Here is a 60,948-nt window from a genome sequence, read left to right as displayed (position 1 = left end):
GCTTAGGCGCTGGAGACGAAGAGAAAAATCCAAGAAGCCGGCAAAGAAAACCACCCCTCTCCACCACCCTTGGCACCATACCCCTCCCCCCAGGCCCCACCACTCCCCTCACCGCCTCCCCCGGCCGCCTCGTGCTGCCCCCTGCGTTGGGACGACCGACCCACGGTTCTGATTGGTCGGAGACCGGGAGGGGGAGCCGAGGGCCGGATTGGCTGGCGGGGCCAACGCAGGCGGGGCGGCTGATTGGCGGAGCTGGCCGAGGGGCGCGCCGCTGATTGGCTGGGGACGAGGAAGCAGGAAGGAGGGCGGCGGAGGCTCCGCTCTCGGGGAGTTTGTGGGGGAACCGCGAGCGGCGTAGCGGATCCCGGAGCCCGGCCCCCGCCGCCCGCCCGTCCGGCTGCCTGCCCCGCCCGTCCGGCTCCCGCCGTCCGCCCGCCCCGGCCAGTCGCGCCCGCCCCCCCGACGGCCCCGCCCGGCCGCGGCCCCCGCTCCGCCCGCCCGGCCCCGGCCCCCAGGAGGAGGCGCTGACGCAGCAGCGTGGAGCCCGGGAATTGAGCGCCCCCGGGGGGTTCCAGCCGCCGGATTCCAGCCCGGCCAGGGCCTGCGGGCGCTCTGAGCCGCGCCGTCCGCACCGCCGTCAGGGTGAGCTAGGGGCCGCGGTCGACGAGGGGGGAAGGGGCGAGCGGGCGGGAGCGAGCGAGCGACGGAGGCAGACGAGTGAAGGGGAAAGGACCGGCCGCCCGTCAGCGCGCCCCACCGAGCGCGCCGCGCCGCCGCCCCCGTCAGCCCGGGAAGGGACGGACGGACGGACGACGCGAAGCAGGTGCGGCCGCCTGCTTGCTCGCGCCGCCTCCCTCCCCCGGGTCCAGCGCCACGGTCCCGCCATCGGGGAGCGCGGCGCGCCTCGAGGTGACAGCCCCCGGGGGCCGCCCGCTTCGCAGGCCGGGGGCGGGGTGGGTGGCGGCCGCAGGGTGGCAGCTCGGCCGGGCGGCGGCGGCGCGGGCGTCCCGGGCCGCGGAGGGCGGGAGGACGCGGGTCGTTTCTTCGCCGCTGTGGAGCCGGCTCGGCTCTGAGTGCGCGGGCGGTGAGGCCCCCGCTTCCCCCCCTCCACCGCGCCCCCTCCCCCCATCGCGGTCCCCGAGGCAAGGGGCCGCGGCCGGGGGCGGCGCCGCGGGATCGCCCGCACTGGGTGGGGGGCGCCCTCCCGCGCTGGGAGCTGACCGGTTATTGCTGGATGGGGGCAGGGGATGGGGGCCGCGCCGGGGCGGGGGGTTGTGTAGACCCGACCCGATCGGACTGGGAGGAAGGGAGGCGCCGAAGACGGAAGGGAACCGGTTCGAGAAGCAAGCGAGTGTGGGCCGCGGGAGGCCCGGCGGGGACCCGTGCGGAGCGGCGGCCGAGTCCGAGGTGGGGCGGGGGAATCGAAGTTGTCAGACCGCCTCCAAGTGACAGCGAGACCCAGTGCTCGCGGCCGGGCCTGGCCCTGCCCTGCCTGCCTCACCGCCTCTCCTCCGGGGCCGGGGGCCGGGTCAGGTCGGGCCCGAGGGGCCCGCTTGGCGGCGAAGCGCCGGACAAAGGCGGCGCCGGAGCGGGCGCAGGTGGTGGCGTCGGGGAGGGAGCGGGTCCGAGCCACCCACCCCGAGGGGCGGGCGACAAGGCCGGACTCTGCCCCGGAGATTGCGGGGGACGGGGCGACCGCCGGGAGGAGCTGCGGCATGGCTCACCGCTGCAGCCGCTGATCGCCTCGCTGTTCTTATAAGAGTAGGATTGACCCAGCCAGGGCATAGGGGCAGAGGTGGGGGATTTGCACACAGTGGGCCTGGCCGTTGGCTACCCGGTTACTGGACTCACCCAAGCGACTGTCCGGTGAGCAGCTCCAGAACCTGCCAGGAAAGAGGGGTTTTAGCAGCAGAGTCTGCCCACAAGCAGAGGTTTAATCCCACCTGGGACGTCTCCTAGTCACCCATTGTCAACAGTCTTAAGAGAGCAGAAGACCAATTGGATTGGTCTGTAGGAGATACCTCCCAAATGTTCTCCAGCAACCGTGGACAACTGCCTTCACTTTTCTTTAGGGAAAGAAGGTACCCACATAGAAAAATGAGAAGCTGAGTTTACAAATCCGGGCAGGAATTTAATGATTAAATTAAAAAGGTTTCTAGTCCATTCCTTTCTGTCACCTGAGAGACTTTTCTCCCTCTCTCTCCACCCCCATGTCTTCCACAAAAAAGGAGAAAAGGGCCCCAGAGAGATCATGTGTCCTAGAGGGACACCACTGTCCTTGGCCAACTAGAGGACATTTGGGAACCAGTGACTTAACCTTTGAGTGCCTCTAACCCCATTGGTCACCAGCTCTAAGCTGGATGCTGTTTTCCCATCTGTAAAAACCCATTCAGAGCTCCAGTGCCTCCACATGGGACCCCATACTTAATGGAAGAGTTGAGACCACAGAAACAGGGAGACTCGGGCTGTTTAGAATGTAGATTTTTGCTCAGAGTCTGGGTTCGAGTCCCACCTAAGGTAGGTGTTGGTTACAGGCTGCTCCCAGCCGTGGTTGGCTGTGATCCCACCTTGGGAAAACCGCCTGTCACTCTTGCTTAGTCTGAGCATGGAGTTAATTCATGGTCACCCTCCATCCCCTTCCCCAGGAGGGTCTGGACCCCAGCCTGGGTGGAGTCAAGGCTTGTGGGAAAGGGAGGTATTACCTCATGCAAGAGACTAAAGTTTGTTCTGAGAGAATTTAATTGTATGTCTAAGATCCAGAGAATGATGAAGCATCTCAAGGCCTTCTTGCCTTCTGTGGGGCTGCCCAGTACATATGTGATTTCTTTTGGTGGCAGTCAGAAGGGAGTGATCTGGTCCGGCCACCAGAACATAAAGGGAAATTGCCTTTAAAAACAACATTTCTCTCTTTGACAGGCTCTTACTTGGCAGGAGGCTCATGTCAGTCACATCAAGCGTTTAGGAGGGTTTGCTCAGGAGAGTTTAGCCAGTGAAGAGTTTCTCTTTTTTATATCTCCCTCCCTTTTCGTCCTTTCTGTGCTGTGCTGTCCCCATGTCAGGCCTGTGTCATGGTCTCTGTTTCCCTCCTGTTTCCTCTGACCCTTCTGATCCATAGCTGCTAGGTCATTCTTCCTAAAGCACTCCTTCCTCTGTGTCACTCCCTTACCCACAAAGTTGCAGTGACCCCTCTTTTCCTGCAGCCTCATCCTAGACAGTGTCTCTTAAGGCTCTCCCCTAGCCATGCCATGCACATTTATCTCCCTGCATCTTTGCTCCTGCTCATTTCCCCAGTTGTCCCCAGTTAGGAGCCCCTTGCCTTCTTCTCCTCCTGCCTGAACACTACTCATCCTTCGTCTTGCTGTCATTCAGGCCGCTCCAGGCCAACATTGCTTGCCTCTGAGATTGTGACCCTGAATTTTACAACATGGTGTCTTCTTCAGTGGTTTTGTTGGTTGAAAGTTTCTTAAGGACAAGGACAGTATGAGTGTTAAACCTTTGTGTATGTGTGTGTGTGTGTGTGTGTGTGAGAGAGAGAGTATTCCAGGATTTCTGGTATAGTGCTGTATATGTCATATTCATTGAATGAATAAATGCAGTTGACTGCTTAGCTGAGTGGGAACAGAGGGGAAACCTTGTCTTCTGTTTCCCCAGAAATGCTAGTATGGAGTCCTTGCTGGTTTCTGACCTTTTCTGTCAAAGGCATATAGATAGGATGTGTTTGGGATGCTTTAGCATGCGGGGGGTGAGGTGGAGCAAATGAAATTTATCTGTTTCTGATATTCCAGCTGGTGAAGAGTCTGTCCTGTCGATTGCTCACATGACAGCATATAGACATGAATTGGAAAAGGGCTGTAATCCTGTTTTCCTCCTACCTCACCAGGCCATTCTCTCCACCCAGCTTTGCTGCTCTTATGCAATTTTCCTTGTTGTCCATGCTAAATGAATCCATATGTTTTATCTCTTCTCAATCCGGGGTGTCAAGGGGGGAGAAAACACGGCTCTCAGAACAGAAGAAAGATTCCTGGGTCTGGCCTGTGTATGGGGCTTTGGAGACTGGTGTTGGAGGAGGTGTTTATAAGGGGCATCGCTAACATGGGAGGCACAATCAGCCCCACACTGGACCCATCAGAAAGGAAAGCTTATGATCCCAGCTCTCTTGGAACTTATGTTTTTGTTTACCATCAACCCTGGACCAACCTGGGGGAAATAGGAAAGAGGATTGGTGACTGGTTTGAGTCTAGACAGTGAAAAAATAAATTTATCCCCTTTCCCCCAAACCTCCCTTTTGTGCCCCAGTTTGATGATTAATGGACCAACATTTCCCTTCCAAGCGGGAAAGCCACCCCTCACAGTTGCCATGGCAATGCAGACCGCTCCCCCGTCAATTAAAAAAAAAAATCCCTACTACTTCTCTCCTTGCTTTTCTGGTAGCAGGAGGCAGGCTACCTCAGAATGTATCTTCTGGCCTCTTTCCTCAGCTGCCTGCACTGTTTTTGCTGTGTGTCCTAGAACACAGTCCGTCCTGCCTTTCTGAGGGTCTCCTGAGTTTCTTTCACTCTAAGCAAACTGTGGCGCTCTTGGATCTAGCAGCCCCTGGAACACTTTTACAAAGAAGCAGAGAAAATTCCCGTTTTTTAAAATTCATTTGCAGTGCAGATTAAAAACCAGAAAGAGCCTTATATTTGGGTTAAAAAAAAATCCCTGCCACACCTTCTGTGGTATATAGAGGTGTAAGTTGGGGAGCATTTTGACATCCATGAAGGAAGTTTCAGTCAACCTGAAAGGGATTCAGCTCCCAACATAGCATACTTCACATTGGAGTTCTGCAGGGATTTTCGACTTACTTATTTTCATTCCTCCCCACCTCTCTGTCCCAGCATTCAGGAGGACTTGTGTGTTTTCATTTTATCTGTTCTTACTCCTCTTGACCTTACTCTGGCAACATCTGGCCTCAGCACCCTGTCGCAAGGTGAGTCATTAAAGAGAGCAAAAAATCTTAAGGGGAAAAAGTCTCTGGAGTTGAGAAGTAGCCTATGTTGAACTAAGGCTGCCAGCTGAAGCTGCCAGGTTTATGGAGCGTTATACGAACAGCCCCAACATTAAAGGGCCTCCTTTTTATGAATGGGTTGTGAAGAATGTAAATAAAGCAGCATCTCTCAATGGCGAAGCATTTTACGTAAGCAGTGCTACCCCAGCCCAAGTATTTATGGGAATTTGCTAGCACAGTCTGGCAAGACTCACTTCCTTTGTGAACTTGCTATTGTGCAGGGGACTTTGGAGGGACAAGGAGAGTGTGCTTCGATATGGAGGGCAGGGCAGCTCCAGCACTCCTCTTCAGGTCTCCAGCAGTGATGTGATGGACCAGCTCATGGCTAAAAGTGCCTGTTAACCCTGAAAAGGTGGATGATACAGCATGGAGCCAGGAGCTTGTGATGATTAGAAGCATAGGCTCCTGACGCATGGGGTCCTGAGATTCTGCAACTCCTCACTCTTCGGGCTGCTCGGACTTTCCTGGAACAGGGGCATGGAGGTCCTGGATGATGAAATCCTGCCTGGTTTTATGGGAGGCACCTAACTGGAATAAAATGGACTGGTTTGAATTTCAGCTCCTTTATGTTTCCCCTGTCCACCTCCTGGTGCTGCCGCTAATGAGCAGTAAACTGGCTAATAGGGAGGAGGAGGAAAAGCAGCAGCAGCCGTGAGCAGGCGGCCTGCTCAGGAGCAGACAAGTGTCCCTGGCTCCACTGAGCTGGCTTTGCAGAGCTGCTGAGGACCATCCTGGCCCTAAGGCTCCAATGGGGCATTGGTGCCCTGCCCTAGGGGACTTGGTCTAGAAGCTGGGGACCTGAGGACTGTGGGTTTAGTGAGCAGGCCTCAGGACAAAGTCATGTCCAGGACTTTGTGTTATGTCCTGGGAAGGATTTTCATCCAGATTCCATTTTTCCCAGTGGAAAACACCTGTAAAGATGGTTGGTTATTAACCTGACTCAGCATCCCCCACTCAAAAAATAACAATAAAAACATTGCCCTTGATATCCTCTGTAGGCCCTAACCCGCTAGGAATAAAAGAATGGGTTTGTCTTTCAGCCTCTTTGAGATTTGAATAGAAACTTAACTTCCAAGGCACCATAACCAGGTTACCTGAATGTAAAACTGGCAAGTGACTTGTCTTAGTTAACAGGATCAATGCCAGGCAGAAACTTGAGGTTTACATCTTTTTTCTCACATCAGTTTCTTTTCCAGTGGGCGGAGGGGGGCAGGGTGCCTTGACCCCCCTGTCCTCGGTGAAGGAGATGGGACCTAGTGTGTTTTTGCCTTTCGTGACCCCAGGGTCTCACCTGGAGTGGTGCTGACTAGTCCTACTTCCCTCTCCCTCTAGTGCCTGTTGGGCCCCACTGTCCTTAGGTGCAACCCATTTCCTGCTTGCAGAGATGGGTGGCCCATACTTAAACCCTTCTCAACTGTAGCTACCTGTCTAAAATGTTTGGAGAAAATTCAGTTTGTTAATCACATTCTCAATTTGGCAGGTGGTTTAGACGTGAATTATTAGTTTTAAGAGGATCTTTGTAGATATCGTGGGAAAGATATTAGGCTGTTTGATGCCAGGATATCCTGACATGTATGCCAGCGTGGAAGATGGAGTCACGTTTCAGCAGGTCCTCCTCAATGGTGAGGGGTGTCCCCTGCTGTGTGCCTGGAGGGGTTCACACAGTTTGGACAGAGTATAGAAAATAATTGTAAAATTGATGAAATGACTATAAGCAGCGATCTTCAGAGAAAATTGGAAGGACTTGGATTTATTTGGCCTAAAGAGGTGGCCAAGAGATTAAGTAGTATGTCTTCAGATATTAAGATGACTGTTTGGACTGTGATGACCAAATTTCAGTCTTAATTGTAGTTCATGTTGGAGGAAGATTTCATCTAAGATACGTGGTTAGATGGAGGGCCAGGGGTGGGGGGTTGTCTCTAGACTCCTTTCCTGGATTTACTGTAAAATCAAGACCACAGAGCCCCCCACCCAGACTCCACCATGCCCAGGCCAGGCCAGAAGCAAATCTATTCCTACAGCAGGAATAGCCCTTACCCATTTCTAGGATACGGAGTGGGTTTGTTTCAGAAGTGCATGTAAGAGTTTATTGAAAACTTTGAGCAGACTTTTCTCTCTAGAAACAGTTTATAAAATTATGTTTATGTTCCTTGGCCACACAGATTCCATTTAATTGGAGTACATCTTCAGTTCCTTTGTGGTGAAAAATCAGGAAAAAGTAATAATGAGTTAATGCCAATAATTAAAACAACACAGAAAAACAAAATTGAACATGCAAGTTGATCTTTAATGTTGGTCGGTGACTCAGCAGCTGCCCTGTGTTGCAGTGCGGGGCGTGGGCTTTGGGACTGACTCTAGCCGCCCCGCCCCTACCCTCGATAGCACAGGAGTGTGGGCAAGTTCTTTTACCTCTCTGTACCTTGGTTTTCTCCTTGTTAGGGTGAGATGGTAACAGCCACTTCGTAGGGTAGTGGTACGGATGAGGATGACTGACGAACGTGCTTAGGGTGGTGCCAGACACATAGTGGGTGCTTGACAAGTATCAGCCATCCTGCTAGATTAGAAGCTTCTGCAGTAAGTCAAGAATTCCCCACCCTGCACATTTAGGGAATTTAGGGACTGATAACACTAACTCTGGTTCTTTGCTCCTGAGTTCACCTTAAGATCTTGACATTCTTGGTCTTGATACAAGTGTACCTTAATGCCCTTGCTCACTTTCAGTGGTGTGGGGTAAGAAGTGGAATGAGAGAAATACTTTCCTGAGATAGCTGGGCAGGTTGGGAGAGAGGAGAAAGAAGATGATAGTGGAAGAGAGTTGTCCTCAACTAGCTCTATTGAACTGTGGATTACATTGAAGGGGCACAGTGGACTCCCGGGGATGTAGGAGAGTTTGGGGGTTAGAGTTTCTTGTTTTGGGCTCCAAGTGGTACTGTCAGTCTGGGTAGGAATGCTATATGGGAGGGAGCCAGTGGGCAGCGAGCTCTTTGTTCAGCAAGCTCTTATTAAGCCCCATGGATGAGACTGAGCATTAAGGAAGGCAGAGCCCACCGGTCCCCACAGAGCTTGCATCCTAATGGGGGTGGCACTAAACAGTTAATTAGTTACATGTGAGACACTCAGGTAGGGTGCCTGTAACTCTAGAAAGGGCTGCCTTTGGTTCTGTTCATGCTGGCGGAGTATTGGGAAGCCCTGGTCTTGGGTCTTGTTCCTCATGGCTGGCTCATTCAGGAGGTTAGTGCTTTGCTGGAGAGGCTGAGGGCAGAGCTCCCACCTTGGCCTGGCTGACCAGTTTTCTGTTCAGGACAAGAGATAGTACCTCCAGTATTGGCAAGCCATCTTAGAAATCGAAGTTGTTGGTTCCTGACATGTCCTGGTGGTTAAACCAACTCATACCCTTTGCCACTCCTGTGCAGGTGTCTGAAGCAGGGTGGTGAGCTCTTGTATTTTTTGAAGAATGGTACATCAAATTATACAAGGCTTTCTCCTGGTTTGCCTGTTGCTGAGCCTTAGGGTTCCCTGTCCCTACTCCTGCTTTGTTTCTTCTATGTTTTAATTGCCCGGAGCAAATGGGTTCCGCTCTAGGAATAGAGTTGCTTCTGACCCAGCATGGGCATGGTGGAGTCTGGGGGTGGTGGGTCTGCGGGAGCTTTAGCCCGGAGCTCCCTTGGCCCCCAAGCCTGGAGTAATCCTATATGGCACCAATGGCAGTGAGTCTGGGAAAAGTTGCATATGTCTCTGTCTCTTGGCCTTTCCAACTGTTTATGAAGCACATTTCTCAGAGTGCTGCCCTTTCCCCACTGGGCTTGGTACACCTGGCACGAAGTAGGCCCTCAGTAAGAGGCTGAATTGAGGTCCTGGCTCAGATGTGCCCTCTGGGAAGCTGCCTTGGAGCCTGAGCTCTCTCCATCAAGCTCCAAGCACTCCATCACAACCCTTGTCACAATGTCTTCCTACCAGCCCAGGCTCCAATTTCTTAGTGTTTTATTTTGCTTTTTTTTCCCCCCAGCACTTAGCCTATAATACTTGACATGTCAGGGATAAAAATGAGCTTGTGTTGAGCACCTGCTGTTTCCTAGGCACTCTGCTAGGCACTTGACACACATTCTTATTTTACTTGATCCTCGTAACAACCCTGCTATGTAGATAAAGAAACCAAGTCTTGGAGAAGTTCATGCCCATAAACCAAGCCCACTTGGGATTAGGAGCGACGCGAAGTGCCTTCCAGCCCCACGTGGGTCTCACCTCCACTGTGTTGAACTGTGGTGAGAGGCCAGCAAATGTTGGCTGAATGAGCAAAGGTCACAAGAGGTGCCATGTGCCTGGGGGTGAGCAGCGGGTGCTCTGGCCTAGCTGGACCGACACTTGCAGATGGAGGTCCACCTTGTGCACACAGGAGCTGGGCACTGGAAAGAAGCTAGGGGAAGGCAGGTCGTCTGCAGTAGGGACGTGTGCCTTTAAAGAAAGCCTCTAAAGGCTAGTTTTGTATTGTATGGGATTACCTTCTAGTTTGTCAGGTTAGAGTTTCTTAGAGCAGAGCACTGTAGTATGACTAAAATACAGTGCTCTCTATCCACTGTCCTAGCTCAGGGCGCTGTGTATGTATCTGTATTGACTTCTAGATCCAAGGGGTAACTCTTGTCTCTCCCACTCAGCCCCCTACCTGTAGGAAGGGCCTTGCCCTAAAACTAAGGCCTGGCTGTCTCCAGTGAGAAGGTGGAGATTCCACTAGCTCTACTGTTACTATATTCCTGTACTTAACTGCAATTCTAATATAAATGGGGGGACTGGAATGGTTCACTTTATAGTCTGAGTTAAAACCGCTCATCCTTCCCAAAGAGATTTGTGTTCTTTTATGGATAACAAGAGGTATGATATCTGGCTTTGTATACTGAGCCAGAAGTAAGTGGAGGTTCTGGACACTCAGGAGTAGTTCTGGTCCTGAGTGGATGCTCCTGCTGAGGTGGACAGGAGTAGCCGAAGGTGGGGCCCAACTGGCGGGTTGCCTTCCCCGCACGGCTGTGAAGTGTGAGGAGCAGGTGGTCAGACAGGCCAGAGATAGGCTTGGTGCCTCAGGGAGGGGGCGGGCGGGCCCAGCTCCTCAGATGGCCACCAGACCCGAGGGCAGTCTATAAAACGAGCCGCATCCAGACGGGTCAGGCCAGTTCCCTTTGGTTGGGTGCCGTGCTCCCTGCCCAGGTATTTGTAGGATCCCAGCCTGATTGCAGAGTGAATTGAGTACCCAGAGCAACTGAGGTGGAATGGGCACTGGGCAGGCCCTCTCTCCTCAGGGGCAGCGCCCTGGAGCTTGAGCTCTGAGCTGCCAGAGCCAAGGCTTCTGCTCTCTCTGGGTGCCTGCGCTGAAGCAGCAGTCAGATGGCAGCAGCAGGCAGAATGCATGCCCTCTGACCCCATCCCCTGGGCCTTTAGCATCTGAGGATCTCGTCTTTCTTGTTCCTTGGAGGCGTGGAGCTGTTGTTCAGGGTCTGTGGGATATAGTTTCTGCCCCTGCCCTCTCTCTGTGTTGTAAACTGAGCCCCCCAATTCACCCCGCACTGGGTCCCGCACAGGAAAAAGGTAGTGTCACCATCTTTCTTGGGGTGGACACTCGGGTGTTTTCAGTGGACCAGTAACAGAGCAGGGTTCAGGTATCGGCTGGGTTTTCAGATTTCTCACAGGCCCTCCAGGAGCTCTGGGCTCCTGATGTGGGGATCTCCCAGGCCAAGGGCAGGCTCCCTCTTCTATTTGTGGGTCTGAAAGCGGGGGATCCCCAGGATGTTGGCCCACCCATTTCCTACTCTGCTAGGCTCCTGCATCGTGACTGGTGTCATTTTTGCCACCACTCTTAAGTAAATTTTGTGCTGAGGTATCTGTTTGAGATGAGGAACCCGAAGTTCAGCCAAGTTATAAGTAAGTTGCTCATGGAGGCAGACCTGGCATTTAAATCCAGGTCTGCCTGACTCGAAGCTTTGGTTTTTTTCCATTTTACCAGCTCTGAGGGATTCAAGAGATACCAGCAGCATCTTTATCTTAGGCTTTATCATACAAATTTCAGTGGCTTCACCTCTCTGTTTCTCTATTAAGTAACAGCAACTAAATTTAAAAACCAAAGCTTGCCTTTCTGCTCAAGCTGCTTTTCTTCAAGAAGCTCAATGAACGTGAAAAAAAGTATTCTTTTTTTGAGAGGTAGGGGATTATTCCAAGAGTGACTGCAGAGGAAGGCAGTGCTTAACTCAGTGCTAACTGTGTGGTTTTAGGTGTAATTGGAGGGAGGTGGCTAGCTTGGTCAGGGCCCTTCCTGACCCTCACCCACGGGACCACTTGGTCTGCTCTTACCTAAGACCGCCCCCCCCACCAAGTATTCCCTGCCATTAAAAATAAACCAGAAAGCCTGAAATCAAATTTTAAAGTGCAGTAGGTAAGAGAGATTTCAGGAAGAGCAATGGGGCAGAGCCCTGGGTCCTGAGCCCCTAAAGATCGGGGTGTGTGGGGGGTGCAGCCTAGAGCTGGGTAAGCTAGGGAGAGTTGTGGCCAAGGCTGAGGACCTCTTTCTTCCCCAGGGCACCCTGTGCTTGCAGGAGTGATCTGGGCTTGACCTGCTCATCCAAGCCCCCACCCTCGTCCTCATTTCCCCTTTGGTGCCCACAGCCACCTCCTCGAGGCCTCTGACCTGCCTGTGCACACTGTACCTTGGGTATACTCCACCTGCACTCGTGGGTGGTGGAGGCTGGGTATAAGGTGTTGCTGCAGCTTGAGGGCAAAAGACAAAGCCTCCTTCCCTTTCTGTTTCTGTGTCAATGACTGCTCCCACCCCTGGGCAGGCTTGTGATTTTGGATTCAGTCTCTGTTTTTCTGGGTCTTTGGCTCAAAAGACCACCAGCCAGCCACTCTGCTTCATGGCAGCTGTCATACTAGTTTTCTTCAGTGAGAGCTTGCTTGACATGGTCTAGGGGAGCAGTAAGATGCCTTGGGGTGTCCCCATTAGGAACCTTCTCCCGAGGGGGCCTGGACTACTTGTGCCTGGGAGGACAGGGCTTCCAGGAGAGGAGGAGGGTAGTGCTGAGAGAGCCCAAGCACCCTTGTCTCTTGGCAGTGGTAGAAAGTTCCTGGTTGAGCTAGTAAGTGGGAGGGACAGGACAGTGGAAGGATTGGCAGAGCTGGAATGGGAACCAAGCCTACTGCTTTCCTGGGACCTTTTCCCCCCGTTGGGCTAGGTCACCCCTGCAGGTTAGAGGGGCCCTGGCAGGCTGGGCGCCCCCTCCACTCCATACCACCCCAGGGAAAAGCTGTTGCCACCGTTCTCACACGTCCATCTGGCTTCAAAGCATGACTGACACTCAGTCTCCTCAGACTGGAGTACAGTGAGGGTGAGGCAGGCAGCAGAGACCCCAGCATCTCCTCAGGAGGATGAGTGACATTGCTGCCTTAGGCACCACATGAAAGCTAGGAGTTGTTTTGCTGGTGACAGGATTTGGCAGATTCAAGGGAGGCTAGAGGAGGCTCTTACGCTTGATTTGGAAATGTGACTTGTACCCTGTGATTTAGAGGCTTCAGGGTATCTTCAGCCCCGGGGACAGTTGGTGTCCTGAGGAACTGGGTGGCTGAATGGGAGGTGAAAGAGTGAGATACTCGTCAGGAACAAATTCCTAGGTTCGGGGGACAGGCTTCTGAATGTGGCAGGTTCCCCTCCCAACCTTTCCCTTCTTGGGTCCTTTTTCATGTTGACAGGGAAAGACTGAGTGGGGCCAAGTGTCCCAGAAGCCCTGAGCCATCCACTGGTGTAGCCAGTCCACCAGCAAACTGGGATGGGGGGCAGCAAGGGCAGACCAAGTCACCCCTCAGTGAAGAACTCTTCACTGGTCAGGCTTGAAAACACCTCCCTGTGTTCCCTTTCTTTTCCCATCTGCCCCTTCCTTACTCTGCACTTGGTATCTGTATTCTTAAAGGCCACAAGCGCAGGTGACCTCAGCCTTGGCCCCCAGCCATCCCCAGGCTTGACTCCTCTGGTAACTTGGGGCCTGTTGAGGGGCTTTGGCCCCTGCTCAGCTGTGTGGTCTGTTCACTGTCCTCTAGGCCTGGGGCTGGGAGAGGGCTGGGCCCAGGCTTTCCTAGGAAATACAGGTGGACTTCCTGTTGCTGCTCCTCCACCTCCAGCACATGGGTGCCCTGTGTTTGGAGAAAGGGCCAGAGGGTCGTAAGCAGCTGGGGTGCTTTTGAGGGTGAGAGGTGGCATTGCTGATAAACCTGCTGAGCAAACAGGGTCGGGTGGTCACCCTGATTAAAAGCAAGAAGGAGTCTTAGGGAGCCTAGCAGATGCCTGGGATTTTTCAGAAATGCTCCAGTCTATGCTTCAGGAATGAATGGATTTGCTTTCTGTGACTCTCTGTCCTGCCTGGGGCCTGGTCTCTGGGTAGTGGCAGGTCCCCGCACGTGGCCAGAGCAATGCCTGGCATGCCGCCTCCCTTTTCCAGTTTTCCAAGTCTTTCTCAGGGCCGAGGGACACCCACGCTGCCCTCAGCCTGGTTTTTGGAGCACTGTTTCTCAACTAGTGCAGCATGTCTCAGGAAAGAAGGTACCAAGTGTCCCCAGCCACTGGCCCAAGGCCACAGGAGCTACAGGAAGGGCTCTGGATTCCCTAAGAGCTTTCATGCTTGGGACTTTCAGGGTTAAATCCTGGCCCAGCAGGAACTGCTCCCAGCTCCTCTGGTGGAGTGAGTGTGAATAACAATAGCAGTGGGGAAATAAAGCTGAAAAGCCTCAGCTTGCTGGGTGGGAGGGGTCGCAGAGTGCCGAGGAGGGCAGAGCCTTGTCTGGCACCTTACTTGGCAGCACCTTGCTTTGGTTGAGGCGTAGGTAGGGAGAGAACAGCTTAGTGGTCTCCAACCACTGCCTCCTTGCCCTCCACCTCAGTTCTTCATTGCCGGGGCCGTAACAGCTTCCCGCACACAGCTTGTTCTGGCCTTTTTCATTTAGGAGGGGGCCCAGGCTGCCCCAGGTATGTTGAGGGTGGAGAGTGTCTGCCAAGCAAAGTTAGGGGATGACGCCTGGTTATGGGCATTTTCTGTCTGGGACTCTGGGTTTCCTGCGACTCTCCCCATCCTGCTCCACTGCCTGGCATCTTGCCTACCTGGAGAGAGTCCTGAGAAAGAGGGCAGGACTAACAAGACAGCCTGGGTGTATCCCTTGAGTTAGTTCTCTTTGGTACTTTCTTTTCTCAGCTCTTAGTGGCTGGTGGGGGTTTAAAGCTGTACCGCAGGTCTAGAGTGTGGTCCCTGGGTTTCCTACCCAGGAATGCTGGCCATGGCCTTACCAACTTCCCTTCCCACTGGCACTGTTTTGAACTAAGGTGGGTCTGGCTCCAAGGGCTGGCTGAGACTTCCCCTACAGGTTTCTCAAAGCTGGGCCTTCACACCTTAGGGGGCTTTCCAACAATACCAAGGTTATGGCTGTCTTACTGCTTGTGCTGGGCAAGTACGTCCTCACAGGCTAGACTTTGCCTCCTCTACAGCCCAGCAGACAGGCTCCTCATCTCAGCTCCTCGCTGTCCATCTCCTTATCCTCCAGGGACCGATCTCAGAAGCCCCAAGAAGGGGGGGAGGGGAGTGGCAGTGTTTTTGAAGGAATAAATGGGCTTTTACCACCCAAACCCCCATCCTGGCTTGGTGTCTTCAGAGTCTCCTCCTGTCCTGCGCTGAGTATGTAGTGGGAGAAGAACGGGTGGAGACAACCGAGAGCTTGGCCCCAGCTTCTCTGGTCTTCCACCCTGAGGTCTGCATTGCTCTGTAGGCTCTCCAGGGGCATAGTTCAGAGGAGAGTGGGACAGCCGTTCTTGCACAGTTGCTGGTAGCCTGACCCCACTGGACCATTGCACTCTGGAAGAGGGGTCCTAGGAAAATCCAGGCTGGAGATGGGGTGAGGGTAGGCCAGAGTTACTGCAGCAGGGGGTAGAGGGGTGCTGGGTGGGCTGCAGTTGGGGAGAAAGCAGGCAGGGCAAGCTAGGGTGGGCTTCTCTCATTGCCTGTCTTCTGTTCTGCAGATCAGAGGTACTCCATGACACACACTCGGAGGAAGTCTCTTCCCATGCTGAGTTCGGGCCCCACAGGCCGCCAGGAGCCCTTGCAGATGGAAGGCAGCAGTGTGGAGCAGGGGGCAGAGGTTGTGGAGCCAGGCACACCTGAGAGCCCAGGGCACCTCACAGGGCGCCGTAAGAACTACCCACTGCGTAAGCGCCCATTAGTTCCTGAGAAGCCCAAGGCCTGCAAAGTGTTGCTGACCCGCCTGGAGAATGTGGCTGGTCCACGGAGTGCAGATGAGGCTGATGAGCTGCCCCCTGACCTGCCCAAGCCCCCTAGCCCAGCCCCATCCAGTGAGGACACTGGCCTCCCCCAGCCCCGCAAGCGGCGCCTGGCCTCCCTCAATGCTGAGGCCCTCAATAACTTGCTGCTGGAGCGGGAAGACACCAGCAGCCTGGTGGGCACCCGCCGCAGCCGAGGGGGAGACTCCCACCGCAGCCGGGACCGCGACCGGGCCACTGGAGGCTGGGCTTCCTCCAAGAAGCGGCCCCGGCTGGGGGACCTTGGAGGAGGAAGTCGGGACCTGTCCCCGGAGTCAGCACCGGATGAAGGTGCCCGCCGAGATGGTGATCCAGCCCCCAAGAGACTGGCCAGCCTGAATGCAGCTGCCTTTCTAAAGCTGAGCCAGGAGCGGGAGCTACCCCTTCGGCCGCCTCGGGCCCACCCAGAAGCAGATGGGCACTCCACTGAGCCACCAGCACCAAAGGCCGCAAGGCCAAAGTGGGCCAAGGTCAATGGCAAGAACTATCCCAGGGCCCGGCAGGGGGCTGGCTCTGGGGATGCTGCAGGCCCAGCCGGCTGGCAGGGGCGCCCCGAGGAGCCATGGCCACCTGCTACCCCTCGTGGGCCATCCAACCAGCCACCTTACCAGCCCCTCAGCAAGGCTCTGGAGAGACCCATGGGGATACGCCCCCACCTGCCCCTGCTGATGGGTGGGCAGGCAGCCCTGAAGCCAGAGCCTGGGCGCCCAGGCGAGGAATCACCTGCCCCCAAGCAGGAACTGCACCAGCCCTCTTTCCCCGCGCCCCAGCTGTCCCCCTTACCGATGCCTGGCAACCCCGCTGACTACAGTGGCCTGTGTGGTCGGCCTGAGCTCACTGCGCTAGGCAACTTCTACCTGTATTGCAGCCAGGACGGGCTGCAATGTGGGGGCTACTCCCCCTGCCCCATGCTCCCTGAGGGCAAGCTGTCCCCTGTGGCTGCACCTAATGAGGGGCTCCTTTTGGCCCCAAGCTCAGTGCCTGTGGGCACCCCATTCCAGCACCCTCCATGGGGTTCTCGCTATTGCTCCAATGAGGACAGTGGAGTGAATGGCTACAGCATCTGTGAAATGTTGCCCCCGTCTCTTACCCACATTGGCACTACCTGTGGCGGCTGCCCCTACAAAATGCCTTTTGCAGCAGGTATGCCTTCCTGGGGGTGGGATGTACCAGGGAGTCTCTGAGACATGGTATCCCAGGAGGGTAGGCCATGGATCAGAGTGGGATTCTTGGGGTCTAGCTACTGCATGGGAGGGTTTTGGGAAGGGATGATTCCCCTGGTTTTATGCCCCAGCCTAGGAGATCCCAGGAAAGAGGCCCACCTTTAGCTCTTAGCAGCACTGCTCCATCCCCACTGTCTTTGGAGGTTTATTGGCCTGGCGGTTAGATGGTTAGATAGCACCGTGGTGGTGGAGTGGGCAGTGGGGGGGAGGTCTCTCCTCTTTTCCCATTGGGATGCCCATTCTTAGACTCTGAGTAGCAAGTTAGATATTGAAATTAGGACATTTGTTCCCATGTCCCTTCTGCCTTCCTCGAGGAAAACTAGAATTCCTTACTTTCCAGGAGCCCAGACCATCTGCATACCAACCAAGTTCAACATTCATGGGAGGGGTGGTAGGTACCAGGCCCAGTAGGTGGTGCTAGCTGCCATAGGATAGCTTTGTCCTGGCCATATAGGCCTCAGAAGAGAAGTAATGCCTAGACTTAATATCACCTTGACAGGTACAGACAGGGTGGGCACACTCCAAGAACACACAGGCTGCAATCAGGGCCCGTGGCTTTGGTGTCTGCCTTCTTGGCAAGACCCAGACACCTGAGAGTCTTGTACTGCAACTGTTGAGACACCCCCAGGTGATCTTTTTTTCTCCAAAGTAGCAGGAGTGTCCTCACATGCCTCTCCAGGCTCCCTTCCTGGCTCCTAGGTGGAAATGAGATGACCAGAGCCATCCTGGCCAGCAGGTCTGCCCTGTTGCTGGTGAAGTGAGGGGCCCAGCCCTCCCAGGGCTCTCCCCTCCCCTCCACACCCCTTCTTGAAGGGGTCTATAAAACAACTTTATAGACCAGTTGACTCTGGCCAGACTGGTTGTTTCAGGTTCTGGTGTGAGTTGGAGCTCTAAGAAATGAGAACAGGCTTCTTCTAGGGCTTTTCCTTCTCTTGTGTACTTCTCTAAGTCTGGACACCTAACCCTTGGGACCCAAGACCCTTAGCCCCTTGCCCTGGGACACCAGTAATCACCATGTGCCAGGCACCTCTTTTGAGTGCTTTATATATGGGAGGCCACATGGCGTGTAATTGAGCACAGACTCTGGAGCCAGACTTTCTGGGGTGGAGTGTTCTCCCCTCCCCATTTCCTTAGCCATGTGACCGTGGGACAAGCCAATAACTGCTCTGTGTCTCAGTTTCCTTACTTGTAAGGTAGGGTTAATGGTACCTACCTCACAAGGTTGTAAAGATGAGATGAGTTAATACATTGATAGAAACAACGCCTATAACACACTAAAATGATATTCGCAACTACTGCTTATATTGCAAGGCACCAAGAGGTAAAGTGACTTGCCTGAGGTCACACAGCTGGTGGCAGGTCTGGGACTCATATCCTGGGCTGACTCCAGATCCCCTGCTTCCGAGCACAGTGAAAGCATCCAGAAGGAAGATTAAGTCAGAGCTAGAGATGGTGTTCCCTTTCCCTCCCCTTACAGGAGATGGAGATGTCTATGGGCCAGTCTCCAAGGTCATGAAAAACCCTTGGCCTGACAATCCACCTTTTCAAAGGCCTCTGACCCTACCTGCCACCCTTAATGGGTTCACTCTGAAATTAAGACAGAAGTAGGCTCTGAAAGCAGAGGGGCCTGGGCAGGGAGGGGGGCGGTCACTGCTTGTCCTCACCTGCCCTGGCCCCTCTCTCTTTTTCCCAGAAGGCTGCAGGTCCCTGGGCCAGCTGGAATTTCCTCTCCCAGAAGCTGGCCACCCTGCCTCGCCTGCCCACCCTCTCCTGGGATGCCCTGTGCCCAGCGTGCCACCTGCAGCAGAGCCCGTCCCCCATCTTCAGACCCCCACCTCGGAGCCCCAGACAGTAGCTCGCGCATGCCCTCAGAGCGCCAAGCCTCCTAGCGGCTCCAAGTCAGGTCTGCGCACGGGCTCCAGCTGTAGGCACACTGTGCGGAGCAAGGCTGCCCGCAGGCCCAGTCACCCCAAGCAACCGCGTGTCCAGCGCCCACGCCCGCGCCGCCGCCGCCGCCGCCGCACTAACGGCTGGGTGCCCGTCGGGGCTGCCTGTGAGAAGGCCGTCTATGTCTTGGTGAGTGCCAGCTCTCAGCTGATGGGGAGAAGGGAGGGTGGTGGTAGTAACATATGACCTGAAGTGAGATGGGTCCCAGGAACCCCTGGCTCTAGCCACTCTGAGAAGTGACAAGGCGCTCCAGCTCACTTGTACTCCAGGAACTGATCATGCTGGTCCAGCCTGGCCCCCCAGCCCCTACTGATCCTGTGCCCTGCACCTTGGGGAGGTCAGGGAATGCATAGGCAGTCATGGCTGATGGCTGCCATCTCTGTCACGGACTCTCAGGGAAACCATCTGAAGTGTCTTCACCTCTCATTCCTGCTCTTGCTGCCCCTTCTATCCTGGATTATACAATGTATAATCAGAGGCTTTTGGTTAAGCATGTATAGGAGAAATTGGGGTAGGCAGAGAAAATCAGTGACACCAGAATATCTGGGATGATAAAAAGAATGTCATCTGAAATTTATTGAGCACTTCTTGGTTGCCAGAACTCAGCTAAGCACTTACATGCATTATCCACGTTCATCCTCACCACTGCCCTGTAAGTTACGTGCCATGTGTTCCTGTAACTGACCCTATTTCACTGACGAGGAGACTGAGGCTTAGCAGTAGATTAAGTAATTTGCTCAAGGCTATGCCACTTACAGTGGTGGTTTAAGAGTCAAACCCAGAGCGTCCCTTTAGGAAGTTCGAGGACCTACACAGTGCTGGGGGGTTGGAGCGAGAGAGCTGGCTGTTGAGGGTGTGATGGGCAGAGTGCAGCCTCAAAAGTTTCAGGCCACTTCTTACTCTGTTCCCATTTGTCATCCTTTCTCCAACCATGGAAATTCCCCGTCCTGCCTCTGAAAGCCAGGCTCAGGGAGGAGGAGCCAGAGTGCAAACCACTTTTGCAGTCTCCCATCCTCAGTATATTGACTACCCTGAGGAAAGCAGAGAAAGGATGTCACCCCTCCCCGCTCTGAGTGCAGCCGCACAAGCCTTGTGTATCATTGGTTTGTTGCTCAGGATGAACCGGAACCAGCCATTCGAAAGAGCTACCAGGCGGTGGAGCGGCATGGAGAGACCATTCGAGTCCGGGATACTGTCCTCCTCAAGTCAGGCCCTCGAAAGACATCCACACCTTATGTGGCTAAGATCTCTGCCCTCTGGGAGAACCCCGAATCAGGTACCCCCTGCCTAGAGTTTGACCTGGCACTAGTCTCCCGCATTCTTGGCAGAGTCTGCCTTCCACTAAGCAGACTTGTAGACGGCCTTGTGGCTTGGGTTGGATCAGCTCATCAACCTTTCCAGCCATCAGGGCCTGGGTACCTGCCACTCTGCCTCACCTTTCAGTGCGTTTTCCTCCTTCCTCTGTACCTAACAGCATTTCAGGCCACTGAATTGCCAGGCTTGGCCTGAGGCAGGGGACGTGGATGGCTGGAGCCTGTAAGATTGGCTCAGGCACTGAAGTTGGATAAGCCTCCAGGGCAGGTGGCCAGCCTGCCCGCCTATCTAAGTAACTCTGGGGTTGCCAGCTCAGGCCATGATTGCTTCTCTTCCCCCTAGGAGAGCTGATGATGAGCCTCTTGTGGTATTACAGACCAGAGCACTTACAGGGCGGCCGCAGTCCCAGCATGCACGAGGTGAGCCCCCCGGCAGATGGGGGGAGAGGTTGGGCACTGAGAACATGCTATGGGGAGGCAATTGGGTAGTCAGGTCCCTGGATTTGTCACATTAGACACCAGAAAACCTGGGAAGGGGCCTGGTTTTAGCTTCTTTTCCCAAAACTGCCCCAATTCATGTTTCAAAGGAATAGTAACCTCTGTCTTGGAGAGGGCAGGGGCAGAAAGGGAGCCCCCAAGGGCAGGGGGTGCCAGAAAGGGAGCAAGTAGATGTGTCTTCCTGGTGACAGGAAAGGGGCGATGGAGCTGCACCCCTTTACTGTCTGCAGCATGAGAGGGAGGGGAGAGAAGACTTTCCTAACACCCCTCTGCACCTACAAAGAGGTGTGCTGGGAGAGGTGACGCCATCTGGATGTGCTTGCTCCTCCCCCAGGCTGGGTTCCCTTTCCCTTTTTTCCCTTTGCTGGGAATTTTCATCTAAATGGGAGGAGGGAGGATGCTCACCAGTTTCCCCTCCTCCCCTGGGCTGGGGTGGGGGTGAGGAGGTTAATGACAGTCAGGGGATGGAGCAGGCACCTGGCTACACCTGGGTAGACAGGACCTAGGAGAAACACCTTGGGGTGCTAGCTGCGGAAGGTTCCTGGCTTTCTGGACACTAGCTGGAGTTATCTCAGGCCATGAATCCCAGCAGAGGGGTTAATGTCTGCCTCGCTCCTGGAGTTAGGTGCTTCCCACCCTGGTAGCCAACCTCCCCCTCTCTTCCCTTGAGCCTTTGCAGAATGAAGTCTTTGCATCGAGACATCAGGACCAAAACAGTGTGGCCTGCATTGAAGAGAAGTGCTACGTGCTGACCTTTGCCGAGTACTGCAGGTGGGTGGTGCCCTGTACCCTTGGCTGGCCTCTCCCCTCAGACTCCCCAGGGCTGTATGGAGGCTGTCTGTGATCCCCAAAGATCTCACTTGCTGGGCCTGACCTCCCAGAACTGTCTTCCCACAGCCTGCTTCTGTCATCTGATTTTTACAGGAAAAAAGAAAAATTGTTCCCCTTCTGAGGCAGAGTGATCAGAGTGATTGGGACAGAGTTGGGGGGATTGGTGGGGTGGGGGCAGAGGTTTACAATACCGCTGTCAGAGAAGATCAAGGAGAGTTGGCAGGTGGTTGGGAGGGAAGCTCTAGTAGGGGTGGTTCCCCAGCGACAGAGAAGATGGACTGGTGGTTGGCAGAGAGGGCATAGGCCCCAGGGATGAGGGCAGCACTACCCCTGTGGTGAGGATGTGGGCAGGGTGGGGAAGGAATTGATCTTCCTGCAAAGATGGCTATGGTAGGGACAGTGAATGTCACTGTGTTCCTGCAGATTTTGTGCCATGGCCAAGCGCCGAGGTGAGGGCCTCCCCAGCCGAAAGACGGCACTGGTGCCCCCCTCTGTGGACTACTCCACCCCACCACACCGTACAGTGCCCGAAGACACGGACCCTGAGCTGGTGTTTCTTTGCCGCCATGTCTATGACTTCCGCCATGGCCGCATCCTCAAGAACCCCCAGTAGCCTCCTCAGGCCCACGCTGGGGCCACCCACGGGCAAGTGGGGCTCAGGGCAGGGGGCACTGCTTGAAGCACAGCACTTGGTTAAGGGGCCACAGGAGCCTGAGGTTGCTGGCCTGTGGTTCTCTTGGGGGAGGGGTGGGTGGGCAGGGGCCCCTATGGGTTTAGACCCCATGGGAGGGAAGGGGAGGCCAGGGTATAAGAAAAGCATCAGAGTCCTCAGCTTGGTCCAGGGTACCTCTCTGTGGTCCCCTGGGCAGAGGCTCCTGAAGAAGCAGTCTTCCCAGATGCTGGGCCAAGCGTGAGGGGCGTGGGCTCTGGGGGGTTTCCAGGGAGGTCCTTTAGGAACCAGGCCCAACAGGCCCTTCTTTACCCTCCTCTGGGCCCTTCAAAGGGGAGTGGGAGCCAGCTTTACCTCACCCACTGTGACCCGCTGCTTCCCCATCAGCCTGGGACCAGGCTCTCCTAGATTCTAGCACAGCTCTGAGCTCATTCCCTTGAGGCATAGGGAGCCAGAGTCTGGCTCCCAGAGCATTGACTGCCTCTTCCTGGACTTGGGGTCTTTCCCTGGCATTCTTCCTTTGCCCCTGCAGTAGCCCCTGGTGCTGGGACAAGTTACCCAGCCCCCATAGTCATAGGTGTGGCCCACTTATGGGAGTCAGCTTCCTGTCCACCTCCTGGTGAAGGCCACCCAGCAGGTCTGGCTTCCCAGAAGTTCACTGATCAACCGGGGTTTTGTCATGTCTGGGAGAGCAGAAGGGAGCTGGGAGGGGGTGGGGGGCAGGGGGCAAGGAAAATTGCTACCTGATTTACTGAAGACTTTTTCTCTTGCCTTACACTTGGAGGTTCTGGGAAACCTCTTGCAGAACTTCACACAAGACTCTTTAAGCCACACCCACCTGAAATCAAACCAAAGGAGTGCTGTGGCTCCCCTTGCCCTGCCACCCCTTAGCCTAGTCTTTTGTAGATTGCACTAATTTACATCCCAGCGAGAATCAACACTGTATCAGTCCACAGACCTGCTGAGCTGCAGCCACTCACTCTAGGAGCTAAGGACCTGCATTTTCAGTTTGTTCCTGTTCCCCAGGGGCCCTGTTCTCACCTCATGTTGCTCCCCAGAGTAGATTAGGAGGCTCAGCCCCCTGCTGTCCTTGTCAGAACTAGGCCCTGGCCCTGGGGCATTCTGTGTGAAGGCTGGAGCAGTCTGGTTCTTTCCTATTTGTACCAAAGAGGAGCCTGGTGGGGAGAGGGAGAGGGGCCCAGCTTCTCGTGAGCACCTCCACAGGGCACAGCCCTGGGAACAGGAGCCAAGGAGGGCAGCACTGGGTCCTCCTCCCCTAGGGAGGGGCAGACACAGACCCTGAAGGCTGAGGAGGTGGCACTGGGTGAGGACAGTTGGGCAGGAGCTGGAGAGGGAGGTGGAGGCGAATCCTGAGGGCACTCCCAACAACCCCCCACCCCCCCACCCCGCCCTGTGTTGTTCCTGAGAAGATGGCTGCTCCTGATTGGTCATTGGGCTTGGAAGAGGCCTAGGCGCTTCAGAGGTGAATTTACATGTGGGAAGCCCAGTCCCAAACCTGAAGGGCAGGAACTTGGATCCCCTTGTATTAAATAAGCTGTTTGGAGGAAGGCATCAGTCCGGGAGGGCAGGGCAGTAAGAGGTTGGCGGAGTAGCCGTGGGGCCATGAGGGCTCCAGAGAGCCAGTCTTAAGAGCCTTCTCTTTGCTGGGGTGCTGGGCCCTTGCTGCCAAGTAGCCCAGCCTTACCCAGCGGGAGCAGGCCCCTCCTCCCAGAAGGCAGGGTCTGCTGCCCAGAATTAAAATGCTTTTGAAATCTCTTAGATGTGGAAATATTTTTTCGAACCTGAAAATGCAGCTGGTAGAATTTCAATGGAAGCATAATTCATGTAAAATATATTTTAGTTGATATTTTGTAAAATGCACTTTTTGTGTGTGTCTACTCTGGTTTCTCAGATCTGTATTTCAGTGTTTACAAGGGAGGGAGGACCTTCCCTCACCTCCCTTTTGACAGAGACTAGAAGTACTTCTTTAAGAAAAATAAATTTGAGAAATTGTATTGATTTAGAAAAGGATCATTTCCTGTGTGTCCTGTCATCCTTTTATATGTGGGTGCAGAAGGGCTCATTACTCTGTTTTGGGGGCTCCCTCCTAACCCTTGCAGTGCAGGGGGTCACTAAGGCCAGTAAGCAGAGAGCACAGGAAAGTAAGGGGAAAGCAGATGGAGGAGAGGAGATAGAGGGATAGGAACTTGGAGTTGACTTCTTGGCGTCACAGTGGTGAGAACCACCTGCCTGGGCTGTGTAAAATCCTTAGGTTGTGGCCAGTGACCTGGGAACTGGTCCCCAAGTAGTTGCGTGGTGAAGATACTACCTCAACACCTTGGGTTGTGCCGTTGAAGAACTGGCCAGCAGAAACTGTTCAAGGGCCTTAGTATCTTGTAACTGGCACTCCTTAGTAAGGAAATGAATGTCACATCATTGGGCCAGAGGCTCTTCTTGGACCCTTGGTTTAGCCCAGCGCTAGCCCCAAAGCCTCAGTGTTGACTGTTCCAAGGTGGGGCGACTCAGGCTGTGGGATTTCCTTGGAGGCAGAATATGCTGGCCAACCCTCTCCTGCATTCTGGTAAGGGCATCTGGGCAGGTGCATTTCCATAGAGGTTCTTAGTGGCACAGACACCACCATGGACATACTCTAGCACTGCCATCAGTGTGCTGCCCACAAGAGTCCCATGAGATAGGTGGAATCCTGTCATTTTACAGACCAGAAACCAGTGTGAAGACAAAATATTTGTCTAAGGATTTCCCCATAATAAGTGGTTGGTTATTCCTGTATTCGGATGGCCTCACTGTGACCGCTAACACAGAAGACTGTTCAGAGAAATAAGCACATGTGACCCAATTATCAAAAACTTTGTCAATTTTTTTTCCTTTCATAGTATAAAAGATGTACTTACTGTTTAATAGGGGAAAAAAAGATTCCAGTAGAAATAATCCTACCACCAGAAATCTACCTTCAGTGCTATTGGAAGCAAGGAGCAGTTCGATGAGAGCTGAACCCATTAGGGTTCCAAACCAGTGAATGGTCCATCCTGCGATGCGCCCTGGCACTTGGATAGTGGGAGGTGGGAGCCTACTCTGAGGAGCTGGCAGGCCCCTAGGCGTCCCATTCTTTCCCCTCCATCATCCACTGTGCTTACATTGCTAGGACTGGGGGGGCCAGCCATGAATCCTCTAGCATCATCTCATCCCTCAGGCCCCTCATCATCTGAATTCCTCTTGTCAGTGGAAGCTCCAGTCTTTCACTAAACTCAAAGCCTCTGGCATCTTCTGTTCCATCACTCCCTCAGTGCAGTGTGTGCTGGGGTCAGCTGCTTCCTCCCTCCCCGTTTGCGCCCCATTAATCTGAAGCATCATGATTAGGAACTTAGGTTTTAGAATAAGACCGACCCATAGGATATCAGCTTCCCTGAGCCTTCAGCTGTGCAGTGGGAATGCCCATAGTACCTAGGGTGGCTGTGACAACTAAAGGAGATAATACAAAACACTGAGTGGACACCTGCCTCTATAAATACGGACTCTGATCACATCACTGCTGGCTGTTTTAGAGCCTCACTGGCTCCCCACACGTGACAGGGTGAAGTCTGGATACTCAGCTAGGTGCCCAGTTAAGAGCAGTAAAGGCTGTCACTGACATCCAAGGCATTCCCCACCTACGCCTCTAGTTCCACGTGGCTGGCCTGCTGCCATTAATTGGCTCCAGGCAAAGAGGCTGCTGCTCTGTGCCCCCAGCTCCTCACCCTTCAAAATGCATGCTGACCACACCAGTGGTCACGAGGCATCAACTTATCATTGACCCCTCACCAGAGTGTCTCAATTATCCCACCTCTTCAGTCCGGAAGGGAGACAGGCGAGGGGAGAAGATTCCATTGCCAGACATTTCAGTATTACCCAGTGGATACACACTAACGGCCAGGTACTGTTAAATCTAAGAGTCTCCATGGAGATGAGCGGGCTCTGGTCAGTGCCCGACAGTCTTACTCCTATTTATTGGAGTTTTGAGGACAGGGTGGGTAGGGGGAGCACACTGGCGACTCTGCTTTCCACAAGATACACTTCCAGAAGTTTAGGACTGGCGCAGAGCACTACGGAGGCCCCCTGCCTCCAGACCCGCCGCTGGATTAAGGGCTCAGCTGGGCCAGTGTGTGGCACTGTGTTGGGTGAGGGTCCTCTCCGCCCAGTTCCCTGAGGGCACGCGCGGCGAGACTGAGGAAACCGCGGCCTGGGTCTTTTCTGCCTTCGGGGCCTCGGCAGCTTTTGTGCGCGAAGCTCGGAGGACAGGGGCGGCCCTGGTTCAGGCGCCCCCTCCAGGGTGAGGGTCTGCACGCGCCCTCCAGCCCGCTCCCTGCAGGGGCGCCCGCCCCTCTCCCCGCCCCCAGCCGGAGCCCGCCCCCGCGCCTGTGTCACAGCGGGGCCGGGGGCGGAGAGCGGCCGGGCGGGATATCCGGCCCAGGTCCCTCGCCGCGCCAGCCTGCTGCCCGCCACCCGCTCCGGCGCCGCAGCCCAGGAGTCGGCCACCCCCGCACGCGCGGAGGTTTCCAGCCAGCGCCCCGACCCCCTCCCGGCTCCGCGAGCCCAAACTCTCGGGCCCGCCCCCAGCCCGAGCCCGCCTCCCGGGCAAGCCCTCGGATCGGCCGGGCCCGCGCAGGCCCCCGCCTCGGGAGCACCATGTTCCCCCGCCCGCTGACCCCGTTGGCGGCCCCAAATGGCGCCGAGTCCCTGGGTCGGGCGCTGAGGCGGGCTCCCCTGGGCAGGGCCCGGGCCGGGCTTGGGGGGCCGCCCCTGCTGCTGCCGTCCATGCTGATGTTCGCGGTAATCGTGGCCTCCAGCGGACTGCTGCTCATGATCGAGCGGGGCATCCTGGCCGAGATGAAGCCCCTTCCCCTTCACCCTCCCAACCGTGAGGGCGTCGTCTGGCGCGGGACGGCCCCTAGGCCTGGGGGGCTGTCCCTGGATGCCGGAGACTCGGATTTGCAGGTGAGGCAGGACGTCCGGAACCGGACCTTGCGGGCAGTGTGCGGACAACCGGGCATGCCCCGGGACCCCTGGGACTTGCCGGTGGGGCAGCGGCGCACCCTCCTGCGCCACATCCTTGTGAGTGACCGCTACCGCTTCCTCTACTGCTACGTCCCCAAGGTAGCCTGCTCCAACTGGAAGCGGGTGCTGAAGGTGCTGGCGGGCGTCCTGGACAACGTGGACGTCCGTCTCAAGATGGACCATCGCAGCGACCTGGTGTTCCTTTCAGACCTGCGGCCTGAGGAGATTCGCTACCGCCTGCAGCACTACTTCAAGTTCCTGTTTGTGCGGGACCCCTTAGAACGCCTTCTCTCGGCTTACCGCAACAAGTTTGGTGAGATCCGAGAGTACCAGCAGCGCTATGGGGCTGAAATAGTGAGGCGGTACAGGGCTGGAGCGGGGCCCAGCCCTGCAGGGGACGATGTCACCTTCCCCGAGTTCCTGAGATACTTGGTGGACGAGGACCCTGAGCGCATGAACGAACATTGGATGCCCGTGTACCACCTGTGCCAACCTTGTGCCGTGCGCTACGACTTTGTGGGCTCCTATGAGAGGCTGGAGGCAGATGCCAACCAGGTGCTGGAGTGGGTGCGGGCACCACCCCATGTTCGATTCCCATCTCGCCAGGCCTGGTACCGACCTGCCAGCCCGGAAAGCCTGCACTACCACCTGTGCAGTGCCCCACGGGCCCTACTGCAGGATGTGCTGCCCAAGTATATCCTGGACTTCTCTCTCTTTGCCTACCCGCTGCCTAATGTCACTAGGGAGGCCTGCCACCAGTAACCACAGGTATAGGCCAGAAGCTGTTGGGGACTGGTTTTGACAATGCCAGCTTCTGTGTTTCTGCCTGCCATACAGAGAAACCCTGGCTCTGGGGCTTTTCCAGATGCCTAGATGGAAAGGACTGCCCTTGAAAGTTCCTTGTCCAGGATGGATGCTCATAGTGGCTAAAAGGACAGGGTTGGACAGGTGGCCTTGTACTCTCTATAGGAGGATTTCTTGGAGGGCCAGTGTGATCCTTCTTGATCTGGCAGGGCCAGATACCAGTTTGCCAGTGAAGCAGCACATCTGTTCTAAAGACTGGCTCCATCCAGGGCCCTGCCTGCAGGGACTGTGCAGTCCACTTGGTCCACCTTAATTTAACCTGTGGCCAAACCCACGGCGGCACCAAGCCGGATCACAACCAGAGCTGGGGGCCCTTTGGGTCTGATCGCCATTCATCCACTCTATGTGCCTCAAGGCTGGAGTCAGCGGTCGTGCCTTACAAATGACTTTTGTATCTTTCTGCTTCAGACTTTGAATTTCCTACATTTACCAGGTTTTTCCATTTTCCCAAGGAAAGGAAGACTGAAAGGGCCCTGGCCTGGTAGCTCCAGGTCCTGACCCTGCAGCATTCAAAGACCCCTGTACCCAGCCTCTTCTTGGGACTCTGGGCACATTATCCAATGCCCTGATCTCCCAGGGTTGTGACTGCCTGGTGTGTCTGGCTGCCACTTTTCTGATGCATTTATTTAAAATGTGTACTTTTTGATAGAACCTTTGAGAAGGTTTTGTTTCCCTAATAGCTGAATTTTTAATAAAGCCATTTTGTATACAAAGTCAGCATCTCTGATTCTCCCTCTGAGCTTCTCTGTGTCCACCCAGTCTCCCCGATGTCTCTATCCCCACGTCAGGAGAGGGAGCTTGCAGGTAGAGACAGTAAGACAAATTGTAACTTGGGAGGGCCAGTGCAGTGGGCCATTACCTTACCATGGAGCCTTTGGGGGCTTCCCAGAGGCCATACCAGATCACAGACTCAGCTTCTGGGATGCCACCAAAGGGCAAGCCCTGTTAGGAATGGCCCCAGGTCTAGAGCACATCTACACGATGATTCCCTGAAGGAGGAGGTAGGTAGGTAAGAGATACTCCTCCTCTTAGGCAGGAATACTTCTTGACTGAGGAGGCTCCAGATGAAAAGAGGGATCATTGTGTGAGCAAGGGGAGGTTATTCCTGGCATTGAGAATTCTAAGGAAGACACGGAGACTGAGTGAGGCTTTTGCTGACTTAGATCCAGAGGAAGTTGTGAGCAGTGTGGGTGGAATGCAGTCAGGGTAGTAGAGGACAGGCCCCAGTGTGATCCCTGCCCCGACTGCTCTCCAGAGATTCCAGGCCCAACAGGGGATAGGAGGAGATGCAAGGTTAGAGCTAGCTCTTCCCTGTTAGTCCTCTTTCCCACATCCCCAGTGGGAGCTGCTGTACCTCAGAGACCTCAGGCTGTGCTGAGAGGTGGTGCCCAAGGGAGGGAGGGAAGGAGGGAGGGGCCCCCTTGTAGATGCCACTCATACCTAGCCTTGCTATTGGCCTGACTTTGGAGGAGTAAACAAACTAATCACATTCCTCAAATTTGGGGGTGGGGGCTTCCGTAGGCACTCCTGTTTGTCTGCCATGAGTCACCAGGAGGCCTTCCTGATCCCCTGTATGAGTCAGATAACCCTCTTCAGTGTCCTCTTAGCCCTGGGGATTTCACCTCAGCGCTGACCGTGCTCTGGTGTAAATGCCCAGATACTTATCAGTCTCTCCCACTGAGAACGCAAATTGTGTGAAGTTGAGACCACGTCTGTTCTGTTCATGCGACATTTCCAGAACCAGGCCCAAGGGGCTGGCAGTAGGCATGTAGATGGCCCGGCAGAACCCAGGCGTACATCTTGCTGCAGGACAGAGAGCACTGTGTTTGGAGTCATCTAGCCCCAGCTCTAATCCCCACCAGCTGCCTGACCACCTCTCTGAGCCTCCATGTGCTCCACTGTATCGTGGGATACTAATGCCTATCTTCTGAAGACTGCTGTGAGGGTTGATGAAGACAATGAGGAAAGGGGCCTATCCCAGCACCTGGCTCCATGGATATTCTCTGAAATGATAGTTGAACACCTGATCCCTCAGAGACCTGTGGGGACAAAGGAGAAGCCAGCATACAGCTTGCCGAGCGCTCGAGACAGGAGCTGCCTCTGGGCAGGGCCCCTTGACCCATAGGTTCACTTCCTCTGCCAACCAGTCAATCTTCTGAGCTTCTAGCCCCTCAGGAGCCCCCCACCCTTCCCTGCCCCAGCTTCCTCCTTGGCTGGGAACTGCCGCTTCAGGCCCACAGCAGCTCCTCAGTCCCCCTCCTGAGGGCCTGCAATGTGGAACCCAACTGCTGTGTTTGTTTCATCCCCTTCACACCACACGGCAGCCCAGGACCACAGGTGGTATCCAGTACTACAAGCACAGCGAGTAAGTCTCCTGTCCGAAGTCCATGTGCCTCTCAAGTCCTGACAAGGTCTGTGTGCCTCTCAAATTGTGGGGGTAGGGTTGCAGAGGGACAGAGAAAGAGAGACTGGAAGGTGGGGGCAGGGAGAAGTGGGATGGGAAAGGTTAAGGAAAATAAAGGGTGGATGGGGGTGTATTTAGGAGCACTTACACACATGTCCCTCCGCAATTCTTTCATTCCTTCATTTGCAGAGACTCCATTTCAGCCCAGCTGACATTTACCAGGCCCTGCCCTGGAGGAATGGGAGACAGTCAAGTCTTTGATGTGGTTAGTTCATTGGCTACTCTCTCCCCTGCAGAAAAGGGTGTCAGGCTGTTGAGCATGCTGACAGCCAGAACCAGACACCTGTGGGGCGGGGAGGAGGGTTTGAGGTAAGAGGGAGAGGGCCTGCTGAGACGAACTGCCACCAATCGTCTTTTTTCTTGCTCGATCCAGCCCCTGAGGAACTTAATTTGTCATGTACCCTTCCTTTCAGGACAATGGACTTCTTAAAAGAAGCTACCATGGGGGTGGCAGAGAGTTGTGGGGGTTCAGCTAGCCCTGCCTTACCCTGGGCCCCTTGGCCAGAGCAGGGGTGTGTGGCAAGCGCTGGGTGGCCAGGGCTGGGGCAGAGGCATTTTCAGGACTAGACACCTGGGCTGTGTCTTCTCAGAATTCCTCTTTCACTGAGTCTGCTCTTATCCTCACACGGAGCCAAGCCCTACACCACTGCCTGGTGCCCGTGAAGACAAGGTCCCAAGTCCTCACAGGCACAGGGGGATGGGGCTGGCAGTTATTCTCTCACTAGCTGAAGGCAATGAGGTGAACAAAAGAAAGGGGAGGAGCCCTAAGGGAACTGGCCATCCAGGGCGGGGCCCTAATTCCACTTCCAGGCTCCAAATCTGGTCCATCTTTCATCCTGTCTGAAGCTACTGCCCAGAAACCACCTCACCTTACATTCTAAGGTCCTTACCCCTCCCCTCCGCCTTCCCACCTCACCCACCCACCCACAGTCTCACCCACCACACAGACCCTCTGCAGGAGGTGAAAGGTCCAAGTGGAGCAGCTGACCCTTCCCCTGGGTGAACACAGAACCCTCATCTTCCCCAGGGGCCAAAAGGGGACCAAGACTGTGGGCCCCCTCCCAGGGTGGATCCAGTGGGTTGTTTTTATTGAACCAGCCCCCGCCTGGCTTCAAACAAGAAGAAAAGCATTCTTTCTCTGCCTAAAGGAAAATAGTTCACAGTAGCTACTCTGAATTGAGGGCACCTGTGTCAGCCACACTGCCAAGTACATGCATCAACCTTTTCCTTCTTTACAACAACTCAGCAAGGTAAGTAAAAGTATTCACATTTTATAGATGAGGAAATTAAGCCTCAGCGATTTGCCCAAAGAGATGGTGGAGTTGGGATTAAAACTCAAAACCATCTAATGTTTGCTCCTCCGTAAGTGAACATGCATCGTAAGTTATCCAGCTCATTGCATTTGCTGACAAGTGCTGTGTTCATTTTTCTCCATCCCCCTTTCTAACACTCCACAAGCAATTCTGTCCACAGACCTCTCCAGCTATTATGAAATTCTCCAGATATGCCTACCCTGAGAATTAACTTTCCAGGAGTGTTGGATCAAGACCATGAAGAGACGAGACTTTCAGTTTGGGTCCTCTAAGAAGCAGATGCCAGGACAGAATTAGACGTGAAGAGATTTATAGGAGAAAACAGCTGTGAAGGATAAAGGGGGGAAGGGAGCAGGAGTAGGCAGGAAGAGCCTGACACTTGTAAAAGGAGAGAGGGAAGGAAGGATCAGGTGGGAAGAGTCTCAGATAACAGGGCTGCTCTAGGAAAGTCTCAGCAAAGCCAATGGGGAACTCCCCGGCAAAGACCACCTATTTGGAGGAGCCTTCCACTGGGCAGAAATGGGGGGACGTGAACATTGAGGCTGATTGAAAGATGCAGCGGCTGGGGGCTCTCAGCCAATGACACTTTTCACAGCAGGTTCTCTTAAAGGGAGATGTGAGCAGGGCACCCCCACAGCTGCCACACAGACCCAACTTGGCCACTCTGACTTATGGGCACTGGTCCCCATAGGTTCTGTTGACATAACAACCTTTTCAACAAACAGAAAGCAGCCGCTGGCCTAGCAAGAGCCTCTAGATGTCTGGAGGATCCTGACCTAAACTCTTCCCCATGGCCATTCCTTGGCTTTACAGCAGCAGGACTACTGCCCCTGCCCTTCATTTGGGCCACTGGAGGTCATGTGCCATCTCATGCCCACACGCCCATACTGTAATTTTCAGGATGTTTTCTCTGAAGCTTACCCAACTCGCTACAGGTTTTGATTATCTTTGGTCTGCATCACTGCCGTTAATTGGGTGGATATTGATGATCACCTGTGCCTAGCTTCTGTCTCTCGTAGGCTCACATCCTATTAACTCAGAGCAGATTCACCCAGAGATTGAGTTGAGATGCTGGAGTCCCAGAGCCCCCCAAGGGATACAGTCTAGGCTTCCTTCCAACATGATCACCCAGCTGGACTTAAATGCCAGGGGAAGCCTGAGAGGGAAGCCAAGTTCCCCTCAAGGGAGCTTCTAGGGACACGCATGCCCAGAAGTACCAGGTGTTCTGTAGCATCCCCCTGCTGAGCTCTTCGTCTTCTGCCTGGTCCTGGACCCCTCTGCAGAGAGAATCACAGCATTAGTCCTGGTTGTGCCATTGTGAGAGGGCAAGGAGGACCAAGGTTGGCCAGGTTTCCTGCCTCTCAGCCCTCCAGTGGGAAAGCTGTGCCAGGCTCAGCCATTGGGTGGAGTTTGCGGGCAGGAAGACATGAGGGGCTTGGGGAGCTCAGGAAGGTGGAGCCTGTCGTGTTACTCCTGGCACTGGCCCAGAAGTCCTCCCAGACCTGCTGGGCCACCACCTCAGTGACTACAGATTTTTTTTTTCTGGTTGCCAAGACTTAATTCTGTGCATTTTATTTTTATGTATTTATTTTTTATTGAAGTATGGTTGATTTATAATGTTGTGTTAGTTTCTGAACAGTGTAGTGATTCAGTTCTACATATGTATATATATTCTTTACCTTCTTTTTCACTATAGGTTATTACAAGTTATTGCATATAGTTCCCTGTGCTATACAGTAGGACCTTGTTTTTTATCTCTTCTGTACATAGTGGTTTGTATCTGCTAATCCCAAACTCCCAATTTATCCCTCCCCCTCTTTTCCCTTTGTAACCACAAGTTTGTTTTCTATGTGTGTGATTCTGTTTCTGTTTTGTAAATAAGTTCATTTGTGTCATTTTTTTTAGATTCCACATGTAAGTGATATCATATGATATTTGTCTTTCTCTGTCTGACCTACTCCACTTAGTATGATAATCTCTTAAATCCATCCGTGTTGCTGCAAATGGCATTATTTCATTCTTTTTATGGCTGAGTAGTATTCCACTGTGTGTGTATGTATATATATATATATACCACAACTTCTTTATCCTGTCATCTGTCGATGGACATTTAGGTTGCTTCCATGTCTTGGCTATTGTAAATAGTGCTGCTATGAACATTAGGGTGCATGTATCTTTTTGAATAGGAGTTTTCTCCAGATACATGCTCAGGAATGGGATTTCTGGATCATACGGTAAGTCTATTTTTAGTTTTTTAAGGCATCTCCGTACTGTTTTCCATGGTGGGAGCCAGATATTTGATCTCACAGCAGCCCAGGGGGTAGGAAGTCATCAAGCATCTGCTGGATCATTTCTCCATTCTCAGCCCTGGAGAGTTGAGCTGCCCCTGAAACCCCCACCAAACACCCAGCAGAGTCCCGAGAATATAGTCACTATGGCCAGAGGGGCCATTAAAGCAGAGATGTCCATGGGAGCTGGAGATCAGGCTGGCCCTGGAGCGTGCTGCTGCTGAGAGCTACAGGCTTCCTGGAGGAAGGCCTCTGAGGCAAGCCCAAGAACAGCAGGGTTGCCTAGGTGTTTGAGGGGGCGGGAAATGGGGCAAGGCTTTCTGAGGAGAGGAGCTAAGCCAAAGTGGGGGTCAGCTGACCCCTGGAAACCCAGGCATTCCTCCCTCAGCCCCTCAGTGAGAAGCTATAATGAACCTCTTCCACAGAAGCTGCTGGACAAAGTGGCAGATCGGCCCCTGGAAGTGGTTGGTGGGGGAGGGGCTTCGCCAGCTGCCTGGGTGCAAGGACCCACTGGACTAGAGACTAAGAAGTCTCAAGGCCAGGCTCTGAATGCTGCTAATGACCTGGGCAGGGCTGGCCCAGATGTCCTCCTCCCGGAAGTGAGACACTGTCATCACCTCTGGAGAGCCAGGAAGAACGAGGAGGCCCCACACCCGAGTCCTGTCACCATTCCCATGCCAGAGCCTGTCATTTGACTAACTATAGTCATTATTTTGGTTGATGAAGTCATCCCCACGTTAAATCATAGTTCATTAAGTACTTCCTTGTGCCAGGCCCTGTGTGAAGAGATGTCTTTACATCTTTTGCTTATCTCTTACTTGGAAAATGTTCAAAACTTCGTAAAAGTTGTAAAAACAGTACAGTTAACACCCATAGACTTAGATTCATCAGTTCACATTTTGCCACATTTGTTTTCTCTCTCTGTATGTTTTGCTGAACCATTTCAGGATATATTACAGACATTGTAATGCTTCACCCCCAAAATGTCTCTGCATGTATCTCCTGAGGAAAAGAACATTCTGCCAATTCCATAATCAAACCTAAGCCACAATACACTAATACAGCCGTACTGTGTAAGTCCATATTCAAATTTTCTCAGTTGTCTGTATACAGTCTTTTGACTTTTTCTTTTTTAAATTAAATCAAGGATCAGGCACTGTATTTAGTTGTCATGATTTCTTTGTCCCTTGTCATCTAAAACACTCTCCCACCTTGTTCTTTCATGCCATTGACATTTTGAAGCATTCATATCAGTTGTTTGTAGAACATACCTCAATTTGGATTTTCTGATGGTTTCCTCACAGTTAGGTTCAGTTTGGCCTCCATGTTTGATCCTCCAAGTGACTCTGATGGATTTACTAGTCCATTTTACAGAAATGGAGGCTGAGGCCCAGAGAGGGCTGTCACATGGCTCCTGAGAAGCTACCTGGGACAGAGGCAGAGAGCTTGCTTCTCAGCCTGTGCTCATTCTCCACACTGCCTGGAGCAGCCAGGAAGTCTTATCACCTGGGATTTTGTAATGGATATGTTTACCAGTCCCTCTTATGAATGGAGAGAAGATTGTGACAGGACCTAGTGCGGGAAGAAGAGAGATACCCCAGGGGAGGGGGCGCCTTCAACATACTGCAGTGAGCCCTAGCCTTCAAGTCAGCCTGGCTGGAACCTCCAAAAGCTCCTTTAAGCTGTTTTAGAAATTTGACTTTTTCTGCTCCCTTCCACACCTCCAGGGGAAGTAATGAGTCACATCACACACACACACACACACACACACACACACACACACACCACATTCCACAGACTACCAAGGATGTAACAATCTTCTGGGTACCATTATCAGTGAACTCTATCCCGTTGCCTAGCAATCCTAGGGCATTTCAGCTCTTCCCAGTCAGAGGGTGGGTGGGAAGAGCAACCATGTGACTGGCAGGGTGTCTCTTGCTCCAGAGGTCTCCTGGCCCCACTCCCTCATGACCAGTTGCCTAACAGCCAAGAAGATCCTCGTGCTCTGGGTAGTTACCTTCCTCCTCATAGGGATGAGCAGGGTCTCTCTAGGGCCTTTCCTCTTGACCTGGGAGCCGCACAAGCACATTATAGAATGTGGGGCTCCTCCCGGAGAGCAGTGCCCAAGAGCTAAGGGGAGGATACACACCTCACCCTGCAGGGAATCTCTGAAAAGGGTAGAAGGAGAAGATCCTGGTAAGAACCTCATCATGCAGGACAGTTCACTTCTCATGGTATGGTGCCACAGAAGCTCGGAGATCTGCTGGCCAAGGGTGCCGGGTTTGGGTCCTGGCCGGTTCCTCTGTGAAAAGAGAGAAATGGATGGTCCATGTACCCAGGCTGCTCCTTAATCATCATCCAAGCCTGCAATTAATCTTGAACACGTGTATATAACTTTAACCCTTTTATTTGGGTAAGATTTAGACCAAGGGTCCTTGTCTGAGGTCCTTGGGACCCCCTCGAGATCTGTGGACAGAATTCAGGAGGTTGGTAAACTTGGGGAAAACTCACATCTTCATGTTCACTAACCTCTTCTGAAATGTACAAAATATTGTAAATTCATAGTTTCATGAAATATTAGTCAAGTTGGTCACATTATAGTTGTTGAAGATATCACAAACTATCAATTATACTCATTGCTACTTAAAAATTGGGAGTTATCAAGACAACATTGTAAATCAACTATACTTCAATTAAAAAAAATTGTTAGTTAACAGACCTATCATGAGATCCTTAATATATTTGTAAATCAACTATACTTCAATTTAAAAATAAATTGTAAGTTAACAGACCTACCATAAGATCCTTAACATATTCATAAAAAGCATTTATCAGTACCACATTTTCATTTTTAATATTTAGATAACTAAATTTCAATATAATTGGTGTCCTTTGCAATCCTGTCATTTTTTAATACAAAATATTATTCTGAGGCTTCACTGGATCACCAAAGGGAGCTGTAGTACAGAAGAAAGATTAAGAGCCTCAGATTTAGGCTTTGGAGGTTTTTGTCAAACCAAGACCCCAAGACATATTCTGGGGAGTCTTCTAATTTTGAATGTTCAGCTTTGATGCTAACCTAAGCAAATTATCATATAATGTTCCTGATGGTTTGAACGACTACCATATAATCCAGCACTGCCGGGCCATCTCAGCTTCCAAGTTTGCATTTACAACAGAGATGGCGCCAGCAGCTCCAGCAGAACTGTTCCATTCTGATTAGAAAAGGATGGAGACAATACAAAACAAAACAAAGAAAGAAAAAAGAAAAAAAATGGTGTGGAAGTTGCTAAAAGGAAGTGAGCTGAACCCGAAGATCGTGTGTCCTTGTGGCTAGCACCATAGTCAGGTGGGTAGAATTCAGTGCAGCAACACAATGTTATTTAGCACATAAAATGAGATGATGATTTTAATTTGAATTGTTTTTAGTTGTAATTTTGTTTGAACTCGCAATTTTTTTAGGGTAGTATGATAACTATCAGCATAAGTATCCTTAGCTTCATGTTTTGTACTTACCTGAGTAACAAGTGGGCAGCAGAGAGCTGGGCATGTTTTCTTCTTTCATGGGGGTAGGTATGTTCTTCAAGGGTGAGAAATGCTGGGCTCCGGCACTTGCTGATAACTTCCCATTTCCTTCTCTAGGTGATCCCTTTTTCTTTTGAGAATAACTAAGTTAGGGTCTCAAGCATTAGAGTGACTCAATTTCAAACGCTTCCCAGATACAGGATGAAGCAGCCAATTACCTGGTAATTTCTGGAAATGTCAAGTGAATGATTCCTTGACTTGTCCAAAGTCACTTTCCCACCTTGTGAGGATTGAAGCCTATGGGTGGTTTTATTCTGATGAGTGCTTTGGGCTGTTTGACTTTCCCAAGATAGGCCTTTCTCGTGATGTAAGCACTAATCATGAGGAGCGGGGCCCCTATTGTCATGAAGTCAAGGGGACAGGCTGGTCTGAACATATGGTGTACATGAAATATTCCTCCTGTCCTAATCTACTTTGGAAAGGATTTAAGTCATGTATTCTGCAATTTCATAGTTCAAAATTTATTTGTATAAAAATGTATATTTTTTTTCTGTAGTAGGACCTTACAATTTGAAAACCTACAAAGTGTCAAAGGGATCGACTTTAAAGTCTCTCAAAGAAGTCAAAAGCAGTGATTAACTTTGACCCTCTTGAGGATGAAACAGCAAGCAATTTACCAGCTTTGGTGTTTTACATTGGTGTGTGTAACCCTTGTTGGACTCTGGGTCCCATTCATTCTGGCAATGTCATTCCCAGAACTAAATGCTCCCTCTTTGAGTCCCAGCTGCTCACATTGCCCTTCCACTGCTGGGGGATTGGGGGGAGGTGGTGCTTTTCCAGTTGCCCTGGTGACCTTACTGTTTCCAGGCTGCCCAACAGCCTGTACAGGGACCACCAGCCTTAGTGCTCTTGGCCCCAGCTGTGCCCTTCCTCGGGGCAACTTTCTGCTGGCACTACCTCCTCCCCTTCCCCACCACCACCAGTGTGTCCTCTGGGCTGTCATGTCCTTCCTTGCAAATACAGCTCCCTGCACTGCCCTGCCTGACTCCTTGAGGTCAGGATGGTTTCTCTTCCATCATTCCGGCTCTTGAAGCGCTCAGAAAACTCGGGAGGAATACCTCTCAGAGCAGTATCTGAGGAGGTTCCCAGACAAGAGACTCTTTTAATTCGTGTGTGGTAGAAAACACAGGATGTAAATTTACCTTCTTAATTTTTAGGTGTACAATGCAGTATGTCAATTATCTGCATGTTGTTGTACAAGAGATCTCTACACCTTTTTCATCTTGCATGACTGAAATTATGCTCATTAAACCACTCCCTATTTCCTCTCCCCCACCCCACCCTACCCCACCCCACCCCTGGTAACCACCGCCATTCTACTTTCTGTTTCCATGAATTTGACTACTTTAGCTACGTCATATAAGTGGAATCATACGGCATTCATGTTTTTGTGGTTGACTTATTTACATAAGATAATATCCTCAAAGTTCGTCCATGTTGTAGCATATGCTAGGATTTCCTTCTTTTTTAAGGTGGAATAATATTCCATTGTCTGTATATACCATGTTTTGTTTATCTGTTCATCTGGTGATGGACATTTGGGTTGCTTCCACATTTTGGTTATTGTGAATAATACCGCAGTGGACATGGGTATGCAAATATCTCTTCAAGATCCTGTTTCAAATTATTTTGGATATATAAACCTAGATGTGGGATTGCTGAGTCATGTAGTAGTTCTATTTTTATTCTTTTGAGGAACCTTCATACTGTTTCCTATTGCACCTGTACCATTTTACAATCCCATCAACAGTGTGCAAGGGTTCCAATATCTCCACATCCTTGCCAACACTTGTCATTTTCTGTTTGTTTGTGTGACTTTCCTTTTCGATAATGACCATCCTAATGGGTGTGAAGTGATATCTCGAGGTCTTGATTTGCTTTCTCTAAAGATGAGTGATGTTGAGCGTCTTGTCATATGCTTGTTGGCCATTTGTATATCTTTGAAGAAATGTCTGATCAAGTCCTTTCCCCATTGGCATTTCCGCAGGGGAACACAAGTTGCATTCAGATGGTAACAGCCTCGTGAAAAGTTTTGGTGGTCAAATATGTTGGGGAAATCCAGAGTTACACAGAATTTTTAAGTTTACTGCAGGACTTTTTTTTTCCTGGTATGTTAATGTGTCTTGTAGATCTGAGGGGAAGGTGGAGACAGTGGAACTTGCACTGTTCTTCCAAATGTATTTGACTATATAATCCCTTTTTTTCAGAGGTCTGGGGTTCCTCTGAATCCACCTTGGGAAAGACAAGTCTCTTGGAGGCTCAGACCAGCTCCTAAATCAGCTTTGCAATTTTGACTCTCTCCTGTAGATCAACACAAGTACGAAATGCTTCCATCTACTTGTACTTGCCAGAAGTAGTGGAAATTACTAGATATAATTCAGATAGAAAGATGGGTGTCTGGTATATGAGTGTTTATCTTATTACTCTTTGAACTGTACATATATTTTATACACGCTGTTCCGTACGTATATTTTGTCAAAAATTATATTTTCTCTTGCTTTAATACTAAGTATTATAGCTTTTATAGTTCACATACCATTATTTATTAACTCTAGAAACAGAGAAATGAGCTTCCTAAAGTTTTAAATTAGAGTAAGCTAATCTGAAAATTGGTCATAACAGGTTTATTCTTTCTTCAAAGTTTACACAGAGAGATTGTGAGGCTTGGAACGGCCAGAAATATCACTCAGTTGAACTATGTGCTTCACAGATCACCTTTTATCCTTGTAAGCCCGTGTTCCTTCCAGGATATCAAACATCGTGGTTAAGAGCACAAGGTTGGAAATCAAGGAGATCTTTATTCAAATCCCCACTTCATTACTTATCTGTATGACACTGGGTAAATTGCTTCACTTCTCGAAGTCTCAGTTTCTGGATCTGTAGACTGGGGGCTTGTCTGAAGATTTAGATGGGATCATACACCTAAGGCTCCATAAATTGCAGCCATTCATATAATACCAGCACCCTTAGTAGGTCTGGCTTTGTAAACTAGCAGGCAGAATGAATGACTTCTTGTTGATTTTAGGGGCAGCAAAGATTGTCCCTCTCCTCTACTTTTGTGATGGGTAATTTTATGTGTCAACTTGCCTGGGCCACACAGTGCCCAGATATTTGGTCAAACATGATTCTGGGTGTTCGGGGATGAGCTTAGCAGTTGAATCAGCAGACTGATTGAAGCAGACTTTGGTCCCTAATGTAAGTGGGCCACATCTAATCAGTTGAAGGTCTGGATGAAAAAATAGCTGACTTTCCTGAGAGTAAGGAGGAGCTCCTCCTGCCTGACTACCTTAAGCTGGCACATTGGTCTTTTCCCATCTTTGGACTTGAACAGAAACATCTGCTTTTCTTGAGACTTGAGACTGCTGGCTTTGCACTGGAAATTTCACCATCAGCTGTCCTAGGTCTCCAGCTTGCCAACTGCAGATCTTAGGACTTCTCAGCTTTCATAATTGTCTGAGCCAATTCCTTATAATAAATACACACACACACACACACACACACCCTATTGGTTGCCTTTCTCTGAAGAACCCTACTAATAAGATTTTGATGGATATTCTTAAAATTTCACAATTAAGACAGTCAAAATGACAAGCAAAATAACAACCTAAAGACAAGTGTGAGCATTAAGTATATGGTTACTCAGAGAACTAAGACTGAGGGTTAAAACAGAAAGTATACGGCATAAAGGCCATATGCTCATATAACAGAGCCAGAGACAACTGTAAAATGGGAGAATGGGGAGAACATATGCAAAAAAAGCAATTTTAACTATTCTCAGTAATTATATTAATGGTGGTAATATTAATGTTACTCTGGAACTGTTGTGTGTGTGAAGTGGAATAAAGCAGTTATGTGATATTCTTTTTATCCTGCTCCATGTCCTTGAGAACCAGGCTTCTTGGAGCGGAAGAAAAGAGAGACAGATGTAATACAGGAAAGGTTAAGTGAAACCCTGGTAGTCCTGCATTCTTTTCACAAACCGCGGCTGCCTTCCCTTGTGCCCATGGCCTTTATGCTCTCACGCCCCTCATGACATGGACTCCTGCCAAATGAGAGTCCCCCTTGCCTGGGAATTGCCCTTCCTTTTCCCTCCCCAGTCTCCGTCCCCAATAGCCATGTTTGTAACACATGAAAATGCCCACCCGCTGGAAGTGTTTGGATACTTTTTACTAACCAAGTGGCTGATGAAGTGGAGAAAGTAGACCTGATGAAAGAAAAGCGAGAAGCTTCCCATAGAGAAGGGCTGCCCTGAACCCTGACAAGTTTCTTGTCCCTAATTCTACTCCCTTCCCAAAGCCTGGCTGCATTTCTGTCACTGGGCTCTGATCCTTACACTCAAGGATTTCTCATTTCTGCTTAAACTTGCTTGAGAACTTGTTCTCGCCTGTTGATTTGAAAAGGGCTTAGCTAATTCTTACTAAAGTACACATGACTAATAAAACTCCCTAAGATTTAAAAAAAAAAAAAAACCCTTTAGTCTTGAATTTGAATTGGAAGTATCAGTAGGAACTCATTAGATAGTTTATATTTATCTCTTGATTGATCTATCAATTGATCTATCCATCCTAGCTCTGTCAACTGAAGAGGCCTAGAAACAATGACCAAACAATAGCATTCAACATCTATAGGACCCAGATTGTAGTGTTGAAATACCATTTTCTACTTTAAAAAACCAGAGTTTCTTGGGGGAAATGGTTGATTTCAGGCCTGGGGTAGGAGATATACAAGATCAGCCTGTACATCTTTGATTGGATAGCAAGGAGGTGATCAAAGATAACTTCAGCATGTCAAAAGGCTCAGGAGCCAACTTAAAAAGGCTCCCACCAGCCAAAGATGGGACAATTTTAACTTCAAAAAGGGTAATAATTGTAACTGATTGAAACCATTAGCTGTGTTCAAATTTGAGCTCATACTGCTATTTTAAACGTCATCTTCAGAAAATGATAGTCATTCCCTTCAAAATAAAAGGAAGGACTCAAGCATTTATTTTGCCTTTTTATTGAATTTTACCACTGGGTAACCACATAGTAGATGAAGGGAAGCATTTTTTAAGTAAAGTACTCCAAATAATAAATAAAAAATAAGTGATGGAATATCACCATTCTGCATTTAATTAATGAAGCTAGGCACTCAGCATCAACAGCTACTAGTATCACAAATTTGAGATAACCAGCTGCTAATCTGCAGGAAATGGAGAGGACAGAGGAAGATCTTAAACTGCGGCTTTGGTTGCTGGAAGGATATGGGAAGCAAAACCCTAAACCACCAGAAAAAGTAGCTGACATTTATTAGGTGCTGCCACACGCCAGGCATTGTCCCGGCTTTCCATGTATGATTTCACTTCATCTTCGTAACACCCCCCATGAAGCAGGTACAAGTATGCTGAATTTCCAGATAAGGAAAGTTTCCAGAGAGGTTTAGTAACTTGCCCAAGGTCACGCAGCTAGCAAATACATGAGCTGGAATTTAAACTCTGGCTATCTGGCTCCAGGACCGACTCCCTTAAACACCAGGTTATATTACCACTCATAAGAAAATTTTTTTAAGGATTAAAAGTTATAAGCTAATAATGGCAAGTCCACACTACAAAGACACACATGAACTCTTAAGATCCTAAATGTTCTTTAAGAAGATATGTGCAAGTGCTAAAACCATATTAAACTAGGGATAGAAGAGTTCAGCAGGGTCCTTTCCCTACATCTGGTTTGGTCCCCACCAGCTATCACTTTGATTCTCTCAGAAAGCGAAGTTGGTGGATGGGATTGATTCTTCTGAGCATCTCCTGAAACAGTGTCCTGCAACCAGCGTTAAGGTCCTGGGTCTGCATGGCAGTTATCAAGACTGATGAAAAGACGCTGGAGGCATCCTTGTAAAAGAAGTGCCTGAGGCTTGCAGAGAAGGCAGCCAGCGGTGGCGTCTTTTTGATGTGTCCACTATCCAACAACCCCACCACTCTGCCCAGGCTCCCAAGAGTACAGAGAACCCACTCCCATCTCACGTGGTTTCTCTCTTTCTCCTCCTCCCTCCCAGTCAGTCCCAGCCCTGAACTAAAGCCAAAATGTGGGTTCCACCTGCCTCATGTGGACACCCCCTCCCTTGCAGCAGCCCTTGCTCTTCTGAGCAGATCTTTCTCCCACACTCCTTCAACCCGACCAGTTTTCTGGAAGCATCATTTTCCATTTTCTGGAAGCTGGTCTGGAAGCATCACTCCAGCATGGAAGCATCACCTGAGGGTGAATGTAAATCTCTAAATTACCTCTTGCCGAGCCATAAACATTTACATTTTATCTCTAACTCCTGTTAGAGGGAACTGTGACTTGCACGGTGGGGCAGTTTCGTGATTGTAATTTGTCACCGTTCCCACCCTCCCCCCAAAGGGTACTCTAAAATCACCCCGGCAGGACATTGCCTTCTTTCCTGGGTAATAAGGGGACCCCAGGGTCCTCTGGCACTGCCCACATTGGCATCCTGCCTTGGCCCACCTGCTTCATTCTCTTCTGAAGACATGGAGACATCGGTATTAAAGAGAATTGCGGTGCGAACGAGATATTTTGGCAGATTGGGCATCTTTCTTAAACCCAACGAGGAGCTCAGGCGAGAGGAGAAACAAGCACCAGATGTCTGAACACAGGTAACTGTCACTGTCAGATAACTGTCTCTGAAAACCCTTCCCTTTAATTTATGCACGGTCTATGAATAAGTACGTTTCGAGTGTGCCCGAAGGCGTTTCTTAAGTGAGTACTAGCGCTTTCAGTGTGTGGCATCTCTTCTGTCAGTGTGATGTGCCGTCAAGATATTTGCCTTAATGAACACCAATTTGAAAGTTTCAAACACTCTCTATTCTCTTGACATGTATTTCAACTTTTCAGGATCCACTTCTTTCCAGGTATAAAGGATAAAATAGAAGGAGGGGTACCCGCCTCTAAAAGGGAGTCTTTGGGTGTTAGAAATTAGAGTTAGGAGATTTGAGGCAGAAGCACATAGATAAAAAAAAAATGCTGGTTCCTATTCAGAACCAAGTGAGTGCTGTCAGTGTCTTCAAATGGGTCAAAATGTCTGAAGTACTGGGATCCAAAATGACTGAAATAATCATCTGCCTTTGACTTTGGGCATCAAAGCTGTGAGTGAGTAAATGTTTTGGTCTCCACATCCCTGGTTTCATACCCTGGCCCTCATAGTTCTCAGTTGTCAGAGTTGAATGAATGCCACATGCCTGTGATTCCATAGCAGACCCTCCTTCTTGGCTTTAAGGTGGCCACAGTGCTGCTGGAAGTGTCATGGGCGATGGTGGTGAGACCTGGGTGCTAACGCATGCCATGAGTCAGGAATTCTGACATACACATCCATCACCGTGATTTGTCTCTTTTCCTGTCACTTCTGACTCCTTATAGATCAATGGGCTAAAAATGCGCCCATATCAGTAATTGTTTACAAAACCATCTGCACGTACAGATCATGCTGTTTAGATTTACAGGTGTATTCCCAAAATGAAAAACATTTGTCTTGTTGCTGCCATGATATATGTAGCAATCCTGCCAGAATCAGTGCTCTGTAGATTCATTAAGAGGGGCACCAGTTGTCTCAGTATGTGGATTTCCCATTGACAAATGATGGCTCTCTTTCCACTGAAATATGGTACTCGCTCCAGTGAATCCTAATGCACAGGTTTCAACATCACAATTGCATGCTCTAACAGAATAATCAAGCTTCTAGAAAGAGTTGTTTATACCTGTTTTCTCCATTTCCTAACTTTCTATTTATTCCCTAACTTCAGCCCTCATCATGCCATAGAAACAGATCACCAAAGCCTAGATCCCTAGATCAATGGACATCTTCAGGCTCCATTCTTGACCTCCTAGGAGCATTCAACCCTGTGGACCACCCTGTCTTTCCTAAAACACCCTCCTTCCTTAGATTTCTGGACAACCTCCTTTACTGGTATCCCTGCTCACTCTCTGACCCTACTGTTCTGGTCACTTTATGGGCTCATCTTCATTTAGTCATTGCATGTTGAGCCTCTTCAAGTTCTTTCATGGGCCCCTTTCTTTCTTGCTTTCTCTCCTAGTCATGCATTCATGCCCAGTGTTCAAGTCCCATGTATGTCAATGATCTCACACACAGATCTCTAGCCCAGGTCTCCCCTTCTAAGTTACAGATTCATATATCCAGCTGCTAATTAACATCACCACTTGGATATTCCAAAGGTACTTCCAACTCAACATATCCTAAACTCATGGTTTTTCCCCAAGAAAAAGGAGAAAGAAGAAAAGAGAAGGAAAGGGAAAGGAAGAGAAGAAGAGAGAAGAGGGGAGAAGGGGGACACACCCTCCTCAATACCTTGAAGTCACTGGGTGAGACCCCAGCACCCCAGTCCCACCCTCTCCGCTAGTTCAATGCCACTCGCTCAGACTAAGCTGAAGCTGCTCTCACTGTTCTTGCCTCTCTCACCTCTCCCACTTTCTGTCATTTCCTTATTGCTCCAACCACTCATTGACAAAAAGAGGCGAGGGCCACTACCCTGGCCCTCATGACATTCAAATGCTGCTGCCATCAGTGCAGGGGTCGGGGGATGGTTCCTCCACTGTCGCTAAGCTCAGCTTTCTCACGTCTGGGTAAACCCTGAGCAGTCCAGCTTGTGAGCAGGGATACCCACTCGGGCCCCAGGACGGTGTCCATGTAGGCCAACCCTATTCGACCTGTGCTCCCAGCTTGCTTCTCTCAGAAATTTGGAGCAGCATTTTTCTGTCTTTCTTTTCTTTAAAAAAAAATTTATTGATGTGTAGTTGATTTACAATGTTAGTTTCAGGTGTACAGCAAAGTGACTCAATTATACATACACATATATTTTTTCTTTTCAGATTATTTTCTATTCTATTATATATATATTTTCTATTATATTATATATATTATTACAAGAAATCGAATATAAGTTCTCTGTGCTATACAGTAGGTCCTTGTTGTTTATCTATTTTATATATAGTAATGTGTGTCTGTTAATCCCCCACCCCTAATTTATCCCTTCCCACCCTTTCCCCTTTGGTAACCACAGTTTGCATTCTGTCAGTGAGTCTCTTCTTGGTTTATAAAAGGAATTTTTATCATTTTTTTTTAGATTCCACATATAAGTGATATCATATGATATTGTTTTTCTCTGTTGACGTACTTCACTTAATATGATAATCTATCTTTCTTACTTAGGAGAGTCAATTTTGCAGCCCCCAGAGCCCAACCCTGAATCCCCAAATCCCTCTGCCATTTCCCCAGGACACACAGTGGGCCTTTGTATAAAAGAGGTTCTTGATAGCCAGCTCCGTTACCCAAGACCCTGAAGTGACCCCAGCATAATCCGTGCTCCGCTTTCTCCTCTGCCCAGACACCTCCCCTGTCCCCCAGTGCCCGCGTAGTCTAAGCCTCCTCAGCTTATTCCTTACTTTCTCAGGGCGGCCTCCTCTGACCCACAGACCAGATCAGATCTCTCTGTGGTCTGCTCCCTCTCCTCTGTAGCTTTTACTACAGTTTGTAATTCTATATTGGATTTCTATCTTCATCCCCCTCTAGAAGATAAGGTCACCGAAGGCATGCCCACCGTCATGTCCCCAGCTCCCTGCACGACACCCGGTCCATGGTAGGGGCTCAATAAGTATCTGTTGAATGAGTGAATGAACTATGATTCACTTCATTCAGTGTCAATCTTTTGAGAGCCTGTCTTCTGTAAGGCCATTTCTCTATGATGGCAAAGAAAACACTTTGGATGGCAGTCACTAATCAGCATGTATTGCATGTGTGAGCACCACAGTATTTCTACTTGTGGGTTCAATACTCCAACCCCATATTTTATTAAAGTATTTCATTCAGGGTGATAAAAAAACACTTTCTTACTGGCTTGCAGGCAGTTAAACCTGGCTCTGAGGAAAGGGGTCATGTTTCGACATTGCAGATGATTGAGGATACTGGTGCCAGGAAGGGAGGAGGCTTCAAGAGCGCGCCAGCTCCTGCCTGGGGACATTACACCCCTCTCTTCAGCTGTGTAGATTGCAAAGGGCATGAAAGAGGGGTGTACAGTCCCAGAACCAAGTGACAGGTATTCCCACAATCCCCACCGTCACGAGGTGGCTCTTTGGAGAGGTTTCAGAATGGGACTGTGTCGTTGGATTCCAACATTTCCTGGTTTACTCTGTAGTTCAAGTCATCACACCCTGTGCTGTTGGAAGATGACAACAATATGTTTGACCAAAAAGTGACAACAAAGCAGCTGTGATATAATGGGATGAGGCTGGTCTTGGAGTCAGAACCAACATCCAGTTCACTGGTTCCTAGCAAAAGTCACACATCAAGAATGCTCCCTCAGTGAATGGAAGGTGAAGCTCCTGGGAAGCAGTGTAGGAATGTGGGAAGAGCACTGGGCTTGTTGTCAAGGTGATAACCATTAAATTCCAGGTGGGTCGGTGCTGCACTGAGCATTTTAAGGCATTATCTCATTTAATCCCACGATAGTCTATGAGGGTTCTTATTATCACCAAGTTTCAGTTAATGAAACTCAGTGTCCAAGTGAAAAAATCTGCCTGACCTAACACAGCTGAGAAAATGTCAGAGCCAGGATTTGAAGCTACTTCTGTGTGACTCCACATCGGTCCACTGAATCCTGAGATACACTTTTCCATCAAGAAAGTTGGGTTCCATTATGGCTGGGTGTCTTGGGGTAATTACTTCACTTCTGTAAACGTTTTATTATCTTAAAGTATGAATAATAATACCTATGGCAGAGAGTTTCTGTGAAGATTAAATAAACTCTGTAGACAATGAACTCTTTAGAATTATTCTGATACAGCAGCCACATGTGGCTACTAACACTTGGAATGTGGCTAGTCTGAACTGTGATGTGCTGCGAGTGTAAAAACATACACCGGATTTTGAATACATTGTATGAAAAAAAGGCAAAATAACTCATTAATGATTTTTCACATGGAATATATGTTGAAATGATAGTATATCAGTTAAATAAGGTCTATTACTAAAATTAATTTCACCTGTTTCTTGTTACTTTTTAAAATGTGGCTACTAAAAAATTACACTTACATGTGGGATTCACATTATATTTTTATTGGACAGCACAGCTCTCAAGCACTATAAACATGAGTGATTATTGTTGGGTAATTTCACGCAGAACTCTATTCCATTTCCCTGCTGAGGTCAGAGTCTGACATAGAATGAACTCTCATTTTTCTATGAATGTGAGTTCTAATGAATTTTTAAAACTGTAGGTTTTAATCTTTTGACTCCAGTCTTTTTTACAAAAAATTGGAGGAGGAGAGGAAATTAGGTATTTATTTATTTTAATGGAGGTACTGGAGATTGAACCCAGGACTTCGTGCATGCTAAGCACATGCTCTATCACTAAGCTATATCCTCCCCTGAATCTGGTCTTTCTGATGTGTGTTTTATTGTTGTTTTTCAAGCAAACAAGGTCTTTCAAGTGGAGGGAAGTCTCTATGTCTAAGCTATATACAGTTACGGTATATAGATGACAATTTAAAACATTCTGACTTAGATTCTTTATCCAGGTAACTGGTAAGTAAGCTGCATCTCGTGGAGCGCAAGAATTACTTTTTCCTTACACATAGTAGAAATGATCCCTCTTTCCTTCCATTATTTATCAGATGTTGCCTATCCCAATCCATAATAATGTCTACATCATTACTATTGTTTCAAACCACTGTCTATGAACGCACATCATCTTAATGCATGCCTACGTTTCATCTTGTTGCTTTAGATCAGTCTAGATAATTTTGGATCCTGATTCTCTCATGGAACACCATGCTATCCCTTTCAGCTTTGTGTCTGTCTGCAAATTTCTTTTTAGACCTTCTACTGTTCATTCAGATCACTAAATGAGAACATAGCTAAAGACAGAACAGTCAACCAAATTATAACCTCCATAAGGACAGAGGGACCAAACTTACATAGCTGAAATAAAGGACTGATCTACATTCCATACTGGAGTTATATTACAGGAAAATGCCACTTATAATGAAAGAATTTTTGTTTTAATTAGGGTAACACTAGCTGCTGTAACACAGAAGCCCCAATATTCCAGAGGTTTAACACAAAAGAAGTTTATTTCTTCCTCACATAACAGTCCAGTCCTGATGTTCCTGCTTAGTGAGTATCTGTCTTTCCTCTGGTGATTCAGGCCCAGGGAATTCCTTCCCTCACGTGGCTCTGCCATCTCCTAGGGTCTTGTCATCCGATGCAGCCAATTAACAACGAGAAAACTTGGAGAAGGCATCCACATTTCTTTAAACTGGCCTGAAAGTGGTATACAATGAATTGATATTCCATCAATGCAAATTTAGTACATGGTCCCACCTAGACATAAGGGAAGTTGGAAATACACATCCAGGCTGGGAAGCCCCTTTCTAGAAATATATTACATTCTGAAAGAGGAGCATGAAGTCTGATTGACAGCTCTCCATCTCTGCTGCCTTCTAAATGGTAATTATTTCCATAAGGATGCAAAAATGCATGGAAAACAATCTAGATGTATTTTCAGACTTCACCACCCAACTTTACCCATTATCCCTGCCCCCAAACACATTAAATAACCCTTAAAAATGCATTGCTTAAAATAAGAGAAAACATGAAAGATGGTGAAATCATTTTTGTTTTACAGGGACACTACACCATTGCACCAAAAGCAATGGTCATAAATGTGTACCCCTAAGATGGAGTGAGTTAGGCATAGGGAGTTTCTAGATTGACCAACCTCCACCTCTATTCACTCCTTTAGCGGGGAAGATGCAGAGAGAGGGCAAGGTGCATCAATTTGAGGGAGGCGGTAGTCTGGTCTCCTTATCGCTCTTCAAATTGGTAAAGAAGTGAAGTGTCAACTGTTTTCCTTTTTTAATTTTAGTAACAAAAATCACATGGTTACACATATTTGTTCTCTCTTGGCCAACGTTTCTAGATGACTTGTTAGCCAAATACCTTAGAAAGATGGCTTAATACCTGAACGATCATATAAATATGTGGGAAATAATGTGAAATGTTAAAGGGTAAACATGAACAATGACCCCTCTGTTTCTTTATATTCTCCACAGGGTCTAGCAGTCCCTCGCCACAGCAGGCACCTGCTAAATATATATTGATTTTTGATGGATTAAGGTGGATCCAGAATTTGTTACGATTGTGCCTTACCTGAGTATTCTGTTCTAAAATATTTATTTTAATACTTTTATATATATTATAGGCATCAATCCCCTTCATGGATACTCTTTCTTTAATGTGAAAATGTATCCTCAGTCGATGTCTTCCCCTGTCTTTCGTTCTGAATCTGCTATGCAGCTATGAATCTGACAACTGGTTAAGGAACTAAATTTCTGTTCTGTAAGTGACTAGAGTATAATAAATGAAAATGTCTAAAAATATCTAAATATGGACATTTTTCTGTTTTAAAAAGTAGCCATTTTCGATCATATCATTCTTATTTATCTAATGTACTCATGTGGGGCAGGGGAGGGGATCAATCTTATGCAATAAATGCCTTGTTGTAAATAGTCATAAAATATGATATGTTGTGCTGTTTTAATAAGCTCCTCCCTTAAAGTGGGAAAATATTTTTATCTATGACTAAATTCCAGCAGCCAGACACACAAAAAAGATTGATATATTTAACCACATTAAAAAGAAAACTTTCCTGCATGGCAAAAATACTCTAAGCAGAGTCAAAAGACAATGTAAAATTTGTGGAAACATTTGTAACTTGCATAACTAAGAGCTAAATTCCCTCTAAAGAATTCTTAGAAATAAAACAAAAACAGAAAACAAAACCCACTAATAACCCAATAGAAAAATAAGCAAAGAATATAAAAGTTCACACATAGAAAAGAAATATAATAGGCCTTAGATATATGAAAAGATGTTCAATTTCATTCATAAAATAATTGTATTAAAACTACACTGAAAACATATTTCACTAATACTTTGGCAAAAGCCTAAACCTATGATAACACACTCTTGCAGGTGACGATGTGGGGGAAATTGGGAAGCTAATGTGGGACAATCTCGGCAGAGAGCAGTTTGACAATATCTCTCAAAACATTTACCTTTCCACCCAGCAATTCCACTTCTAGGAATTTACTTCAGAGATATAACTACGTGCATAGTGACATGTATATGAGGTTACTCATTGCATTATTGTTTGTAACAGCAAAAATGTTGGAAACAACCTAAATGTCCGTTAAGATAAGAGGACTAGATAATCAGTTTATGGCTCATTCTTACGGTGAAACACTATCATATTATGAAGCAAATTTTTTTTAATGAGGAATCTTTCTGTGAGGTGGTGCAGAAAGATCTTCAAGCTATATTAAGGGGGGAAAGCAAAATGCAGACGAGTGTGAACAGTTTGCTACATTCCATGTAAAAGAGAGATTATCCTGAGGTGCTTATTGGCACATAAAGAAACTCAGACTAACAACAGTGGAGGAGAGCGGATGGGAACTGGTGGCTAAGAGATGCCACAGGAGGGAGACTTTTGTGAAAACATTTCAAATATCCCCTGATGTTTGAGCCTTGTTCATGTATTGCTTATTCAATAAGCTAAATTTTTAAAAGTAACAAGATCTCAGTGAACTTTTTTTAGGGGGGTGGTAATTAAGTTTTTTTACTTATTTATTTAAATAGAGGTACTGGGGATTGAACCCAGGACCTCCTACATGGTAAGCACGTGCTCTACCACTGAGCTATATGCTCCCTGCTTCAGTGACCTTTTAATTTAGCTCTGGTGGGATGATTATGGTCTAAGGAAAATGTGAATTTTCATGACTAGTGACATAATTGTATGGTACAGACCATCCTGTATGGCTCACTAATTGCTTCTTCTGCTCAAGTCTTGTCTCCCCAGTGAAACTGCCAGTCCTCACCTCTGCTGGAGCTTCCACAGTGTCTAACCTAGGCACCCGCTGGGGTCTGAGGACAACTTGTTGATTGATTAAACGTCTGACTTTCATCTCTTTCCATCATGAGCACTTCTCATGTGTTCCCACTTCTTCCTTTCAAGTAAATCAAAATAGTAGAGTGAAAGGACAAGTCAGGTAGAAAGTTGCCAGGTAAATTGGGCCTCCTGAGAGTATATCTTCAGGTTACAAAAAAAGATAGTCTCCATCTCATTGATGAAAATGTGTTTGCTTTCTCTTCAGTCAATTACCCATTGTACGCTGGATGGTATTTTCTGGTTCAAATGGCTGTCTATATCAAATGCCAACATTTAAAAATCTATTTCCTCGATAGAATAAAAAATCTATCTCCTTCACTCCTGTTTCAATGTCGGCAACTCTATTGTTAGACTCGGTGAGTTGGTGTCTTTCCAGCCAAAGGATAATTCAGCTCAGATGTTTGATTTTATAATACAAATGGGATCTCAGTTCTTCATGTGAGCTGCTTCCTGAAAAATCACTTAGTGGAGAAAAGAGAAAAAGATGTTAGGAGTCCAGCGCGTGCTGTGCTGATCGCTGGGGTTGGCGGCGGCAGGCAGGGGCAGCCCAAGTCTGAAAGACTCCAGCCAAGGCTGAGGGGCTCCTGGACCCCTCAGAAAAGGTGGAAACCCGCCCTACACGTTTGATGGAGGGTGTGGGTCCCCTCTAAAGGATCCGCAGAGACTTGTCCTGGGCAAAACGTTCTAGCCTGGTACTTCTCCGGAGCTGGATGGGAAGGGCAGCTTACTGCCCCGCCCGCACGCTGCTTCCGGGTGGGGGAGTCTGGGCGAGCAAAGGCGGGCCAGCGGGGCTGAGAGGCGTGGTAAAAAGGGGTGTCGACTGCCAAACCCCAGGCTGGATCCCCAGGGCCCGGGGATCCTGACCACTGACTCCGCCAGGGCAGAGAGAGAGATCTCAGGGCTGGCTCCCCTGCACCCTCGTCCCTCCCACCTCACAGCCTTTTCTTTTCCCAGCTCCAGTTTTCCCTTTTTCTAATTCATTTGCAGCTAGAGAAACTAGAACACATATGCTTGGGCAAGCTCTTTGGGGTCAATTCATTAATCTGGCTGGGCCTCGGTTTCCTCTTTTTTATGGTAATATCAAACTTTACAACCTTTAGAAAACTATTTGGTAGTTTCCTATAAAGTTAAATATACACTTAATCTATTCAACTCCTCAGTATTTACCCAAGAGAAACTAAAATCTATGGGGTCACTGGAACACTTATCTACAAATGTTCGTAGCAGCTTAATTCACAATAGCCAAAGACTAGAAGCAACTCGAATGTCCATCAACAAGTAAGCTGAAAACACATTGTAACGTATTCATCCAATAGAATACTACTCAGCAATAAAAGGAACAAACTACCAGTACGTGCTTCAGCATGAGTGGATCTCTAAAGGATTAAACTAAATAAGCCAGACACTATGATTCTATTTATAGGAAGTTCTAGAAAAAGCAAAGGGGATCTATGGTATAAGAAATCAGGACAGTGGTTTCTTTGGATGGTGCAGACTGAGAAGGGCAAAGGGAACCTTCTGGAGTGATGGAAATGTTCTATATCTTGACTGAGGTGAAGGTTACATCAGAATATACGTTAGTCAAAATTCATAGGATTGTACTTTAAATTGTTTTATTTTATGTAAGTTAAACTTCAATTTAAAAATAACTTTGAAAAAAATAGTACCTTTCTGATAGGATTGTTGTAATTATTAAATGAATGAATATGTGATGTGCTTAGAGCAATGCCTGGCACACAGATATTCCCATATAAGTATTTATATAGCATTTATAGTAGTACATACATGTAGTATTTATATAGCATTTACATGTAGTATTTATAATTCATCTGATATCTGTTCATTGTGGGAAAAGACATTTTATTTTAAAGTGCTATATGTGAGAACTTTTCATAAAGGAATTCACACTGAAGGAGAAGGAATCACTTTACCACTTGTAGGGAGCTGTAAGGATTAAATGGGGCCATGTACCTCAGCTATATTCGTATTTGATTAATAATACTATAAATGTGGATAGTTAAGTCATCCAAGTTAACTTTCTGACATAATTTCTATATCTGAGAAATGTTGCTTCAAGTCTAAATCTCAGAGAACCACAGAATGATGCAATGCACAACATATATTCTTGCTACTTGGATAGAACACATGCAACAATTTTACGACAAATGCTCATAGATGCACCAGAAGACATTACATCAGAGGTGGCTATTTAAACTGCCCCTCTAAGATGCTACTTGTGGCAGGAGAAAGAGCTTGACCACCTAGGTTTGAATGCTGGTTCAGCTTTTATTACATGTGATACTGAGAAAGTTAATCTCCCTAAGCCTCAGTTTCCTCATCTGTAAAATGGGAATGATACCAATCCCATGTGGAGGTTTGAACCACTTGGATGAGAGAAGGCAAGCGTTTCAGAAATAAAAACTGTTGATCTCTGTAGAGGGTGATGCTGGTGATGCGAGGATCTTTGTGGAGCAGGCCGTGTGGTGTGAGTGAGACCATGTGTTTCCATGAGCAGTTTTGGGAAGGCAGAACCCAGCTGCTCTTCTCTGCTTGAGAAAGGGGAAAACATGCAGAAGCTCAGAGGAAGATCTTACAGAGAGTGCCTGGAGTTGGGCAAGATTCAGAGGCCTCTCAGAGAAAGGGTGGATGAGGAACAACCAAAAAGGCGAATAAGGGAAGAGATGTCTAACGGAATGAAACGCTGCACCCTGTGCTGTCTGTATAACATTCCTCTTTTCCTTGGTCTCCTCTATAAGCCTTCAAAAAAACCTACATGATTTACTAAAGCTCTTGTGTATGTGGATTTTTTTTTTTTTTAGAGTAGTGAGAGAAATTGCTGTCTTGCTTCAAGGATGGAACAGGGAAGAAAGATAGTCTGCGAACACTTAAATCTGCGTTACCCATGGGTCGTGCATAGTCCTGGGTTCAGGTTATGTCGTGCTTAAAAAAGAAACACATTTTACGTCTTGTTACACGTGTGTTCACGTCTGGTGGAAGAACCGCCTCGTTCCACGCGGTGGGCTCAGGTTAGTGCGCCAGCACGAGTGTTTCCATAACAATAAAGACGTCTTTCCGCCTTTGGGTGGGCGCGCGTGCAGTGGGGATGTGGCTAGAGCAGGTGCCGGTTTGGCCTCGCCTGTGCACGAGCAACGCCTCCATCTATGGGGTGCAAATTATTCCCTCCCACTTAGCTTCGGGCTGGTAGTGGGCGCTGGGCAGTGGGCACCGAGCAGCCTCCCGCTGTCACGCCCCGCAGCGGCCTGGGGTGACTCCCGCGTGCGTTCTCGTCCGCGCCGCGCCGGTCCAGGCCCCCTCCCGGGGTCTGGCCACGGTGGCCTATAACCCGGGCGGGTGACAGGACCCTGTGCGCTCCGCGAGCTTTCCGGGCCCTCTGCTCGTGACCCTGGCCTCGCGCCCGCCAGCCGCCGGGCGCCCCACCGTGCGAGCCGGACAGTGCGTCTGGACACATTCCCCGGCCCGACGCGCTCTCCCCCGGGGCCGGACCAGAGTCAAGGTCTCGGCTCTGTCCGCTCGCAGCGCCGCCTTCTGGCGCTGAGCCGGCGGGAACTGCCGGCTGCTTCAGAGCGGATCTCGCGCTGCGGGTTCCGTCTCTGCGGACGGGGCGGAGACTGGGCGGCCGGGTGGACCCCGCGCGGCCGGGAGGGGCGGGGCCGCCAGCTGGGTGGCCGCCCCGGGCGGCGCCGGCCATGTGTGCTACCCGCCGCCGCCCCTGGGGCCTGCGCTCTGGCTGGTTGGAACAGAATGTTTTAGACTGGAGTTTTAAGACGACGCTCCGGATGTTGCTTGGACTGGGACAGGAGTGTGTAAAACAGGGTCAACCGCTTCAATGAGCACAGCTGGTAACGAGAGACAAGCCCTCTTGCAGGCAAGTCCCAGGAAAGCAGCCCTCCAACCCACCAAGGAGGCTGGGAATTCTTGACCTCTCCCCATTGACCACACCCCTACCCGCATCTGCCCTGCTCCCCAAACCTCTGTTTTGGGAATAGGCAAGAACTCTCCTGGCTCTGACACTCTCACCTGTTGAAGTGTTGATCTGTAGGGACCTGGGGTTTGCCCTCTTGGTCTTTGTCCTCCCGCCCTCACCTCTTCCTTTTCACCATCAACCTGTCCCCCCCGGTGACCCAGTCTCTCCCAGCTCCTTCCTCATCAGAGATCCCTGACCCTTGACCCTCATCACATCTCAGGTTCACTTAGCAGCTTCAGCAATAACCCTAATACTAGTCAATTCCCATCCCCATTCTCATCCCTGTTTCCTAGTCTTCACAACTCTGGCTATTTCTGGCTCACTGTTCCCCCACCTCACTAATCTCCATTCTTAATATGTGCCCCAAACGCTGCCCTCCAGCAGCTGACTCAGGCCTACCCCACACTTCCCTTTTATCTGGAATCACTGTCCCAGTCCAGCACAGAAACTTCTGACCTGGCCTGATGGAATCTGTGTGACCCACTGGTGTCTCTCCATGAGACTCCAGTCCTTGCCCTGCCCTGGGCCCGAGTCCCAGCCTGTACCCTCAGTTTGGCTCACAGAGCTATGAGTGGAGTCCAGAGGCCTGGCAGGATCCTCTCTTCCTGTACAGCAGGCCCGCTGGAGTCCAGAGTAGATTCAGGCTCCTGCTTTTTCTGTCCAGAGGTTTGGAGCCCTGTTTATTAGCCTCACCTGCCATCGAGGGCCCTGCATCCTCCACAGACCTCCTGGGATGATGGAGAAAGAGGGGAGCTTGCCTCATTCTTCCCTCCCAGCACACCGAGGATGTTGTTTGGTCAGCTATACATTCCCACCAAGCATTGGTAAAGGAAGCAAGGACTGTTTTGATCCAGAGAGTCTCAACTGCCCCTGTTTCCTGAAGTTGATGATGGCAACGTAGTCACTTTCTGAGCACTTACTGAGTGTATTAAGGGAAGGTCATCACCCTCTCCCCTGGCTTAGCTAAATCCTACTCCTTCCTTCAAAGCCTAAGCTCCATGCAGCTGAGGGATGATTAAGAGCCTACCTTTCAGGGGTGGGGTATAGCTCAGTGGTTGAGAGCATGCTTAGAATGCACGAGGTCCTCAATCCCCAGTACCTCCATTTGAAAAAAAAAAAAAAAAAAGCCTTCCTTTATCACTTGCCATGATTTTCTCACTCTGTCCTTGCATATCAAGAAAGAACCAGTGATGTTAACTCAGTTCCTATGGTCAGTTCTACAGCACCCCATCACACCTTGGACTGGATAGCCAGGCACATGCCAAGAGAGGCTGGACTTCCCTTTCCAGATGACACACTCAGGATGTGTGCTGTGGATAAGTGCCTAAGAAGATGTGTGTATGCTGGTTCCTCATGCCCCATGAGGCTTCCACAGAGTTCTTCTTGGCTTATTACTGAGGACACATTGTTTCCTGCCTCTGGATAAAGGCAGGAGTCTGTTCTTTCAGAGATACACACTAAAATAGTACTTCTCACATTTTAGGATTTTTTGTACCAAGAAAAACATTGAAAGAAGAGCCAATAGGGTCTCGCTTTTTACTTTTCCAAGAAGTTCATTGATAATATTTACCATCACCATAATTTCATTTATAAACAAACTTTCTTAATTCTAAAAATACGGGAATGACCTCATTGAAGGATTACTAACAGATTTTGCTTTTTTCACTTTCTGTTTTGAAATGATTTCAAATTTACAGAAAAATTGCAAGAATAGTACAAAGAACTCATATATACTCTTCACTCAGATTTGCCAGTTACTAAATATTTTGCCCTATTTAGTTTGTCATTCTCTAAACACACATGCACGCACACACACACATGCACATGCGTAGAGAGAAAATAGTCTAGATACATAAATTTCTTATCTAAACCATTTGAGAGTAAACTGTAGACACAGCATCTCTTAACCCTGAAATCCTACAATACTGTTATCAAAATCAGAAAATTTTAACATCTTTGATACAATATTATTATTTAACCTACACACCTCATTTAAATTTTGCCATTGTCCCAATAAAGTCTCTTCCCCTCTCCCCCCTGCTGCTGCAGCTCCCGCCTCCTCCTCTTCCTCCTTTCCTCTCCTCCCTCTCTTCCCCCTCCCCTCCTCCCCTTCCCCCTCCCCCACCTCCCTCTCCTCTTCCTGTTCCTCTTCCCCCCAAGAGCTATTGTCTTCTCTGGTCCAGGATCCAGGCCAGGATCTCATGTTACACTTAGTTGTCATATCTCTTCACATTCAGTCTGAAACAGTTCCTCAGCCTTGACATTGATGTTTATTTTAAGTACAGGCCAGTTATTATGTAGAATGTCCCTCAGTTGGAATTTGTCTGATGTTTCCTCATGATTATACTCAGGTAATGCATTTTTGCCAAGAATACCACAGAAATGATGTGTCCCTTCTCAGTATATCACAGCAAGAAGCACATGACTTTGGTTTGTCCTATTTTGAGAGATGTTAACTTTGATCACATGGCTAAAATGGTGGTGACTATGTTTCTCCACTGTTATATTACTGTTTTTCCCTTTGGAATTGGTAAGTAATTCATCAGGTGAATTAACAAGTCTTTTAAATGAAATATAATTGGCTTTTTGGAAAACTCACTCCAGAGTCCTTATTTTCCTCCTTTGCTCTTGTCTGGTGAAAATATCTTCAAAATCATCAGTGATCCATACACTGGCTCTTGAAAATCACTGCACAAGGATGCAATCAAATCATTCATTTATCTAACAAATACTTACTAGAGTGCTATATATGTCAGGAACCTCAGAGGAAAAGATGGAATACAATCAGGACCCATGAATAATACAGTCAAGTATAGTCCACCTCTTTTGTAGAGTGCTCTGGACCTAACTTCCAATTTGCAGAAAACACGGGGGGCTGAGGAACAAGTTGAACAACACTTAGAGGAAATAATCACTAAATTCAGAATGTGGAACGGTCTGTAAGAAAGCTGGCCTGCAGTCTTGAAAAGGACCATGTCATAGAAAAAGAAAGGAGTGACTCTTCTAGATTAAATGATATAACAATGCATGAGGTTCAACTGATTCTGAATTTTTTAAAGCTATAATTGGGAACAATTGGAGAAATTGTGATGGTAAGTGGAATTGTTTCCTTAATTTCTTTTTCTGCTATTTTGTTGTTGGTATATAGAAATGCAACTGATTTCTGTATATTAATTTTGTATCCTGAAACTTTACCAGTTTCATTGATGAGTTCTGGTAGTGTCTTTTGGATTTTCTATGTATAGTATCACGTCATCTGCAAACAGTGACAGTTTTACTTCCTCTTTTCCAATTTGGATTCCTTTTATTTCTTTTTCTTCTCTGATTGCTATGGCTAGTACTTCCAAAACTATGTTGAATAAAAGTAGTCAGAGTGGGCATCCTTGTCTTGTTCCTTATCTTAAAGGAAATGCTGTCAGCTTTTCACCATTAAGTATGATGCTAGTTGTGAGTTTGTCATATATGGCCTTTATTATGTTGAGGTATGTTCCTTCTATGCCCACATTCTGGGGAGTTTTTATCATAAATGGATGCTGAATTTTATCAAAACCTTTTTTCACATCTATTGAGATTATCTTCAATTTGTTAATATGATGTATCACTTTGATTGATTTGTGGATATTGAAAAATCCTTGCATCCCTGGGAGAAATCCCACTTGATCATGGTGTATGATCCTTTTAATTAATGTCTTGTTGGATTCTATTTGCTAGTATTTTGTTGACGATTTTTGCATCTATATTCATAAGTGATATTGGCCTGTAATTTTCTTTTTTTGTGACATCTTTGTCTGGTTTTGGTATATGATATTTTTGACTTGGGAATTTAACCAAGAAAATAACTATGTATTTCTGTAAAAGTTCAGTAATAAAGACGTTCCCAGTATAACAATGTATCAGTGTAAAACTGGGTATAATTTAAATGCTGAACAATAAAGAGTTGGTTAAATAAACTATGGCCCAGTCACCCAAAGAAAGGAGTACAACGCAACCATCAGAAATGTTGCGGGATCAGCCAGGTGTCGACAGTAGTTGAGGTAGGGTGACTTGTATATAGGAGCCCATTATAGTATACGAGGCACTCTACTTCCATACATTTTTGAAATTTTCCTTAATTAAACAAAAAGGATGTTGCAGAACAATGTTAACAAGTGAGTGGAAAGATATTTGTACAATATATTTAGTTTATGAAGAAACTATTTATTGTATAGTCCCATTTTTGCTTAAAAAGAAGAAAAACTGGAAAAATATACACCCAAGTGCCTAACCTTGCTTACCTCTGGATGTTGAGTTTACAGATAATTTTTATTATTTTCTTTTTCCTTATTTCCACTTTCTAAAACTTATAATGTAAACATGAATTTCTTTTATACTAAGAAACAGCAATAAAAGTGAAGTTTGAAGGAATGTTGCTGAATTCCCAAATGTGTTCCTCAGAGGAGTCTGAAGGAGCCCCACTAAGGGTCCTTGGGGCCTTATCCAGAGGTGGGACCATCCCAAGCCACAAGGTGGCGGTGCTGCTTTCTGAGGCCACCCTCCTTGAGCTGAG

General features: G+C 49.0%; 2 protein-coding genes across 5 annotated transcripts; both read left to right on the top strand.

Moving 5' to 3' along the window:
• Positions 1-486: 486 nt before the first annotated feature.
• Positions 487-23,890, top strand: BAHD1 (bromo adjacent homology domain containing 1). 4 transcript variants are annotated; one of them, XM_031453297.2, is made up of 7 exons: positions 487-642; positions 15,081-16,520; positions 18,297-18,676; positions 19,664-19,823; positions 20,204-20,280; positions 21,029-21,129; positions 21,613-23,890. In XM_031453297.2, the coding sequence occupies exons 2-7, from the start codon at positions 15,095-15,097 to the stop codon at positions 21,800-21,802; spliced, it is 2,334 nt and encodes a 777-aa protein (XP_031309157.1). In that variant the 5' UTR covers positions 487-642; positions 15,081-15,094; the 3' UTR covers positions 21,803-23,890. The 4 variants fall into 4 exon arrangements, with proteins under 4 accessions (XP_031309157.1, XP_031309158.1, XP_031309155.1 ...); XM_031453298.2 differs by having other exon boundaries at positions 18,294-18,676; positions 21,038-21,129; XM_031453295.2 differs by having other exon boundaries at positions 18,294-18,676.
• A 2,425-nt stretch (positions 23,891-26,315) lies between these two features.
• CHST14 (carbohydrate sulfotransferase 14) lies at positions 26,316-28,488 on the top strand. Its single transcript, XM_010989321.3, has one exon. It carries the CDS (start codon positions 26,543-26,545, stop codon positions 27,671-27,673), a length of 1,131 nt encoding a protein of 376 aa, XP_010987623.2. The 5' UTR covers positions 26,316-26,542; the 3' UTR covers positions 27,674-28,488.
• The last annotated feature ends 32,460 nt before the right edge of the window (positions 28,489-60,948 follow it).

Source organism: Camelus dromedarius, chromosome 5 (genome assembly GCF_036321535.1).
Source record: "Camelus dromedarius isolate mCamDro1 chromosome 5, mCamDro1.pat, whole genome shotgun sequence".
Lineage (NCBI taxonomy): Eukaryota > Metazoa > Chordata > Mammalia > Artiodactyla > Camelidae > Camelus > Camelus dromedarius.
This window is presented reverse-complemented; position numbering and strand designations above follow the sequence as displayed.

Bases quoted from the DNA above. Each gene is read 5' to 3' on its own strand.
- BAHD1 (XM_031453295.2), top strand. From the start codon at position 15,095: ATGACACACACTCGGAGGAAGTCTCTTCCCATGCTGAGTTCGGGCCCC. The intron at 19,824-20,203 runs GTACCCCCTGCC...TCTTCCCCCTAG, and splicing joins CTGGGAGAACCCCGAATCAG to GAGAGCTGATGATGAGCCTC. The intron at 20,281-21,028 runs GTGAGCCCCCCG...TCTTCCCTTGAG, and splicing joins GCAGTCCCAGCATGCACGAG to CCTTTGCAGAATGAAGTCTT.
- CHST14 (XM_010989321.3), top strand. From the start codon at position 26,543: ATGTTCCCCCGCCCGCTGACCCCGTTGGCGGCCCCAAATGGCGCCGAG.